This window comes from Coregonus lavaretus (genome assembly GCF_964263955.1).
Source record: "Coregonus lavaretus genome assembly, contig: HAP1_SCAFFOLD_3879, whole genome shotgun sequence".
NCBI lineage: Eukaryota > Metazoa > Chordata > Actinopteri > Salmoniformes > Salmonidae > Coregonus > Coregonus lavaretus.
The window spans coordinates 1-57,006 of NW_028161936.1; the positions used below are offsets into that span (position 1 = coordinate 1).

Consider the following 57,006-nt stretch of genomic DNA (forward strand, 5'->3'; position numbering starts at 1 on the left):
TGTAATAATAAAACAAACTACTGCTGCAGTACTGTAATAATAAAACAAACTACTGCTGCAGTACTGTAATAATAAAACAAACTACTGCTGCAGTACTGTAATAATAAAACAAACTACTGCTGCAGTACTGTAATAATAAAACAAACTACTGCTGCAGTACTGTAATAATAAAACAAACTACTGCTGCAGTACTGTAATAATAAAACAAACTACTGCTGCAGTACTGTAATAATAAAACAAACTACTGCTGCAGTACTGTAATAATAAAACAAACTACTGCTGCAGTACTGTAATAATAAAACAAACTACTGCTGCAGTACTGTAATAATAAAACAAACTACTGCTGCAGTACTGTAATAATAAAACAAACTACTGCTGCAGTACTGTAATAATAAAACAAACTACTGCTGCAGTACTGTAATAATAAAACAAACTACTGCTGCAGTACTGTAATAATAAAACAAACTACTGCTGCAGTACTGTAATAATAAAACAAACTACTGCTGCAGTACTGTAATAATAAAACAAACTACTGCTGCAGTACTGTAATAATAAAACAAACTACTGCTGCAGTACTGTAATAATAAAACAAACTACTGCTGCAGTACTGTAATAATAAAACAAACTACTGCTGCAGTACTGTAATAATAAAACAAACTACTGCTGCAGTACTGTAATAATAAAACAAACTACTGCTGCAGTACTGTAATAATAAAACAAACTACTGCTGCAGTACTGTAATAATAAAACAAACTACTGCTGCAGTACTGTAATAATAAAACAAACTACTGCTGCAGTACTGTAATAATAAAACAAACTACTGCTGCAGTACTGTAATAATAAAACAAACTACTGCTGCAGTACTGTAATAATAAAACAAACTACTGCTGCAGTACTGTAATAATAAAACAAACTACTGCTGCAGTACTGTAATAATAAAACAAACTACTGCTGCAGTACTGTAATAATAAAACAAACTACTGCTGCAGTACTGTAATAATAAAACAAACTACTGCTGCAGTACTGTAATAATAAAACAAACTACTGCTGCAGTACTGTAATAATAAAACAAACTACTGCTGCAGTACTGTAATAATAAAACAAACTACTGCTGCAGTACTGTAATAATAAAACAAACTACTGCTGCAGTACTGTAATAATAAAACAAACTACTGCTGCAGTACTGTAATAATAAAACAAACTACTGCTGCAGTACTGTAATAATAAAACAAACTACTGCTGCAGTACTGTAATAATAAAACAAACTACTGCTGCAGTACTGTAATAATAAAACTAACTACTGCTGCAGTACTGTAATAATAAAACAAACTACTGCTGCAGTACTGTAATAATAAAACAAACTACTGCTGCAGTACTGTAATAATAAAACAAACTACTGCTGCAGTACTGTAATAATAAAACAAACTACTGCTGCAGTACTGTAATAATAAAACAAACTACTGCTGCAGTACTGTAATAATAAAACAAACTACTGCTGCAGTACTGTAATAATAAAACAAACTACTGCTGCAGTACTGTAATAATAAAACAAACTACTGCTGCAGTACTGTAATAATAAAACAAACTACTGCTGCAGTACTGTAATAATAAAACAAACTACTGCTGCAGTACTGTAATAATAAAACAAACTACTGCTGCAGTACTGTAATAATAAAACAAACTACTGCTGCAGTACTGTAATAATAAAACAAACTACTGCTGCAGTACTGTAATAATAAACAAACTACTGCTGCAGTACTGTAATAATAAAACAAACTACTGCTGCAGTACTGTAATAATAAAACAAACTACTGCTGCAGTACTGTAATAATAAAACAAACTACTGCTGCAGTACTGTAATAATAAAACAAACTACTGCTGCAGTACTGTAATAATAAAACAAACTACTGCTGCTGTACTGTAATAATAAAACTAACTACTGCTGCTGTACTGTATTCTGACATTGCTCGTCCTAATATGTATTTGTGGTCCTCTGTAGCTCAGCTGGTAGAGCACGGCGCTTGTAACGCCAAGGTAGTGGGTTCGATCCCCGGGACCACCCATACACAAAAAAAATGTATGCACGCACGACTGTAAGTCGCTTTGGATAAAAGCGTCTGCTAAATGGCATATTATTATTATTATTTATTATTATTTATATATTTATTAATTCCATTATTTTACTTTTAGATGTGTGTGTATTGTGTGTATTGTTGTGAATTGTTAGATACTACTGCACTGTTGGAGCTAGGAACACAAGCATTTCGCTACACCCGCAATAACATCTGCTACAAATGTGTTTGTGACCAATACAATTTGATTTTATTTTATTTGAAGACTAAAACATGTAATACTAACACTTTGCGATTATTTTTTTTAATGAAAAGCGTGTTACAAATGAAATGTATTTATGATGATGCTGATTATTACTACTACTATCCTGTTCCAAACACATCAGATGTATAGTTAATACCATACTGTAACACCAGCCAGGACACAACTAACTAATGATTTACTGCTTTAAATATTGGGTCAGTGTTTTTGACCACTGGTTTAACCAAACAACCCTTTGGGTGTGTATGTAAGATAACCTAACCAAACAACCCTTTGGGTGTGTATGTAGATAACCGGTCCCACCCAGAGGTCATCAGGGGTTTACCTCTTAAAAACTCAAGGCTCCTAAATGGACGTCATCACCTTGAGTCCAACAGTCATTTTGACCATGTCTTTTTTCCTCATGGCTTTACTAGGACCTGTCTGTGTCCTTGTGTTTTCTCACAACACCAGAACCATGTAACCTGGGTTCCAGATCTGTTTGTGCCATCATTCCGTAACCATGTAACCTGGGTTCCAGATCTGTTTGTGCCATCATTCCGTAACCATGTAACCTGGGTTCCAGATCTGTTTGTGCCATCATTCCGTAACCATGTAACCTGGGTTCCAGATCTGTTTGTGCCATCATTCCGTAACCATGTAACCTGGGTTCCAGATCTGTTTGTGCCATCATTCCGTTCTTCCAAACATGACAAGGAGTTGGAATGATCGCACAAACAGATCTGGGACCAGGCTAAGAAGCATGTGGTTATTTAAACAGATCTAGGACCAGGCTAAGAAGCATGTGGTTATTTCAACAGATCTGGGACCAGGCTAAGAAGCATGTGGTTATTTCAACAGATCTGGGACCAGGCTAAAAAGATTGTGGTTATTTCAACAGATCTGGAACCAGGCTAAAAAGATTGTGGTTATTTCCTGATAATGCATCTGATGCTGTGCATTAATTATTCTGGAAAGGTTACCCTCCGGGTGGACAACATCAGCACGGTGTGGACTGGCAATTAAGAACAGCCTTTTACCCAGCCTCACCAAATCACCTGTCGGCATAAGACTCATGTCTCTCCATATCTCCCTAGCCAAGATGTGCCCAAGCAACCACCAAGGTTTGGACGGAGCGGGTTCTTGAGCTGCAGTATTCTGATGACTGTGCTCTTGTGGCCCACACTCCAGAAGACCTTCAGTCCGTCCTTGTAGCGGCTGTGAGGGTCTATAGCAGGATGGAACTGTCTATCAACACCACCAAGACAGAGGTGGTCTGCCAATGGAGATCCAGCCCTCCACCCACCATGCCTGTCTTCACCATTGAACACAAATCACTGGCAACAGTCCCGTCCTTCAAACACCTGGGCAGCATCCTCTCGGCGGACTGCAGCATCGACCTCGAAATTCAAAATAGGATCAAGCAAGCATCAGCTTCCTTTGGGAAACTCAGACGCATGGTCTTCCAAAACAGGGATCTCCACCTCCACACCAAAGTCTCCGTCTATCAAGCCGTCTGCATTACCACACGTCTTTACAGCTGTTCTATCAAGCCGTCTGCATCACCACACGTCTTTACAGCTGTTCTATCAAGCCGTCTGCATCACCACACGTCTTTACAGCTGTGAAGCCTGGGTCACTTAGTCACCACAAGAAGCAGCCATGCCTGCCCCTGTCAACACAGACTGAGACATACCACCATGCTGCCCCCTCCAACACAGACTGAGACATACCACCATGCTGCCCCCACCAACACAGACTGGGACATACCACCATGCTGCCCCCACCAACACAGACTGGGACATACCACCATGCTGCCCCCACCAACACAGACTGAGACATACCACCATGCTGCCCCCACCAACACAGACTGGGACATACCACCATGCTGCCCCCACCAACACAGACTGGGACATACAACCATGCTTGTCATTTATCGCCCTCAAGGTTCCCTTGGAGAGTTCATCAATGAGCTTGATGCCTTGATAAGTTCCTTTCCTGAGGATGGCTCACCCCTCACAGTTCTGGGTGACTTTAACCTCCCTACGTCTACCTTTGACTCATTTTTCTCTGCCTCCTTCTTTCCACTCCTCTCCTCTTTTGACCTCACCCTCTCACCGTCCCCCCCTACTCACAAGGCAGGCAATACGCTTGACCTCATCTTTACTAGATACTGTTCTTCTACTAATCTCACTGCAACTCCCCTCCATGTCTCCGACCACTACTTTGTATCCTTTTCTCTCTCGCTCTCCTCCAACACTACTCACTCTGCCCCTACTCAGATGGTAATGCGCCGTCGCAACCTTCGCTCTCTCTCTCCCGCTACTCTCTCCTCTTCCATCCTATCATCTCTTCCCTCTGCTCAATCCTTCTCCCTCCAATCTCCTGATTCTGCCTCCTCAACCCTCCTCTCCTCCCTTTCTGCATCCTTTGACTCTCTATGTCCCCTATCCTCCCGGCCGGCTCAGTCCTCCCCTCCTGCTCCGTGGCTTGACGATTCATTGCGAGCTCACAGAACAGGGCTCCGGGCAGCCGAGCGGAAATGGAGGAAAACTAGACTCCCTGCGGACCTGGCTTCTTTTCACTCCCTCCTCTCTACATTTTCTTCATCTGTTTCTGCTGCTAAGGCCACTTTCTACCACTCTAAATTCCAAGCATCTGCCTCTAACCCTAGGAAGCTCTTTGCCACCTTCTCCTCCCTGCTGAATCCTCCTCCCCCTCCCCCTCCCCCCTCCTCCCTCTCTGTGGATGACTTCGTCAACCATTTTGAAAAGAAGATTGACGACATCCGATCCTCATTTGTTAAGTCAAATGACACTGCTGGTCCTACTCACACTACCCTACCCTATGCTTTGACTTATTTCTCCCCTCTCTCTCCAGATGAAATCTTGCGACTTGTGATGGCCGGCCGCCCAACAACCTGCCCGCTTGACCCCATCCCCTCCTCTTTCTCCAGACCATCTCCGGTGACCTTCTCCCCTACCTCACCTCGCTCATCAACTCATCCTTGACCGCTATCTATGTCCCTTCCGTCTTCAAGAGAGCGAGAGTTGCACCCCTTCTCAAAAAACCTACACTCGATCCCTCCGATGTCAACAACTACAGACCAGTATCCCTTCTTTCTTTTCTCTCCAAAACTCTTGAGCGTGCCGTCTTTAGCCAACTCTCTTGCTATCTCTCTCAGAATGACCTACTTGATCCAAACCAGTCAGGTTTCAAGACTGGTCATTCAACTGAGACTGCTCTTCTCTGTGTCACGGAGGCTCTCCGCACTGCTAAAGCTAACTCTCTCTCCTCTGCTCTTGTCCTTCTAGACCTGTCTGCTGCCTTTGATACTGTGAACCATCAGATCCTCCTCTCCACCCTCTCCGAGCTGGGCATCTCCGGCGCGGCTCACTCCTGGATTGCGTCCTACCTGACCGGTCGCTCCTACCAAGTGGCGTGGCGAGAAGCTGTCTCCGCACCACGTGCTCTCACCACTGGTGTCCCCCAGGGCTCAGTTCTAGTCCCTCTCCTATTCTCGCTATACACCAAGTCACTTGGCTCTGTCACATCCTCACATGGCCTCTCCTATCATTGCTACGCAGACGACACACAAGAAAACCAGACGGCACAATTTTTGTTTTGTTTTTAAATTTAAGGATATCCAGGGGCACACTCCAACACTTAAATGAAGCATTTGTGTTTAGTGAGTCCGCCAGATCAGAGACAGTAGGGATGACCAGGGATGTTCTCTTAATTAGTGGGTGAATTTGACAATTTTCCTTTCCTGCTAAGCATTTAAAATGTTACTTTTGGGTGTCAGGGAAAATGTAGGAGCAAAAAGTACATACTTTTCTTTAGTAGTGAAGTAAAATAAAAAGTAGTCAAAAATATAAATAGTTAAGTACAGTTACCCCCAAAAACGACTTAAGTACTTTAAAGTAATTTTACTGAAGTACTTTACACCACTGCTCTGAGTACACATACGCCAGTGATGTAGGAGCAGGTCCTATAATCCTACAGCAGGACGACAACAATGTCCAGTGGGGTTCTTTCCGGAAAGAAACTGGCCTCCTATCAGAAACACTGCAGGGCTAAATCATATTTAACAATCTACATTTAATAAACCTGACTATCTGATTCCATTTAATATTATAGTGAAACCAAGTGCAATTAAGACGGACTAAAATCAAGAAATGGTCATGAGGAACAAATATCAAAGTAAGTATTATTTTAATAACTTTGTAAAATGAATTAAATCAGACCATAGTAAAACTGTGTTTACCTGAGTCATGTCCTCTGATATCTCCACTGAGGGGATCTCTCTGCCGTGCAGGCCAGTGGTAGTGTCTTCACTAGAGTGTCCCACTGAGGGGATCTCTCTGCCGTGCAGGCCAGTGGTAGTGTGTTCCCTAGAGTGTCCCACTGAGGGGATCTCTCTGCCGTGCAGGCCAGTGGTAGTGTGTTCCCTAGAGTGTCCCACTGAGGGGATCTCTCTGCCGTGCAGGCCAGTGGTAGTGTGTTCCCTAGAGTGTCCCACTGAGGGGATCTCTCTGCCGTGCAGGCCAGTGGTAGTGTGTTCCCTAGAGTGTCCCGGCTGGTCCTGCAGCTCCAGGTCCCCTGTCCCTGACCCCACTATAGCAGAAGCAGCTCTCTGTGCCTGGCTCTCCTCTGGTAGGTCCTCCTCCTCATAACAACTAGCACTGGGTCCACTACACACTGACTCCTGGGACGTCCAGTCAGCCTGGTCGACCGGAGCACTCAGTCTGTTTAGAACAGCGTCATTCACAGCACTCCCAGCAGTTCCAGCCGTGTTAACAGTGTGAGAGATAGCACCTCCTCCATGCCTTCTGTCTCCAACAGTCTTACTGGTGGGTGTGTTGGGGCTGCTGTAGGTCTGGTAGTCCTGCTGAGCCAGGGAGGAGGTGGGGGTGATGTCTGGGACAGAGGAACTCATCCTGTGGTTTAAGACATGTTCTGGACACACCTCAGTCTTACTGGCGCTCTTCCTGCCCCGCCGGAGGCTAGAGAGGAGGGGCCGGGCGCGCTGCCGCAGGTGGGACAACACACCTGACTTCTTAGAAGGGGAGTCCATGGTGATGAGCAGGAAGAGGAGGAAGAGGAGGACGAGGAGGAGAGGGTGTAGATGGTGCTCTGAGGTCTATCTAGGGTTGAACATCCATCACTGAAAGCTGTGAAATAGAGAGACAGAAAGACGGAATTAGAGAGAAACCAAACTGTGAACTGTATGTCAGTCATCATTACCACAATCACATTTTCACTGGTTAGTAGCTAACTAAGAAAACTATCTACCGACTAAGGCTGAGGAGCATAGAAGCACTGGATGATTAGATTAAAATACATCAAGGTAATGTTTTCCAATAGATCTAGTTCCATGACTGCATTCACCATCAGATGAGGGTGTTCAGCAGACTAAACCTAACAGATTGTACTGGCTGTCTTCCTGTGACATCACAGCAGTCTGGCCCCTGGATATTCTTCCTTCCTTTCACATGTAAACTATATGTGTGTAATCATCCCATTACTGACAGCAGTCCCACTAGTTCCCTATTATAGTAGTCAAACTACAAAGACACAAGGACAACAGCTGAATCAGTTGATAAGAGCTCAACTCAGTATGCTGCTAACCTCTACCTCTAGTCTGATATCACTGCTGTATGCTGATAACCTCTACCTCTAGTCTGATACCACTGCTAACCTCTACCTCTAGTCTGATATATCACTGCTAAGCTCTGCCTCTAGTCTGATATCACTGCTAAGCTCTGCCTCTAGTCTGATATCACTGCTGTATGCTGATAACCTCTACCTCTAGTCTGATATCAATGCTGTATGCTGCTAACCTCTACCTCTAGTCTGATATCACTGCTGTATGCTGCTAACCTCTACCTCTAGTCTGATATCACTGCTGTATGCTGCTAACCTCTACCTCTAGTCTGATATCACTGCTAACCTCTACCTCTAGTCTGATATCACTGCTGTATGATGCTAACCTCTACCTCTAGTCTGATATCACTGCTGTATGCTGATAACCTCTACCTCTAGTCTGATATCACTGCTGTATGATGCTAACCTCTACCTCTAGTCTGATATCACTGCTGTATGATGCTAACCTCTACCTCTAGTCTGATATCACTGCTGTATGCTGATAACCTCTACCTCTAGTCTGATATCACTGCTGTATGATGCTAACCTCTACCTCTAGTCTGATATCACTGCTGTATGATGCTAACCTCTACCTCTAGTCTGATATCACTGCTGTATGCTGATAACCTCTACCTCTAGTCTGATATCACTGCTGTATGATGCTAACCTCTACCTCTAGTCTGATATCACTGCTGTATGCTGATAACCTCTACCTCTAGTCTGATATCACTGCTGTATGATGCTAACCTCTACCTCTAGTCTGATATCACTGCTGTATGATGCTAACCTCTACCTCTAGTCTGATATCACTGCTAACCTCTACCTCTAGTCTGATATCACTGCTGTATGATGCTAACCTCTACCTCTAGTCTGATATCACTGCTGTATGCTGATAACCTCTACCTCTAGTCTGATATCACTGCTGTATGATGCTAACCTCTACCTCTAGACTGATATCACTGCTGTATGCTGATAGCCTCTACCTCTAGTCTGATATCACTGCTAACCTCTACCTCTAGTCTGATATATCACTGCTGTATGCTGCTAACCTCTACCTCTAGTCTGATATCACTGCTAACCTCTACCTCTAGTCTGATATCACTGCTGTATGCTGCTAACCTCTACCTCTAGTCTGATATCACTGCTGTATGCTGATAACCTCTACCTCTAGTCTGATACCACTGCTAACCTCTACCTCTAGTCTGATATCACTGCTGTATGATACTAACCTCTACCTCTAGTCTGATATCACTGCTGTATGCTGATAACCTCTACCTCTAGAATGATATCACTGCTGTATGCGGCTAACCTCTACCTCTAGTATGATATCACTGCTGTATGATGCTAACCTCTACCTCTAGTCTGATATCACTGCTAACCCCTGCCTCTAGTCTGATATCACTGCTGTATGCTGATAACCTCTACCTCTAGTCTGATATCACTGCTGTATGCGGCTAACCTCTACCTCTAGTCTGATATCACTGCTGTATGATGCTAACCTCTACCTCTAGTCTGATATCACTGCTAACCCCTGCCTCTAGTCTGATATCACTGCTGTATGCTGATAACCTCTACCTCTACTCTGATATCACTGCTGTATGATGCTAACCTCTACCTCTAGTCTGATATCACTGCTAACCCCTGCCTCTAGTCTGATATCACTGCTGTATGCTGATAACCTCTACCTCTAGTCTGATATCACTGCTGTATGCTGATAACCTCTACCTCTAGTCTGATATCACTGCTAACCTCTGCCTCTAGTCTGATATCACTGCTAACCTCTGCCTCTAGTCTGATATCACTGCTGTCTGATGCTAACCTCTACCTCTAGTCTGATATCACTGCTGCATGCTGCTAACGTCTACCTCTAGTTTGATATCACTGCTGTATGCTGATAACCTCTGCCTCTAGTCTGATATCACTGCTGTATGCTGATAACCTCTACCTCTAGTCTGATATCACTGCTGTATGATGCTAACCTCTGCCTCTAGTTTGATATCACTGCTGTATGCTGCTAGCCTCTACCTCTAGTCTGATATCACTGCTGTATGCTGCTAACCTCTACCTCTAGTCTGATATCACTGCTGTATGCTGATAACCTCTGCCTCTAGTCTGATATCACTGCTGTATGCTGATAACCTCTACCTCTAGTCTGATATCACTGCTGTATGCTGCTAACGTCTACCTCTAGTTTGATATCACTGCTGTATGCTGCTAGCCTCTACCTCTAGTCTGATATCACTGCTGTATGCTGCTAACCTCTACCTCTAGTCTGATATCACTGCTAACCTCTAACTCTAGTCTGATATCACTGCTAACCTCTGCCTCTAGTCTGATATCACTGCTAATCTCTGCCTCTAGTCTGATATCACTGCTGTATGCTGCTAACCTCTACCTCTAGTCTGATATCACTGCTGTATGCTGCTAACCTCTACCTCTAGTCTGATATCACTGCTGTATGCTGCTAACCTCTACCTCTAGTCTGATATCACTGCTAACCTCTGCCTCTAGTCTGATATCACTGCTAACCTGTGCCTCTAGTCTGATATCACTGCTGTATGATACTAACCTCTACCTCTAGTCTGATATCACTGCTGTATGCTGATAACCTCTACCTCTAGTCTGATACCACTGCTAACCTCTGCCTCTAGTCTGATATCACTGCTGTATGCTGCTAACCTCTACCTCTAGTCTGATATCACTGCTGTATGCTGATAACCTCTGCCTCTAGTCTGATATCACTGCTGTATGCTGATAACCTCTACCTCTAGTCTGATATCACTGCTGTATGATGCTAACCTCTGCCTCTAGTTTGATATCACTGCTGTATGCTGCTAGCCTCTACCTCTAGTCTGATATCACTGCTGTATGCTGCTAACCTCTACCTCTAGTCTGATATCACTGCTGTATGCTGATAACCTCTGCCTCTAGTCTGATATCACTGCTGTATGCTGATAACCTCTACCTCTAGTCTGATATCACTGCTGTATGCTGCCAACGTCTACCTCTAGTTTGATATCACTGCTGTATGCTGCTAGCCTCTACCTCTAGTCTGATATCACTGCTGTATGCTGCTAACCTCTACCTCTAGTCTGATATCACTGCTAACCTCTAACTCTAGTCTGATATCACTGCTAACCTCTGCCTCTAGTCTGATATCACTGCTAATCTCTGCCTCTAGTCTGATATCACTGCTGTATGCTGCTAACCTCTACCTCTAGTCTGATATCACTGCTGTATGCTGCTAACCTCTACCTCTAGTCTGATATCACTGCTGTATGCTGATAACCTCTACCTCTAGTCTGATACCACTGCTAACCTCTGCCTCTAGTCTGATATCACTGCTGTATGCTGCTAACCTCTACCTCTAGTCTGATATCACTGCTGTATGCTGCTATCGTCTACCTCTAGTCTGATACCACTGCTAACCTCTGCCTCTAGTCTGATATCACTGCTGTATGCTGATAACGTCTACCTCTGGTCTGATATCACTGCTGTATGCTGCTAACCTCTACCTCTAGTCTGATATCACTGCTAACCTCTGCCTCTAGTCTGATATCACTGCTAACCTCTACCTCTAGTCTGATATCACTGCTGTATGCTGCTAACGTCTACCTCAAGTCTGATATCGCTGCTGTATGCTGATAACGTCTAACTCTGGTCTGATATCACTGCTGTATGCTGCTAACCTCTACCTCTAGTCTGATATCACTGCTAACCTCTGCCTCTAGTCTGATATCACTGCTAACCTGTGCCTCTAGTCTGATATCACTGCTGTATGATGCTAACCTCTACCTCTAGTCTGATATCACTGCTGTATGCTGATAACCTCTACCTCTAGTCTGATATCACTGCTGTATGCTGATAACCTCTACCTCTAGTCTGATACCACTGGTAACCTCTGCCTCTAGTCTGATATCACTGCTGTATGCTGCTAACCTCTACCTCTAGTCTGATATCACTGCTGTATGCTGATAACGTCTGCCTCTAGTCTGATATCACTGCTGTATGCTGATAACCTCTACCTCTAGTCTGATATCACTGCTGTATGATGCTAACCTCTGCCTCTAGTCTGATATCACTGCTGTATGCTGATAACGTCTACCTCTGGTCTGATATCACTGCTGTATGCTGCTAACGTCTACCTCAAGTCTGATATCGCTGCTGTATGCTGATAACGTCTAACTCTGGTCTGATATCACTGCTGTATGCTGCTAACCTCTACCTCTAGTCTGATATCACTGCTAACCTCTGCCTCTAGTCTGATATCACTGCTAACCTGTGCCTCTAGTCTGATATCACTGCTGTATGATGCTAACCTCTAGTCTGATATCACTGCTGTATGCTGATAACCTCTACCTCTAGTCTGATATCACTGCTGTATGCTGATAACCTCTACCTCTAGTCTGATACCACTGCTAACCTCTGCCTCTAGTCTGATATCACTGCTGTATGCTGCTAACCTCTACCTCTAGTCTGATATCACTGCTGTATGCTGCTAACGTCTACCTCTAGTCTGATACCACTGCTAACATCTGCCTCTAGTCTGATATCACTGCTGTATGCTGCTAACCTCTACCTCTAGTCTGATATCACTGCTGTATGCTGCTAACGTCTACCTCTAGTCTGATACCACTGCTAACCTCTACCTCTGGTCTGATATCACTGCTGTATGCTGCTAACCTCTACCTCTAGTCTGATATCACTGCTAACCTCTGCCTCTAGTCTGATATCACTGCTAACCTGTGCCTCTAGTCTGATATCACTGCTGTATGATGCTAACCTCTACCTCTAGTCTGATATCACTGCTGTATGCTGATAACCTCTACCTCTAGTCTGATATCACTGCTAACCTCTACCTCTAGTCTGATATCACTGCTGTATGATGCTAACCTCTACCTCTAGTCTGATATCACTGCTGTATGATGCTAACCTCTACCTCTAGTCTGATATCACTGCTGTATGCTGATAACCTCTACCTCTAGTCTGATATCACTACTAACCTCAACCTCTAGTTTGATATCACTGCTGTATGCTGATAACCTCTACCTCTAGTCTGATATCACTGCTAACCTCTACCTCTAGTCTGATATAACTGCTGTATGCGGCTAACCTCTACCTCTAGTCTGATATCACTGCTAACCTCTGCCTCTAGTCTGATATCACTGCTGTCTGATGCTAACCTCTACCTCTAGTCTGATATCACTGCTGTATGCTGCTAACGTCTACCTCTAGTCTGATACCACTGCTAACCTCTGCCTCTAGTCTGATATCACTGCTGTATGCTGCTAACCTCTACCTCTAGTCTGATATCACTGCTGTATGCTGATAACGTCTACCTCTGGTCTGATATCACTGCTAACCTCTGCCTCTAGTCTGATATCACTGCTAACCTCTGCCTCTAGTCTGATATCACTGCTGTATGATGCTAACCTCTACCTCTAGTCTGATATCACTGCTAACCTCTACCTCTAGTCTGATATCACTGCTAACCTCTACCTCTAGTCTGATATCACTGCTGTATGATGCTAACCTCTACCTCTAGTCTGATATCACTGCTGTATGCTGATAACCTCTACCTCTAGTCTGATATCACTGCTGTATGATGCTAACCTCTACCTCTAGTCTGATATCACTGCTGTATGATGCTAACCTCTACCTCTAGTCTGATATCACTGCTGTATGATGCTAACCTCTACCTCTAGTCTGATATCACTGCTGTATGCTGATAACCTCTACCTCTAGTCTGATATCACTGCTGTATACTGCTGACCTCTACCTCTAGTCTGATATCACTGCTGTATACTGCTGACCTCTACCTCTAGTCTGATATCACTGCTAAAGTCTACCTCTAGTCTGATATCACTGCTGTATGCTGCTAACCTCTACCTCTAGTCTGATATCACTGCTAACCTCTACCTCTAGTCTGATATCACTTTTGTATGCTGCTAACGTCTACCTCTAGTCTGATATCACTGCTGTATGCTGCTAGCCTCTACCTCTAGTCTGATATCACTACTGTATGCTGCTAACCTCTACCTCTAGTCTGATATCACTGCTAACCTCTGCCTCTAGTCTGATATCACTGCTGTATGCTGCTAACCTCTAGTCTGATATCACTGCTAACCTCTACCTCTAGTCTGATATCACTGCTGTATGCTGTTTACCTCTACCTCTAGTCTGATATCACTGCTGTATGCTGCTAACCTCTACCTCTAGTCTGATATCACTGCTGTATGCTGCTAACCTCTACGTCTAGTCTGATATCACTGCTGTATGCTGATAACTACTACCTCTAGTCTGATATTGATGTATATTCTTTAATAAATTAGAAGATAGAACTGGGTTAATCACGAACATTGTGTTAGAATTGTTTGTTACTGGGCTAGGAATTTTATTGGGGCATTTCACTGTGTGTGTGGGGGAGTAAAGGAAAACTGCCCTAGGGTCAAAGTGCTTGCTCTTACTTCAATCCATGGCTGCCTTTTGTCTCTCTCTTCAAACACAGTGAAGGGAGCGGCACTAGGGTTGAATAGAGTTTGGGCTAGACCTTTGTCTCTTGGGTATCTCCTTGATTGGTTACAGCTTGAGGGGGTGAGGTACAGGGGAGCGGGTGATTGGTTGGAGTAATAGTTCAGCCGTCCTCAGGGACAAAGGAAGTGGGCGGAGCAATAAAAGAGCGGGAAAACTGAAGAGGACTATATAAGATGGAGAAAGACCTTAAGAAGGTGTGCTCCTCTGCAGACGAGTATCGGCTTTGTTGGAAACTTTAATAAAGTCATTTCTTGGTGCAACAAAAACTCTGTAAGACCTTATTTGTAATAAAGTATGGTGGTTATTTTCCACAACAATATCACTGCTGTATGCTGATAACCTCTACCTCTAGTCTGATATCACTGCTGTATGCTGCTAACCTCTACCTCTAGTCTGATATCACTGCTAACCAGTGGCGGCTCCTGAAAAAATTCTCAGGGGGGGCAATTTTTCTGATGATTTAGGTGACCTACACACATTTAAAAAAAGATATGTCCAGCAACAACATGAAGACAGGGGCAGCATATAAGTCAATACCAGAAGCATTTATTGACTGATCTCAAAAGTGTTGGCTTACCAGGGTTGGTGGAGCCCTCAGTTTCATCTTTGCCTCGCAAAGCTAACTCAAACACTCCGCAAAACTTCACACACTGGATTAGCCGGCTGAGGATGTGGCGGTTCTTGCTAATGTCGTAGTAAATATATTTGTTATAGTGAATATGGAATATGATATGTTGAGTAAAATGTTGTGCTAAGATCTATTTAGGTCAGGAGCTGGTTATAAGTTCTGTTCCTATCCAATAACAATGGACAAAAGGGTCCTATCTTGTCAGCCTTGTCAGTTTCAGTTCTCCAGTAAACTTGTGATTATCAACACTAACCTCATCGTTGTGGCGGCGGACAGCTAGCCTGTATCCCTCATCCAGTTGAGTGGTTATGTTCACTCTCCCCAAAGCAGACAATCTCAAACAGCTATCCATGTGGGTCTTTGACAGCTCATGTTTCTTAATCTTTCCTGAAAGATGGTGCATGTCCGTTACACACCAGTCGCTGTCCAAGCGGTGCTGTCTGCCGTGCCGCCTTCAGGGTGAAAGAGTAAGCAGGGGGTAGCAGAAGACTGCATTAGCTACATCGCAGCCTGCTAGCCAGGTTTTTCGTTCGTACCAATTTTTGGAAAATCCTCGGGTGTAGGACTTCCCCCCTTTAGTAGAAACCTGTTGAATTATTAAATTTGGTCTGGGAGGTCGTAATTGTTTCGTTGCCAATTTATCTTCATTTGTTCGCCGACAAAAAGGAACTTCTTTCAAAGACACAATCGAGTTGCACTGAAGCCTAGACATTTTGATAGTAGTAGTGAATTGATTGAGGCTGCTACCCGCTCTTTTCTTAGTTACGTTCATGGTTATGTTACGTATGACGAAAGCGCGTAAGTGCAAGCCCTCAGAAACCCATATAGATTGTATTGAAAGCTCTGATATTTGAAAAAAATTGATTTTACATGGGAGTCTATGACAGACTTCTGGGCGATTTTCAACCTGACTGAAATCGCCCCAAAAGGGGGGGGGGGCCATTTGAAGCACGACTTTAGCCTGATTGGACATTTAGTGGCACTGTGGCAGATCAGACGTCTAGATTACAACACTGATAACTACTGTTGCCGTGATATAATTGATTAGAAAAAAAATCCCTTCCTTTTCCCGTTTGGCAGTGCGTCGCCCATATCGCCCTATTGAACACACCGCCCCTGCTGCTAACCTCTGCCTCTAGTCTGATATCACTGCTAACCTCTACCTCTAGTCTGATATCACTGCTGTATGCTGATAACCTCTACCTCTAGTCTGATATCACTGCTGTATGATGCTAGCCTCTACCTCTAGTCTGATATCACTGCTAACCTCTACCTCTAGTCTGATATCACTGCTAACCTCTGCCTCTAGTCTGATATCACTGCTGTATGCTGATAACCTCTAGTCTGATATCACTGCTGTATGCTGCTAACCTCTAGTCTGATATCACTGCTGTATGCTGCTAACCTCTACCTCTAGTCTGATATCACTGCTAACCTCTAGTCTGATATCACTGCTGTATGCTGCTAACCTCTACCTCTAGTCTGATATCACTGCTGTATGCTGCTAACCTCTAGTCTGATATCACTGCTGTATGCTGCTAACCTCTAGTCTGATATCACTGCTGTATGCTGCTAACCTCTACCTCTAGTCTGATATCACTGCTGTATGCTGATAACGTCTACCTCTAGTCTGATATCACTGCTAACCTCTACCTCTAGTCTGATATCACTGCTGTATGCTGCTAACCTCTACCTCTAGTCTGATATCACTGCTGTATGCTGCTAACCTCTACCTCTAGTCTGATATCACTGCTGTATGCTGATAACGTCTACCTCTAGTCTGATATCACTGCTGTATGCTGCTAACCTCTACCTCTAGTCTGATATCACTGCTAACGTCTACCTCTAGTCTGATATCACTGCTGTATGATGCTAACCTCTACCTGTAGTCTGATATCACTGCTGTATGCTGATAACCTCTACCTCTAGTCTGATATCACTGCTGTATGCTGATAACCTCTACCTCTAGTCTGATATCACTGCTGTATGCTGCTAACCTCTACCTCTAGTCTGATATCACTGCTAACCTCTACCTCTAGTCTGATATCACTGCTAACCTCTACCTCTAGTCTGATATCACTGCTAACCTCTACCTCTAGTCTGATATCACTGCTGTATGCTGCTAACCTCTACCTCTAGTCTGATATCACTGCTGTATGCTGCTAACCTCTAGTCTGATATCACTGCTGTATGCTGCTAACCTCTAGTCTGATATCACTGCTGTATGCTGCTAACCTCTACCTCTAGTCTGATATCACTGCTAACCTCTAGTCTGATATCACTGCTGTATGCTGATAACCTCTACCTCTAGTCTGATATCACTGCTGTATGCTGCTAACGTCTACCTCTAGTCTGATATCACTGCTGTATGCTGATAACCTCTACCTCTAGTCTGAAATCACTACTGTATGCTGCTAACCTCTACCTCTAGTCTGATATCACTGCTGTATGCTGATAACGTCTACCTCTAGTCTGATATCACTGCTGTATGCTGTTAACGTCTACCTCTAGTCTGATATCACTGCTAACCTCTACCTCTAGTCTGATATCACTGCTGTATGCTGCTAACCTCTACCTCTAGTCTGATATCACTGCTGTATGCTGCTAACCTCTACCTCTAGTCTGATATCACTGCTGTATGCTGATAACGTCTACCTCTAGTCTGATATCACTGCTGTATGCTGCTAACCTCTACCTCTAGTCTGATATCACTGCTAACGTCTACCTCTAGTCTGATATCACTGCTGTATGATGCTAACCTCTACCTGTAGTCTGATATCACTGCTGTATGCTGATAACCTCTACCTCTAGTCTGATATCACTGCTGTATGCTGATAACCTCTACCTCTAGTCTGATATCACTGCTGTATGCTGCTAACCTCTACCTCTAGTCTGATATCACTGCTAACCTCTACCTCTAGTCTGATATCACTGCTAACCTCTACCTCTAGTCTGATATCACTGCTAACCTCTACCTCTAGTCTGATATCACTGCTGTATGCTGCTAACCTCTACCTCTAGTCTGATATCACTGCTGTATGCTGCTAACCTCTACCTCTAGTCTGATATCACTGCTAACGTCTACCTCTAGTCTGATATCACTGCTGTATGATGCTAACCTCTACCTGTAGTCTGATATCACTGCTGTATGCTGATAACCTCTACCTCTAGTCTGATATCACTGCTGTATGCTGATAACCTCTACCTCTAGTCTGATATCACTGATGTATGCTGCTAACCTCTACCTCTAGTCTGATATCACTGCTGTATGCTGCTAACCTCTACCTCTTGTCTGATATCACTGCTAACCTCTACCTCTAGTCTGATATCACTGTATAGATACAGACCAAACTACAACTGGTTTAATGAAGTACAGATACAGACCAAACTACAACTGGTTTAATGAAGTATAGATACAGACCAAACTACAACTGGTTTAATGAAGTATAGATACAGACCAAACTACAACTGGTTTAATGAAGTATAGATACAGACCAAACTACAACTGGTTTAATGAAGTATAGATACAGACCAAACTACAACTGGTTTAATGAAGTATAGATACAGACCAAACTACAACTGGTTTAATGAAGTATAGATACAGACCAAACTACAACTGGTTTAATGAAGTATAGATACAGACCAAACTACAACTGGTTTAATGAAGTATAGATACAGACCAAACTACAACTGGTTTAATGAAGTATAGATACAGACCAAACAGACCAAACAGACCAAACAGACCACACTACAACAGGAGGAGGAACGCTGAAACCCTAAAGCAATAATCCCCTGATGTGGTGAGTTGCCAGGTTACAGAGAGGGTATAGGCTATGGTCATAACCACAGATAAGTGCATTCTCACTAAACCATTAACCTACAGTTCCCCCTTTTACCCTCAGAACAGCCTCAACCTACAGTTCCCCCTTTTACCCTCAGAACAGCCTCAACCTACAGTTCCCCCTTTTACCCTCAGAACAGCCTCAACCTACAGTTCCCCCTTTTACCCTCAGAACAGCCTCAACCTACAGTTCCCCCTTTTACCCTCAGAACAGCCTCAACCTACAGTTCCCCCTTTTACCCTCAGAACAGCCTCAACCTACAGTTCCCCCTTTTACCCTCAGAACAGCCTCAACCTACAGTTCCCCCTTTTACCCTCAGAACAGCCTCAACCTACAGTTCCCCCTTTTACCCTCAGAACAGCCTCAACCTACAGTTCCCCCTTTTACCCTCAGAACAGCCTCAACCTACAGTTCCCCCTTTTACCCTCAGAACAGCCTCAACCTACAGTTCCCCCTTTTACCCTCAGAACAGCCTCAACCTACAGTTCCCCCTTTTACCCTCAGAACAGCCTCAACCTACAGTTCCCCCTTTTACCCTCAGAACAGCCTCAACCTACAGTTCCCCCTTTTACCCTCAGAACAGCCTCAACCTACAGTTCCCCCTTTTACCCTCAGAACAGCCTCAACCTACAGTTCCCCCTTTTACCCTCAGAACAGCCTCAACCTACAGTTCCCCCTTTTACCCTCAGAACAGCCTCAACCTACAGTTCCCCCTTTTACCCTCAGAACAGCCTCAACCTACAGTTCCCCCTTTTACCCTCAGAACAGCCTCAACCTACAGTTCCCCCTTTTACCCTCAGAACAGCCTCAACCTACAGTTCCCCCTTTTACCCTCAGAACAGCCTCAACCTACAGTTCCCCCTTTTACCCTCAGAACAGCCTCAACCTACAGTTCCCCCTTTTACCCTCAGAACAGCCTCAACCTACAGTTCCCCCTTTTACCCTCAGAACAGCCTCAACCTACAGTTCCCCCTTTTACCCTCAGAACAGCCTCAACCTACAGTTCCCCCTTTTACCCTCAGAACAGCCTCAACCTACAGTTCCCCCTTTTACCCTCAGAACAGCCTCAACCTACAGTTCCCCCTTTTACCCTCAGAACAGCCTCAACCTACAGTTCCCCCTTTTACCCTCAGAACAGCCTCAACCTACAGTTCCCCCTTTTACCCTCAGAACAGCCTCAACCTACAGTTCCCCCTTTTACCCTCAGAACAGCCTCAACCTACAGTTCCCCCTTTTACCCTCAGAACAGCCTCAACCTACAGTTCCCCCTTTTACCCTCAGAACAGCCTCAACCTACAGTTCCCCCTTTTACCCTCAGAACAGCCTCAACCTACAGTTCCCCCTTTTACCCTCAGAACAGCCTCAACCTACAGTTCCCCCTTTTACCCTCAGAACAGCCTCAATTCATCGGGTCATGGACTCTACAAGGCGTCGAAAGCGTTCCGCTGGGATGCTGGCCCATGTTAACTCCAATGCTTCCCACAGGGATGCTGGCCCATGTTGACTCCAATGCTTCCCACAGGGATGCTGGCCCATGTTGACTCCAATGCTTCCCACAGGGATGCTGGCCCATGTTGACTCCAATGCTTCCCACAGGGATGATGGCCCATGTTAACTCAAAATGCTTCCCACAATTGTGTCAAGTTGGCTGGATGCCCTTTGGGTGGTGTACAATTCTTGATACACACGGGAAACTGTTGAGCGTGAAAAACCCAGCAGCATTACAGTTCTTGACACACAAACCGGTGCACCTGGCACCTACTACCGTACCCTGTTCGAAAGGTACTTAAATATTTTGTCTTGCCCATTCACCCTCTGAATAGCACACACACACACAATCCATGTCTCAATTGTCTCAAGGTTAAAACATATTTATTTAACCTTAATTCATCAATCAAGTACAAGGGTGGAGTGAAAACCCACAGACACTCGGCCCTCCGTGGAATGAGTTTGACACGTGGTCTATGTCATGGAAAGAGGTGTTCCTAATGTTTGGTAAACTCAGTGTCTATATTCTTAATTTTAAAAACTAACTTCAAAACAGCTCTCAATTGTCTTGGGGTCAAAGTCATAGTTCATAAAAAGAATGTGTTATAAATGTGTTATGAATGTGTTAAAAAATGTGTTATGAACGTGTTAATAAATGTGTTAATAAAGGTGTTATGAATGTGTTAAAAAATGTGTTAATAAATGTGTTAAATGTGTTAATAAATGTGTTAAATGTGTTACAGATGTGTTAATAAATGAGTTGTGTTAATGCTTATTTATAAATGTGTTATGAACGTGTTATGAATGTGTTAAGATGTGGTATACATGTGTTAATACATGTGGTATGAATGTGTTAATACGTGGTATGAATGTGTTAATAAATGTGTTATAAATGTATTAATACATGTGTTATGAATGTGTTAAAAAATGTGTTATGAGTGTGTTAAAAAATGTGTTAATAAATGTGATATGAATGTGTTAAACGTGTTAAATGTTATGAATGTGTTAAATGTGTTATGAATGTGTTAATAAATGTGATATGAATGTGTTAAACGTGTTAAATGTTATGAATGTGTTAAATGTGTTATGAATGTGTTAATACATGTGCTATGAATGTGTTAACGTGTTTATACATGTGCTATATGTTGTGTTAATGTGTTATTAAATGTGATATGAATGTATAAACACTTGCAAATAAATGTGTTATAGATGTGTTAATACATGTGTTATGAATGTGTTAATGTGTTAATAAATCTGATATGAATGTATAAACACTTGCAAATAAATGTGTTATAGATGTGTTAATAAATGTGTTACGAATGTGTTAATAATTGTTACGAACGTGTTAATAAATGTGTTATGAATGCGTTAAGTGTTATGAATGTGTTAATGTGCTAATAAATGTGTTATGAATGTGTTAATAATTGTTACGAACGTGTTAATAAATGTGTTATGAATGTGTTAATGTGCTAATAAATCTGATATGAATGTGTTAATAAATGTGTTATGAATGTGTTAATAATTGTTACGAACGTGTTAATAAATGTGTTATGAATGCGTTAAGTGTTATGAATGTGTTAATGTGCTAATAAATCTGATATGAATGTGTTAAGATGTTGTGTTAAGTGTTAATAAATGTGTTGTGTTAATACATGTGTTATGAATGGCTTAATAAATGTGTTACGAATGTGTTAATATGTTATGAATGTCAGCCAGCAGCAACATTCATATGGAAATGTCCTGAGAATTAAACTGAATAGGTTTTATGTGATTGGCAGCAATCCCAGAGGAGATTATATGAATGTTGACATGCACGGACATGATGACATCTCAACACCAGACAGACTACAGCAGAACTAGATCCTTCCACAAAGAGTAGAGCTTCTATGGAACAGAGAAACAGTATCGGCAGACTGTTTCCAATCATCAGAAAACCTTCAGTTTTAACTCTTTTTGAATTCATCCAATTAGAAAACACTTAGCAGAGACTAGAACTTCCATCATAGAAACAATATAATGTTCTTAACTTTTCCTGTTATTTTTAACATAAAATAATGAGATTCATCATATTGGAAATGCTTAAATACAGTATGCATAAAGAACATATAAATACACAATCCATTCTCAAGTATTGAGTCCAAGAACATTTTAGTCTAGATCAAGTTTATGATAAGTCACTGGCTGAACTGAAGTGACACACCTCCTGTGTTTACATGGCTTGGCCTCCTGGCACCTTGGCTCCAACCCGGAGGAATCTGCTGTGTCCTTGTGGACTGTGGAACACCTAGTCTGAGTCCCACATGGCACCCTATTCCCTGTATAGTGCACTACTTTAGACCAGAGCCCATACAGCTCTATATAGGGAATAGGGTGCCATTTGGGAATCAGGCCTAGCCTGGATTAATGGTCTTCGTTCCATTTCACCAATTTTCCTCGCCTGGAATAGGTCCTGTGTAGCTCAGTTGGTAGAGCATGGTGCTTGCAACGCCAGGGTTGTGGGTTCGATTCCCACGGGGGCCCAGTATGGAAAAAAATGTATGCACTCACTAACTGTAAGTGGCTCTGGATAAGAGCGTCTGCTATAAATGACTAAAATGTAAAATGAATAAGGGTCTTGGTTCCATTTCACCAATATTCCTCTAGACTGTGGGAACACGGTGAATAATACAGCCCAGGAACCTTGCTGCTGTTGTTGGGTTGCATTCTGGTAGAACTCCTTTATGTGGAACCTCAACTACCTTTGACCCAGCCCAGAAGCTTCAGAAATATTTACCATGTATCAATATAGAAATGTCCAGCTCTTTGGGCCTTCCATTCAAATGGAACCATTGTTTCATGAACCGTGTCCGTCCAGCGGAATAATATTTGTTTATCAGAAGAGTTCAAGCGTGACAGAAGGGCAACTTAATGTGAAGTATTGCTCCTTTGTCTGGCCTGGTCCCAGACCTGTTTGTGTTATTACCAACTCCATTTCTCATTGTAAAGTCAAACATAACAATGTCATAAGGAGTGGCAAGAAAGCAGTAACAGACTGGCATCTAGGCTCCCTTTTAGAACAGAGGGACTGTTTCATAACTACCAATACGTAACATTTATATTAGCATCACAACAGTCCTGTGACAGGAAGACTTTTCCCAACGTTGCCTTGAACAGCAGCTTCCCTGGGATCATCTCAGAGCATTGTCACGTCATGTCTCTTCACCACACGATGGAGAAAAAAAGTCCTATTTTACAGCAGAATGAAATGAACAGTAAAATGACAGGTCTGCAGCCACACACAGCAGGCAGCAGGAACATAATCCACTGTAATCCCTGTAGAGTAGCGGGTCCAGGAAGAGAGCTGTACTGTAGTGTATTATAGAGAACAGCACCTGCCCACTGCACCCTGCTGCGGTTAGTCTCCAGAGAAAACAACCACTGGACATTAAGCCTCTTCCAGAGCCTCTGGGTTTATGATGCGTTCCAAATGGCACCCTAATCCCTACACTCTAGAACCTAAAAGGGTTATTCATCTGTCCCCATAGGAGAACCCTTTGAAGAACCCTTGTTGGTTCCAGGTAGAACCGTTTTGGGTTCCGTGTAGAACCCTTTCCACAAAGGGTTCTACCTGGAACCAAAAAGGGTTCTACCTGGAACCAAAAAGGGTTCTACCTGGAACCAAAAAGGGTTCTACCTGGAACCAAAAAGGGTTCTACCTGGAACCAAAAAGGGTTCTACCTGGAACCAAAAAGGGTTCTCCTAATAGGACAGATGAAGAACCCTTCTGGATCCCTTTTCTCTAAGAGTGTATATAGTGCTGGAATGGAGTCAATGGAATGGCTTCAAACACATGGAAACCATGGAAACCATGTGTTTGATATATTTGAAAGCATTCTACTGATTCCGCTCTAGCCATTACCACGAGCCCGTCCTTCCCAATCACATGTATTTCTAAAGGCCTTTTTACATCAGCAGATATCACAGTGCTAAACTGAAACCCAGGCTAAAACCCCAAACAGGTGCCACCGACCGCCTGTGATTTAGTGCACTATAAAGGGAGTAGGGTGCCATTTGGGACTCAGAGGTATATTCTGTATTTACCTCCAGCAGCCTCCAGCCTCCAGCCTCCAGCCTCCAGCTTCCAGCCTCCAGCCTCCAGCCTCCAGCCTCCAGCCTCCAGCACTCTGTCTCCTGACTCTGGTATCTCATTATGGGGTAGGGGTCAAATGTCCAGCCAGAAATCACACATATGATTGGCCTGATCATGAGACGATGCATGCTAGTGGATCATAATGACAGCAGGTCCAGATATACCTAATACTCTACTAGTGGATCATAATGACAGCAGGTCCAGACATACCTAATACTCTACTAGTGGATCATAATGACAGCAGGTCCAGACATACCTAATACTCTACTAGTGGATCATAATGACAGCAGGTCCAGACCTACCTAATACTCTACTAGTGGATCATAATGACAGCAGGTCCAGATATACCTAATACTCTACTAGTGGATCATAATGACAGCAGGTCCAGACATACCTAATACTCTACTAGTGGATCATAATGACAGCAGGTCCAGATATACCTAATACTCTACTAGTGGATCATAATGACAGCAGGTCCAGACATACCTAATACTCTACTAGTGGATCATAATGACAGCAGGTCCAGACCTACCTAATACTCTACTAGTGGATCATAATGACAGCAGGTCCAGATATACCTAATACTCTACTAGTGGATCATAATGACAGCAGGTCCAGATATACCTAATACTCTACTAGTGGATCATAATGACAGCAGGTCCAGACCTACCTAATACTCTACTAGTGGATCATAATGACAGCAGGTCCAGACATACCTAATACTCTACTAGTGGATCATAATGACAGCAGGTCCAGACATACCTAATACTCTACTAGTGGATCATAATGACAGCAGGTCCAGACATACCTAATACTCTACTAGTGGATCATAATGACAGCAGGTCCAGATATACCTAATACTCTACTAGTGGATCATAATGACAGCAGGTCCAGACATACCTAATACTCTACTAGTGGATCATAATGACAGCAGGTCCAGACATACCTAATACTCTACTAGTGGATCATAATGACAGCAGGTCCAGACATACCTAATACTCTACTAGTGGATCATAATGACAGCAGGTCCAGACATACCTAATACTCTACTAGTGGATCATAATGACAGCAGGTCCAGATATACCTAATACTCTACTAGTGGATCATAATGACAGCAGGTCCAGACATACCTAATACTCTACTAGTGGATCATAATGACAGCAGGTCCAGACATACCTAATACTCTACTAGTGGATCATAATGACAGCAGGTCCAGACATACCTAATACTCTGCTAGTGGATCATAATGACAGCAGGTCCAGACATACCTAATACTCTACTAGTGGATCATAATGACAGCAGGTCCAGATATACCTAATACTCTACTAGTGGATCATAATGACAGCAGGTCCAGACATACCTAATACTCTACTAGTGGATCATAATGACAGCAGGTCCAGATATACCTAATACTCTACTAGTGGATCATAATGACAGCAGGTCCAGACATACCTAATACTCTACTAGTGGATCATAATGACAGCAGGTCCAGACATACCTAATACTCTACTAGTGGATCATAATGACAGCAGGTCCAGATATACCTAATACTCTACTAGTGGATCATAATGACAGCAGGTCCAGACCTACCTAATACTCTACTAGTGGATCATAATGACAGCAGGTCCAGACATACCTAATACTCTACTAGTGGATCATAATGACAGCAGGTCCAGATATACCTAATACTCTACTAGTGGATCATAATGACAGCAGGTCCAGATATACCTAATACTCTACTAGTGGATCATAATGACAGCAGGTCCAGATATACCTAATACTCTACTAGTGGATCATAATGACAGCAGGTCCAGACATACCTAATACTCTACTAGTGGATCATAATGACAGCAGGTCCAGACATACCTAATACTCTACTAGTGGATCATAATGACAGCAGGTCCAGACATACCTAATACTCTACTAGTGGATCATAATGACAGCAGGTATTTTTTTTATCTTAATCTCGTATTTTCTTTATTGTCACTTCTGTTTGGAAGAAATCAGTGAACTGTTAATCCAGGATGCAGGGCGAGGGCTCCGTAGTCTGACCCAGATGAGGGGATTAGAGGAAGAGGAATAAAATGTTCACAGAAACATTTAATAAAAGAGTGTGATGGATGGAGGGGAGGATGACGTTCGGGAGAGAGAGAGAGGAGGAGAGGAGAGAGGAGGAGAGGAGAGAGGAGGAGAGGAGAGGAGAGAGAGAGAGGAGGAGAGGAGATGGGGAGAGGAGAGAGAGAGAGAGGAGGAGAGGAGAGAGGAGGAGAGGAGGGGAGGATGACGTTCGGGAGAGAGAGAGAGGAGGAGAGGAGAGGAGAGAGGAGGAGAGGAGAGAGGAGGAGAGGAGAGGAGGATGACGTTCGGGAGAGAGAGAGAGGAGGAGAGGAGAGGAGAGAGGAGGAGAGGAGAGAGGAGGAGAGGAGAGGAGGATGACGTTCGGGAGAGAGAGAGAGGAGGAGAGGAGAGGAGAGGAGGATGACGTTGGGGAGAGAGAGAGAGGAGGAGAGGAGAGGAGGATGACGTTGGGGAGAGAGAGAGAGGAGGAGAGGAGGATGACGTTCGGGAGAGAGAGAGAGGAGGAGAGGAGAGGAGGATGACGTTGGGGAGAGAGAGAGAGGAGGAGAGGAGAGGAGGATGACGTTCGAGAGAGAGAGAGAGGAGGAGAGGAGAGGAGGATGACGTTCGAGAGAGAGAGAGAGGAGGAGAGGAGAGGAGGATGACGTTCGGGAGAGAGAGAGAGGAGGAGAGGAGACGCGTTATGTAAATTGGGACTGACAGGAGGCTAGGGAAGGTGGGACTGACTGTGACCTCTATCCTGATCTGCATCCCAAATGGCACCCTATTCCCTATATAGCGCACTACTTCTGATCAGGGCTTATAGGGGTATGGTCAAAAGTAGTCACTGTACTGGGAATATGGTGTACTTTGGGACACCTGCCTGTTCTGCTGTCAGAGAACAGAGAAGTCAGTCAACTCTAGACTGGTAATAACAGCATCATAGCATTAAACATTTTACATTTAAGTCATTTAGCAGACGCAATTTGCAAATAAATTCATTAAAAATCCTACAATGTGATTTTCTGGATTTTTTTTTCTCAATTTGTCTGTCCTAGTTGACGTGTACCTATGATGAAAATTACAGGCCTCTCTCATCTTTTTAAGTGGGAGAACTTGCACAATTGGTGGCTGACTAAATACTTTTTTCCCCCACTGTATAGGGAATATAGCACCATTTGGGACGCATCCAGAGAGACAGAGCTAGCTACGCTAATCCTGGCAAACGGCTGCTCTATCATCCATCCATCCATCCATCCATCCATCCATCCATCCATCCATCCTTCCATCCATCCATCCATCCATCCATCCTTCCATCCATCCATCCATCCATCCATCCATCCATCCATCCATCCACCCATCCATCCATCCAGTAGAGGCAGGGTGGGACTACAGTCCAGTTGGCTCTGAGCATCTGTCCCATTATGAAGGCAGTGTGTTGTGGCCATGCTAGACCAAATGGCACCCGATTCACTATATAGTGAACTACGTTTGACCAGAGTAGTAGTAGTACACTACATTGGCAATAGGGTGCCATTTGGGACCCAGTCAGGGACAGGGAGCCCCATTAGCTAGCACACTAAGCAGATCATCCCACCACACAGGGAGGACAGGAGAGAACTGGACAAGGGTCAGAGTTCACACAGGGTCAGCACACCTTCTCTCTGGACCATACAGATAAATAAACAGATGAATGTTGTCCTGGTCGACCATGTTCACTGCCTCAAGCCACAGTCATACTGTAGGCTACAGATTAATCTACTGTGATTTCTCTAACTACATCATGCTTTAATGGGTTTCCTCGTGTGCGACTGTACTCTCTCCAAAAGGATTTAGCCAGTTTGATTTCACTACAAACAAGGGCTATGAAATAGGGTTCATTTGATGTCACAACACTGTCTAATGTTATTGTAGGCTACAATTGTAGGCACCCCTCCTCAAAAAACCTACACTCGATCCCTCCGATGTCAACAACTACAGACCAGTATCCCTTCTTTCTTTTCTCTCCAAAACTATTGAGTGTGCCGTCTCTAGCCAACTCTCCTGCTATCTCTCTCAGAATGACCTTCTTGATCCTAACCAGTCAGGTTTCAAGACTGGTCATTCAACTGAGACTGCTCTTCTCTGTGTCACGGAGGCTCTCCGCACTGCTAAAGCTAACTCTCTCTCCTCTGCTCTTATCCTTCTAGATCTGTCTGCTACCTTTGATACTGTGAACCATCAGATCCTCCTCTCCACCCTCTCCGAGTTGGGCATCTCCGGCGCGGCTCACTCTTGGATTGCGTCCTACCTGACAGGTTGCTCCTACCAGGTGGCGCGGCGAGAATCTGTCTCCGCACCACGTGCTCTCACCACTGGTGTCCCCCAGGGCTCAGTTCTAGGCCCTCTCCTATTCTCTCTATACACCAAGTCACTTGGCTCTATCATATCCTCACATGGCCTCTCCTATCATTGCTACGCAGACGACACACAACTAATCTTCTCCTTTCCCCCTTCTGATAACCAGGTGGCGAATCGCATCTCTGCATGTCTGGCAGACATATCAGTGTGGATGTCGGATCACCACCTCAAGCTAAAGCTCGCCAAGACGGAGCTGCTCTTCCTCCCGGGGAAGGACTGCCCGCTCCATGATCTCGCCATTACGGTTGACAACTCCATTGTGTCCTCCTCCCAGAGTGCAAAGAACCTTGGCGTGACCCTGGACAACACCCTGTCGTTCTCTGCTAACATCAAAGCGGTGACCCGATCCTGCAGGTTCATGCTCTACAACATTCGTAAAGTACGACCCTACCTTATACATAAAGTGGCACAGGTCCTAATCCAGGCACTTGTCATCTCCCGTCTGGATTACTGCAACTCGCTGTTGGCTGGGCTCCCTGCCTGTGCCATTAAACCCCTGCAACTTATCCAGAACGCTGCAGCCCGTCTGGTGTTCAACCTTCCCAAGTTCTCTCACGTCACCCCGCTCCTCCGCACACTGCACTGGCTTCCAGTTGAAGCTCGCATCTGCTACAAGACCATGGTGCTTGCCTACGGAGCTGTGAGGGGAACGGCACCTCCGTACCTTCAGGCTCTGATCAAATCAAATCAAATTTTATTGGTCACATGCGCCGAATACAACAGGTGCAGACATTACAGTGAAATGCTTACTTACAGCCCTTAACCAACAGTGCATTTATTTTAAACAAAAAAAGTAAGAATAAAACAACAACAAAAAAGTGTTGAGAAAAAAAGAGCAGAAGTAAAATAAAGTGACAGTAGGGAGGCTATATATACAGTAAAATAAAGTGACAGTAGGGAGGCTATATATACAGGGGGGTACCGTTGCATAGTCAATGTGCGGGGGCACCGGCTAGTTGAGGTAGTTGAGGTAATATGTACATGTGGGTAGAGTTAAAGTGACTATGCATAAATACTTAACAGAGTAGCAGCAGCGTAAAAAGGATGGGGTGGGGGGGCAGTGCAAATATTCCGGGTAGCCATGATTAGCTGTTCAGGAGTCTTATGGCTTGGGGGTAGAAGCTGTTGAGAAGTCTTTTGGACCTAGACTTGGCACTCCGGTACCGCTTGCCGTGCGGTAGCAGAGAGAACAGTCTATGACTAGGGTGGCTGGAGTCTTTGACAATTTTGAGGGCCTTCCTCTGACACCGCCTGGTATAGAGGTCCTGGATGGCAGGGAGCTTTGCCCCAGTGATGTACTGGGCCGTACGCACTACCCTCTGTAGTGCCTTGCGGTCAGAGGCCAAGCAGTTGCCATACCAGGCGGTGATGCAACCAGTCAGGATGCTCTCGATGGTGCAGCTGTAGAATTTTTTGAGGATCTGAGGACCCATGCCAAATCTTTTTAGTCTCCTGAGGGGGAATAGGCTTTGTCGTGCCCTCTTCACGACTGTCTTGGTGTGTTTGGACCATGATAGTTCGTTGGTGATGTGGACACCAAGGAACTTGAAGCTCTCAACCTGTTCCACTACAGCCCCGTCGATGAGAATGGGGGCGTGCTCAGTCCTCTTTTTTTTCCTGTAGTCCACAATCATCTCCTTTGTCTTGGTCACGTTGAGGGAGAGGTTGTTGTCCTGGCACCACACGGCCAGATCTCTGACCTCCTCCCTATAGGCTGTCTCATCGTTGTCGGTGATCAGGCCTACCACTGTTGTGTCGTCGGCAAACTTAATGATGGTGTTGGAGTCGTGCCTGGCCATGCAGTCATGGGTGAACAGAGAGTACAGGAGGGGACTGAGCACGCACCCCTGAGGGGCCCCCGTGTTGAGGATCAGTGTGGCAGATGTGTTGTTACCTACCCTTACCACCTGGGGGCGGCCCGTCAGGAAGTCCAGGATCCAGTTGCAGAGGGAGGTGTTTAGTCCCAGGATCCTTAGCTTAGTGATGAGCTTAGAGGGCACTATGGTGTTAGAGGGTCCCTACACCCAAACGAGGGCACTACGTTCATCCACCTCTGGCCTGCTGGCCCCCCTACCTCTACGAAAGCATAGTTCCCGCTCAGCCCAGTCAAAGCTATTCGCTGCTCTGGCACCCCAATGGTGGAACAAGCTCCCCCACGACGCCAGGACAGCGGAGTCACTCACCACCTTCCGGAGACACTTGAAACCCTACCTCTTTAAGGAATACCTGGAATAGTATAATAGTAATCCTTCTACTCCCCTTTTACTACCACTGTCTTTTGTCTAAACTAACACCTGACTTATTTCACTTGCTAGCACTGACTTGTTTAAAGAAATGTACTTATTGTGATCGAGATGTAGTTGTCCCTGATTGCACTGACTTTGCTCCTAAGTTGAATGCACCAATTTGTAAGTCGCTCTGGATAAGAGTGTCTGCTAAATGACTTAAATGTAAATGTAAATTGTAGGCTATGGCTAGATGAGATGTGCTACCAGTGCTGGTCAAAAACATAGTATAGAGTACAGACATTTGTAATGGGATGCCCTCGTCAATAACAATGAGTTATTTTGATGGGAAATGCCTGTATGAGGCCAACCCTAACCCTGTATGAGCCCAACCCTAACCCTGTATGAGCCCAACCCTAACCCTGTATGAGCCCAACCCTAACCCTGTATGAGCCCAACCCTAACCCTGCATGAGGCCAACCCTAACCCTGTATGAGCCCAACCCTAACCCTGTATGCCAACCCTAACCCTGTATGAGCCCAACCCTAACCCTGTATGAGCCCAACCCTAACCCTAACCCTGTATGAGCCCAACCCTAACCCTGTATGAGCCCAACCCTAACCCTGTATGAGCCCAACCCTAACCCTGCATGAGGCCAACCCTAACCCTGCATGAGCCCAACCCTAACCCTGCATGAGGCCAACCCTAACCCTAACCCTGTATGAGGCCAACCCTAACCCTGCATGAGCCCAACCCTAACCCTGTATGAGGCCAACCCTAACCCTGTATGAGCCCAACCCTAACCCTGTATGAGCCCAACCCTAACCCTGTATGAGGCCAACCCTAACCCTAACCCTGTATGAGGCCAACCCTAACCCTGTATGAGCCCAACCCTAACCCTGTATGAGGCCAACCCTAACCCTGTATGAGGCCAACCCTAACCCTGTATGAGCCCAACCCTAACCCTGTATGAGGCCAACCCTAACCCTAACCCTGTATGAGGCCAACCCTAACCCTGTATGAGGCCAACCCTAACCCTGTATGAGGCCAACCCTAACCCTGTATGAGGCCAACCCTAACCCTGTATGAGGCCAACCCTAACCCTGTATGAGCCCAACCCTAACCCTGTATGAGGCCAACCCTAACCCTGTATGAGGCCAACCCTAACCCTGTATGAGGCCAACCCTAACCCTGTATGAGGCCAACCCTAACCCTGTATGAGGCCAACCCTAACCCTGTATGAGGCCAACCCTAACCCTGTATGAGGCCAACCCTAACCCTGCATGAGCCCAACCCTAACCCTGTATGAGCCCAACCCTAACCCTGTATGAGGCCAACCCTAACCCTGTATGAGGCCAACCCTAACCCTGCATGAGCCCAACCCTAACCCTGTATGAGGCCAACCCTAACCCTGCATGAGGCCAACCCTAACCCTAACCCTGTATGAGCCCAACCCTAACCCTGCATGAGGCCAACCCTAACCCTAACCCTGTATGAGGCTAACCCTAACCCTGTATGAGGCCAACCCTAACCCTGTATGAGGCCAACCCTAACCCTGTATGAGCCCAACCCTAACCCTGTATGAGGCTAACCCTAACCCTGTATGAGCCCAACCCTAACCCTGTATGAGCCCAACCCTAACCCTGTATGAGGCCAACCCTAACCCTGTATGAGGCCAACCGTAACCCTGTATGAGGCCAACCCTAACCCTGTATGAGGCCAACCCTAACCCTGTATGAGGCCAACCCTAATCCTGTATGAGGCCAACCGTAACCCTGTATGAGCCCAACCCAAGCCTTGTATGAACAATACACAAACACTGTCCACTAGTATGCTATGTACAGCCAAAACAAACATGACAAGGTTAGGGTAAGCAATGTTGCCAATGTAAACCAAACAGAGCAAGCTAACACTTTCAACTGTTGGAGATGTATGTATCAACCACCACCATCAAAACTAGGACTGAGAAGTATGCATCAACCACAACAACTAGGACTGAGAAGTATGCATCAACCACAACTAGGACTGAGAAGTATACATCAACCACCACAACTAGGACTGAGAAGTATACATCAACCACCACAACTAGGACTGAGAAGTATACATCAACCACCACAACTAGGACTGAGAAGTATACATCAACCACCACAACTAGGACTGAGAAGTATACATCAACCACCACAACTAGGACTGAGAAGTATGCATCAACCACCACAACTAGGACTGAGAAGTATACATCAACCACAACAACTAGGACTGAGGAGTATGCATCAACCACCACAACTAGGACTGAGAAGTATACATCAACCACCACAACTAGGACTGAGAAGTATACATCAACCACCACAACTAGGACTGAGAAGTATACATCAACCACAACTAGGACTGAGAAGTATACATCAACCACCACAACTAGGACTGAGAAGTATGCATCAACCACAACAACTAGGACTGAGAAGTATACATCAACCACAACTAGGACTGAGAAGTATACATCAACCACCACAACTAGGACTGAGAAGTATGCATCAACCACAACAACTAGGACTGAGAAGTATGCATCAACCACCACAACTAGGACTGAGAAGTATGCATCAACCACCACAACTAGGACTGAGAAGTATGCATCAACCACCACAACTAGGACTGAGAAGTATGCATCAACCACCACAACTAGGACTGAGAAGTATACATCAACCACCACAACTAGGACTGAGAAGTATGCATCAACCACCACAACTAGGACTGAGAAGTATACATCAACCACCACAACTAGGACTGAGAAGTATACATCAACCACCACAACTAGGACTGAGAAGTATGCATCAACCACCACAACTAGGACTGAGAAGTATGCATCAACCACCACAACTAGGACTGAGAAGTATGCATCAACCACAACTAGGACTGAGAAGTATACATCAACCACCACAACTAGGACTGAGAAGTATGCATCAACCACCACAACTAGGACTGAGAAGTATGCATCAACCACAACAACTAGGACTGAGAAGTATACATCAACCACAACTAGGACTGAGAAGTATACATCAACCACAACAACTAGGACTGAGGAGTATGCATCAACCACCACAACTAGGACTGAGAAGTATACATCAACCACAACTAGGACTGAGAAGTATGCATCAACCACCACAACTAGGACTGAGAAGTATGCATCAACCAGCACAACTAGGACTGAGAAGTATACATCAACCACCACAACTAGGACTGAGAAGTATGCATCAACCACCACAACTAGGACTGAGAAGTATGCATCAACCACCACAACTAGGACTGAGAAGTATGCATCAACCACAACTAGGACTGAGAAGTATGCATCAACCACCACAACTAGGACTGAGAAGTATGCATCAACCACCACAACTAGGACTGAGAAGTATGCATCAACCACAACAACTAGGACTGAGAAGTATACATCAACCACAACTAGGACTGAGAAGTATACATCAACCACAACTAGGACTGAGAAGTATACATCAACCACCACAACTAGGACTGAGAAGTATGCATCAACCACAACAACTAGGACTGAGAAGTATACATCAACCACCACAACTAGGACTGAGAAGTATGCATCAACCACCACAACTAGGACTGAGAAGTATGCATCAACCACCACAACTAGGACTGAGAAGTATGCATCAACCAGCACAACTAGGACTGAGAAGTATACATCAACCACCACAACTAGGACTGAGAAGTATACATCAACCACAACTAGGACTGAGAAGTATACATCAACCACCACAACTAGGACTGAGAAGTATGCATCAACCACCACAATTAGGACTGAGAAGTATGCATCAACCAGCACAACTAGGACTGAGAAGTATGCATCAACCACAACAACTAGGACTGAGAAGTATACATCAACCACAACTAGGACTGAGAAGTATACATCAACCACCACAACTAGGACTGAGAAGTATGCATCAACCACCACAACTAGGACTGAGAAGTATGCATCAACCACAACAACTAGGACTGAGAAGTATGCATCAACCACAACAACTAGGACTGAGAAGTATGCATCAACCACAACAACTAGGACTGAGAAGTATACATCAACCACCACAACTAGGACTGAGAAATATACATCAACCAGCACAACTAGGACTGAGAAGTATGCATCAACCACCACAACTAGGACTGAGAAGTATGCATCAACCACCACAACTAGGACTGAGAAGTATGCATCAACCACAACAACTAGGACTGAGAAGTATGCATCAACCACCACAACTAGGACTGAGAAGTATACATCAACCACCACAACTAGGACTGAGAAGTATGCATCAACCACAACAACTAGGACTGAGAAGTATGCATCAACCACCACAACTAGGACTGAGAAGTATGCATCAACCACAACTAGGACTGAGGAGTATGCATCAACCAGCACAACTAGGACTGAGAAGTATACATCAACCACCACAACTAGGACTGAGAAGTATGCATCAACCACCACAACTAGGACTGAGAAGTATGCATCAACCACCACAACTAGGACTGAGAAGTATACATCAACCACAACAACTAGGACTGAGAAGTATGCATCAACCACAACAACTAGGACTGAGAAGTATGCATCAACCACCACAACTAGGACTGAGAAGTATACATCAACCACCACAACTAGGACTGAGAAGTATACATCAACCACAACTAGGACTGAGAAGTATGCATCAACCACCACAACTAGGACTGAGAAGTATACATCAACCACCACAACTAGGACTGAGAAGTATGCATCAACCACAACTAGGACTGAGAAGTATACATCAACCACAACAACTAGGACTGAGAAGTATACATCAACCACCACAACTAGGACTGAGAAGTATACATCAACCACCACAACTAGGACTGAGAAGTATGCATCAACCACCACAACTAGGACTGAGAAGTATGCATCAACCAGCACAACTAGGACTGAGAAGTATGCATCAACCACAACAACTAGGACTGAGAAGTATACATCAACCACAACTAGGACTGAGAAGTATACATCAACCACCACAACTAGGACTGAGAAGTATGCATCAACCACCACAACTAGGACTGAGAAGTATGCATCAACCACAACAACTAGGACTGAGAAGTATGCATCAACCACAACAACTAGGACTGAGAAGTATGCATCAACCACAACAACTAGGAGTGAGAAGTATACATCAACCAGCACAACTAGGACTGAGAAGTATGCATCAACCACCACAACTAGGACTGAGAAGTATGCATCAACCAGCACAACTAGGACTGAGAAGTATGCATCAACCACAACAACTAGGACTGAGAAGTATACATCAACCACAACTAGGACTGAGAAGTATACATCAACCACCACAACTAGGACTGAGAAGTATGCATCAACCACCACAACTAGGACTGAGAAGTATGCATCAACCACAACAACTAGGACTGAGAAGTATGCATCAACCACAACAACTAGGACTGAGAAGTATGCATCAACCACAACAACTAGGACTGAGAAGTATACATCAACCAGCACAACTAGGACTGAGAAGTATGCATCAACCACAACAACTAGGACTGAGAAGTATGCATCAACCACAACAACTAGGACTGAGAAGTATACATCAACCACCACAACTAGGACTGAGAAGTATGCATCAACCACCACAACTAGGACTGAGAAGTATACATCAACCACAACAACTAGGACTGAGGAGTATGCATCAACCACCACAACTAGGACTGAGAAGTATACATCAACCACCACAACTAGGACTGAGAAGTATACATCAACCACCACAACTAGGACTGAGAAGTATACATCAACCACAACTAGGACTGAGAAGTATACATCAACCACCACAACTAGGACTGAGAAGTATGCATCAACCACAACAACTAGGACTGAGAAGTATACATCAACCACAACTAGGACTGAGAAGTATACATCAACCACCACAACTAGGACTGAGAAGTATGCATCAACCACAACAACTAGGACTGAGAAGTATGCATCAACCACCACAACTAGGACTGAGAAGTATGCATCAACCACTACAACTAGGACTGAGAAGTATGCATCAACCACCACAACTAGGACTGAGAAGTATGCATCAACCACCACAACTAGGACTGAGAAGTATGCATCAACCACAACTAGGACTGAGAAGTATACATCAACCACCACAACTAGGACTGAGAAGTATGCATCAACCACCACAACTAGGACTGAGAAGTATGCATCAACCACAACAACTAGGACTGAGAAGTATACATCAACCACAACTAGGACTGAGAAGTATACATCAACCACAACTAGGACTGAGAAGTATACATCAACCACCACAACTAGGACTGAGAAGTATGCATCAACCACAACAACTAGGACTGAGAAGTATACATCAACCACCACAACTAGGACTGAGAAGTATGCATCAACCACCACAACTAGGACTGAGAAGTATGCATCAACCACCACAACTAGGACTGAGAAGTATGCATCAACCACAACAACTAGGACTGAGAAGTATACATCAACCACCACAACTAGGACTGAGAAGTATGCATCAACCACCACAACTAGGACTGAGAAGTATGCATCAACCACCACAACTAGGACTGAGAAGTATACATCAACCACCACAACTAGGACTGAGAAGTATACATCAACCACCACAACTAGGACTGAGAAGTATGCATCAACCACCACAACTAGGACTGAGAAGTATACATCAACCACCACAACTAGGACTGAGAAGTATGCATCAACCACCACAACTAGGACTGAGAAGTATGCATCAACCACCACAACTAGGACTGAGAAGTATGCATCAACCACAACTAGGACTGAGAAGTATACATCAACCACCACAACTAGGACTGAGAAGTATGCATCAACCACCACAACTAGGACTGAGAAGTATGCATCAACCACAACAACTAGGACTGAGAAGTATACATCAACCACAACTAGGACTGAGAAGTATACATCAACCACAACAACTAGGACTGAGGAGTATGCATCAACCACCACAACTAGGACTGAGAAGTATACATCAACCACAACTAGGACTGAGAAGTATGCATCAACCACCACAACTAGGACTGAGAAGTATGCATCAACCAGCACAACTAGGACTGAGAAGTATACATCAACCACCACAACTAGGACTGAGAAGTATGCATCAACCACCACAACTAGGACTGAGAAGTATGCATCAACCACCACAACTAGGACTGAGAAGTATGCATCAACCACAACTAGGACTGAGAAGTATGCATCAACCACCACAACTAGGACTGAGAAGTATGCATCAACCACCACAACTAGGACTGAGAAGTATGCATCAACCACAACAACTAGGACTGAGAAGTATACATCAACCACAACTAGGACTGAGAAGTATACATCAACCACAACTAGGACTGAGAAGTATACATCAACCACCACAACTAGGACTGAGAAGTATGCATCAACCACAACAACTAGGACTGAGAAGTATACATCAACCACCACAACTAGGACTGAGAAGTATGCATCAACCACCACAACTAGGACTGAGAAGTATGCATCAACCACCACAACTAGGACTGAGAAGTATGCATCAACCAGCACAACTAGGACTGAGAAGTATACATCAACCACCACAACTAGGACTGAGAAGTATACATCAACCACAACTAGGACTGAGAAGTATACATCAACCACCACAACTAGGACTGAGAAGTATGCATCAACCACCACAATTAGGACTGAGAAGTATGCATCAACCAGCACAACTAGGACTGAGAAGTATGCATCAACCACAACAACTAGGACTGAGAAGTATACATCAACCACAACTAGGACTGAGAAGTATACATCAACCACCACAACTAGGACTGAGAAGTATGCATCAACCACCACAACTAGGACTGAGAAGTATGCATCAACCACAACAACTAGGACTGAGAAGTATGCATCAACCACAACAACTAGGACTGAGAAGTATGCATCAACCACAACAACTAGGACTGAGAAGTATACATCAACCACCACAACTAGGACTGAGAAATATACATCAACCAGCACAACTAGGACTGAGAAGTATGCATCAACCACCACAACTAGGACTGAGAAGTATGCATCAACCACCACAACTAGGACTGAGAAGTATGCATCAACCACAACAACTAGGACTGAGAAGTATGCATCAACCACCACAACTAGGACTGAGAAGTATACATCAACCACCACAACTAGGACTGAGAAGTATGCATCAACCACAACAACTAGGACTGAGAAGTATGCATCAACCACCACAACTAGGACTGAGAAGTATGCATCAACCACAACTAGGACTGAGGAGTATGCATCAACCAGCACAACTAGGACTGAGAAGTATACATCAACCACCACAACTAGGACTGAGAAGTATGCATCAACCACCACAACTAGGACTGAGAAGTATGCATCAACCACCACAACTAGGACTGAGAAGTATACATCAACCACAACAACTAGGACTGAGAAGTATGCATCAACCACAACAACTAGGACTGAGAAGTATGCATCAACCACCACAACTAGGACTGAGAAGTATACATCAACCACCACAACTAGGACTGAGAAGTATACATCAACCACAACTAGGACTGAGAAGTATGCATCAACCACCACAACTAGGACTGAGAAGTATACATCAACCACCACAACTAGGACTGAGAAGTATGCATCAACCACAACTAGGACTGAGAAGTATACATCAACCACAACAACTAGGACTGAGAAGTATACATCAACCACCACAACTAGGACTGAGAAGTATACATCAACCACCACAACTAGGACTGAGAAGTATGCATCAACCACCACAACTAGGACTGAGAAGTATGCATCAACCAGCACAACTAGGACTGAGAAGTATGCATCAACCACAACAACTAGGACTGAGAAGTATACATCAACCACAACTAGGACTGAGAAGTATACATCAACCACCACAACTAGGACTGAGAAGTATGCATCAACCACCACAACTAGGACTGAGAAGTATGCATCAACCACAACAACTAGGACTGAGAAGTATGCATCAACCACAACAACTAGGACTGAGAAGTATGCATCAACCACAACAACTAGGAGTGAGAAGTATACATCAACCAGCACAACTAGGACTGAGAAGTATGCATCAACCACCACAACTAGGACTGAGAAGTATGCATCAACCAGCACAACTAGGACTGAGAAGTATGCATCAACCACAACAACTAGGACTGAGAAGTATACATCAACCACAACTAGGACTGAGAAGTATACATCAACCACCACAACTAGGACTGAGAAGTATGCATCAACCACCACAACTAGGACTGAGAAGTATGCATCAACCACAACAACTAGGACTGAGAAGTATGCATCAACCACAACAACTAGGACTGAGAAGTATGCATCAACCACAACAACTAGGACTGAGAAGTATACATCAACCAGCACAACTAGGACTGAGAAGTATGCATCAACCACAACAACTAGGACTGAGAAGTATGCATCAACCACAACAACTAGGACTGAGAAATATACATCAACCAGCACAACTAGGACTGAGAAGTATGCATCAACCACAACAACTAGGACTGAGAAGTATGCATCAACCACAACAACTAGGACTGAGAAGTATGCATCAACCACCACAACTAGGACTGAGAAGTATACATCAACCACTACAACTAGGACTGAGAAGTATGCATCAACCACAACAACTAGGACTGAGGAGTATGCATCAACCACCACAACTAGGACTGAGAAGTTTGCATCAACCACAACAACTAGGACTGAGGAGTATGCATCAACCACCACAACTAGGACTGAGAAGTATGCATCAACCACAACAACTAGGACTGAGAAGTATACATCAACCACCACAACTAGGACTGAGAAGTATACATCAACCACCACAACTAGGACTGAGAAGTATACATCAACCACCACAACTAGGACTGAGAAGTATACATCAACCACAACTAGGACTGAGAAGTATGCATCAACCACCACAACTAGGACTGAGAAGTATACATCAACCACCACAACTAGGACTGAGAAGTATGCATCAACCACAACTAGGACTGAGAAGTATACATCAACCACAACAACTAGGACTGAGAAGTATACATCAACCACAACAACTAGGACTGAGAAGTATGCATCAACCACAACAACTAGGACTGAGAAGTATACATCAACCAGCACAACTAGGACTGAGAAGTATGCATCAACCACAACAACTAGGACTGAGAAGTATGCATCAACCACAACAACTAGGACTGAGAAATATACATCAACCAGCACAACTAGGACTGAGAAGTATGCATCAACCACAACAACTAGGACTGAGAAGTATGCATCAACCACAACAACTAGGACTGAGAAGTATGCATCAACCACAACAACTAGGACTGAGAAGTATGCATCAACCACAACAACTAGGACTGAGAAGTATACATCAACCACCACAACTAGGACTGAGAAGTATGCATCAACCACAACAACTAGGACTGAGAAGTATGCATCAACCACAACAACTAGGACTGAGAAGTATACATCAACCACCACAACTAGGACTGAGAAGTATGCATCAACCACCACAACTAGGACTGAGAAGTATGCATCAACCACTACAACTAGGACTGAGAAGTATGCATCAACCACCACAACTAGGACTGAGAAGTATGCATCAACCACCACAACTAGGACTGAGAAGTATGCATCAACCACAACAACTAGGACTGAGAAGTATGCATCAACCACCACAACTAGGACTGAGAAGTATGCATCAACCACCACAACTAGGACTGAGGAGTATGCATCAACCAGCACAACTAGGACTGAGAAGTATGCATCAACCACCACAACATTACTACAGCATTAGATGGTAATAACACTGAATGTGACTAACATTACTACAACATTAGATGGTAATAACACTGAATGTGACTAACATTACTACAGCATTAGATGGTAATAAGCACTTTGAACTGCATTATAATTTTTTTTAAACAAAAATAAGTGCTTTATAAATAAAGTTTGATTGATTGAATGAATAAGGTGTTAACTTAGGAATGTTGGACTAGATGTTAGATATGCTGAAGCCTGTTCAGTTGAGTTGGCGCTACTGATGTTGAGCAACAGTCCAAACCAAACATGTCCTGTCAGAGGGAGGGTATGAGCCATTTCCTGATCAATGTGTGTGTTCCTGTTCAGTGTGTGGACAGAGCTAGCTGCTGCCTGGTGCTTCTTAGTACTTAGGAAACAGGACAGAGAGCATCATGGGAATGTTAGCAGATAACTTTCATCTCATATATGGCACCTTTCTGTCATCATGTCGTCCTAATAGAACATCCTCAGACTTAATCATATTGTAAAAAATAATTGACTAAATGATTTTTACAACAGATTGGTATCATAGGAGATTAAAGTGTGTTTGATTGGTCCTTCATTACGTGTTGATTGCTTAACATTTACAGTGTTTTAAAGCGCTTTCCATAACATCAGGGGAACGTTACCTGTTACCTATAAAAAACAACACAATACAGTATATGATTTTATGACAGATACCAGGTGCCATATGAGATTTTACATGACATGATTTTATGGCAGGTGCCATATAATATAAGTGTGCTTGTTTGGCTGTTGAAGTCCCGTGTAGCTCAGTTGGTAGAGCATGGCGCTTGCAACGCCAGGGTTGTGGGTTCGATTCCCACGGGGGGCCAGTATGAAAAAGTATGAAAATCTATGCACTCACTAACTGTAATGTAAAATGTTGAAGCATTTTCCTTTCAACCCATATGCTTACACTCTGTCTATACAACCACGCCTGGCTTTTGTCATGATGCACTTTAAGGATAATTGATAAACCTGTTTTAGGGAGGATACCTGTTTTGAAATCTTCACATTCACATTCCTAAATTCCGAACAAAATTCCTCCCGCATTGAAATGAAATATCGGCTACTTACAGGCCACATGGTATACAAGCACAGTAGATCTGACAACTTCTACAGCACATTGTATTAGTCGAGAACGTCACCCAGTTCACACCTGTACCGTACAGACAGCCGGAGGGCAACTGCAGACAGGTAACTTTACAATCATAAGCGACCTGCAAAAGAAGATAACATCTAAGAATCTACCTTTTCTCCGATGCTGAAAACTTTCCCAAACGTCTCTGTCCCATGCACGGCAGGGTTGCGGGATACGCTTATTGAAGCGAGAAACAAGACACATCTGCAATCTCCTTCGGCGTAGCTGTACTTGTGAACGAACGACGGGACTTCCTCGTCGAATACGGGAGCGCGCTATGGGAAGGAGCGCGCGGTGAATTAAAGGGCGGTGGCGGTGGCTGACGGGTCAATGTTTGGCCGACGTTTAATATGGAAAGCCATAGTTTAAAACAGGGGTGTATTCACTAGGAATCTTCTTTTTCGCCTGCTACGTAACCAGGAACCAAACAGAAGCAAACGGGGTGGGACCTACCTGAATCTGTCCAATAGAAACTCTAGTTTTCGTTGCGAAACGTTTTGCAACTGTTTGCAATGGTGTGCACTAGATCTCGTGGCTTGTATTCATGAATGCCAAGGGAAGCCCCCCAAAATGTACCAAGAAAATAAGAAAAATAAACTATAAAATAATGTTTATTTCTTCTCTATGTGTTTCATAATTTTCCTTAAATTCGCAAGAGGATTAATGTATCTCACCAGAGAAAGCATCAGAGCGAGCGAAACAGCGCCCCTCTGTCTCTGTATGTGTAGGCCATCTATCTGATGCTGTCTGGTCAAAAATAGTATGACACTGTTGCTGCCCGTAGCATTGAATGCAAGGGAAGCCAGCGATCATTTGGCCTCCCTTGATTAAAAAAAAGTATACAGTGCCTTAGGAAAGTATTCAGACCCCTTGACTTTTTCCACATTTTGTTAGGTTACAGCCTTATTCTAAAATTGATTAAATTGTTTTCTCTATGAGTAGGGTGAGTCAACATGTTTTCTACTTGCACGCACGCACACACACACACACACACACACACACACACACACACACACACACACACACACACAGAGAGAAATCAGAACCATGGACAGCCACAGCATATTTAGCTTACGTTGATTGGACTAAATCGTTTTTGGTATTTTTTAGTTGTCACTGTATAAGACTAAGCAGAGGTGACTTGATGATGTTGAAATGTTGAAGTTGAAATGGTGCTGGAATAGTGGAGGCAGCTCCTGTTTTCTTTGCGACTTGCAGTAACTCTCCGTGGTTCTAAATCAATAGTTGTTTAGATGTCAGAAAATGTCTGAAACATTAACTTGCTTGACCATGCTGTAGGTAATTCAGAGCCCCACCTGTTTTGAGCTGCACCTGTTCAGCAAAAATATAAATAAATCAAATCAAATCAAATCAAATTTTATTGGTCACATGCGCCGAATACAACAGGTGCAGACATTACAGTGAAATGCTTACTTACAGCCCTATATATACTGTATATATAGTTTATTTATTTTAATTTTTTGTTGTTACCTGTTCTGCATGTTATTTTAGCATTAATTCGTGTCACATATCAGTTTGCAAACAATGTAAAAAAATATATATATTGAGTTAGTAAAAGTGCAGTAACTGCAGTCGACTGTGGTAGTACTCCTGAGTGGCGCAGTGGTCTGTCGCCGCCGGCCGCGACCGGGAGACCCATGGGGCGGCGCACAATTGGCCCAGCGTCATCCAGGGTAGGGGAGGGAATGGCCGGCAGGGATGTATCTCAGTTGATAGAGCATGGCGTTTGCAACGCCAGGGTTGTGGGTTCGATTCCCACGGGGGGCCAGTATAAAAAAAATATGTATTCACTAACTGTAAATCGCTCTGGATAAGAGCGTCTGCTAAATGACGTAAATGTAAATGTATTTTGGATGCAGTAGTTGCAGAATAGCTGCAGTGTTCCTCACATGGTCTCTCCTATCATTGCTACGCAGACGACACACAACTAATCTTCTCCTTTCCCCCTTCTGATAACCAGGTGGTGAATCGCATCTCTGCATGTCTGGCAGACATATCAGTGTGGATGACGGATCACCACTTCAAGCTGAACCTCGGCAAGACAGAGCTGCTCTTCCTCCCGGGGAAGGACTGCCCATTCCATGACCTCGCCATCACGGTTGACAACTCCGTTGTGTCCTCCTCCCAGAGTGCAAAGAGCCTTGGCGTGACCCTGGACAACACCTTGTCGTTCTCCGCTAACATCAAGGCGGTGACCCGATCCTGTAGGTTCGTGCTCTACAACATTCGGAGAGTACGACCCTGCCATACACAGGAAGCGGCACAGGTCCTAATCCAGGCACTTGTCATCTCCCGTCTGGATTACGGCAACTCGCTGTTGGCTGGGCTCCCTGCCTGTGCCATTAAACCCCTACAACTCATCCAGAATGCCGCAGCCCGTCTGGTGTTCAACCTTCCCAAGTTCTCTCACGTCACCCCGCTCCTCCGCACACTCCACTGGCTTCCAGTTGAAACTCGCATCTGCTACAAGACCATGGTGCTTGCCTACGGAGCTGTGAGGGGAACGGCTCCTCCGTACCTTCAGGCTCTGATCAGTCCCTACACCCAAACGAGGGCATTGCGTTCATCCACCTCTGTCCTGCTGGCCCCCCTACCTCTGCGGAAGCAGAGTTCCCGCTCAGCCCAGTCAAAGCTGTTCGCTGCTCTGGCACCCCAATGGTGGAACAAGCTCCCTCACGACGCCAGGACAGCGGAGTCACTCACCACCTTCCGGAGACACTTGAAACCCTACCTCTTTAAGGAATACCTGGGATAGGATAAAGTAATCATTTTACCCCCCCTTACCCCACCCCAAAGGAAAAAAAATATTATAAAGTGGTTGTCCCACTGGCTATCATAAGGTGAATGCACCAATTTGTAAGTCGCTCTGGATAAGAGCGTCTGCTAAATGATTCTCTGGATAAGAGCGTCTGCTAAATGATTCTCTGGATAAGAGCGTCTGCTAAATGACTCTCTGGATAAGAGCGTCTGCTAAATGATTCTCTGGATAAGAGCGTCTGCTAAATTACTCTCTGGATAAGAGCGTCTGCTAAATGACTCTCTGGATAAGAGCGTCTGCTAAATGACTCTCTGGATAAGAGCGTCTGCTAAATGACTCTCTGGATAAGAGCGTCTGCTAAATGACTCTCTGGATAAGAGCGTCTGCTAAATGATTCTCTGGATAAGAGCGTCTGCTAAATGATTCTCTGGATAAGAGCGTCTGCTAAATGACTCTCTGGATAAGAGCGTCTGCTAAATGACTCTCTGGATAAGAGCGTCTGCTAAATGATTCTCTGGATAAGAGCGTCTGCTAAATGACGAAAATGTAAATGTAAAATGTTGTACTGCACTCTAACTGCAGTTATACTGTATTGTGGACGCAGCATACTGCAGTTATACTGTATTGTGGACGCAGCATACTGCAGTTATACTGTATTGTGGACGCAGCATACTGCAGTTATACTGTATTGTGGACGCAGCATACTGCAGTTATACTGTATTGTGGACGCAGCATACTGCAGTTATACTGTATTGTGGACGCAGCATACTGCAGTTATACTGTATTGTGGACGCAGCATACTGCAGTTATACTGTATTGTGGACGCAGCATACTGCAGTTATACTGTATTGTGGACGCAGCATACTGCAGTTATACTGTATTGTGGACGCAGCATACTGCAGTTATACTGTATTGTGGACGCAGCATACTGCAGTTATACTGTATTGTGGACGCAGCATACTGCAGTTATACTGCACTCTGATTGCAGTCCTTTTCATATGGGCGGCCTGAGGACATATCAGATACTTTTTTTGCTAGGTTTTTTAACCTATTGATTTTAGTTGTAATGTTTGAGTCACTCAGATATCAAATGAACACACAGAAGACATGGCAACATGTAGAATGGCAGGAAATAAGCTTTAAACTTTCTAAATGTGATCTCCACCAACCAGAGGGCTGTGAACAGTTTGTCCTGAATAATAGACGTGGCAGGGCATAGCCTACTACAAAGCAGGATCAATTAGGTCACTTTGACATCCAGATATAACTGTTTTTATATACGTTTTTGAATTTTAAAACATATAATCTACAGTGAATCTACAAAGTATCTGATCCCCTGCTGATTTTGTACGTTTGCCCACTGACAAAGAAATGATCAGTCTATAATTTTAATGGTAGGTTTTATTTGAACAGTGAGAGACAGAATAACAACAACAAAATCCAGAAAAACGCATGTACATTTTTTAAATAAATTGATTTAAACACCCCAAGAACACCATCCCCACCGTCAAACATGGAGGTGGAAACATTATGCTTTGGGGGTGTTTTTCTGCTAAGGGGACAGGACAACTTCACCGCATCAAAGGGACGATGGACGGGGCCATGTACCGTCAAATCTTGGGTGAGAACCTCCTTCCCTCAGCCAGGGCATTGAAAATGGGTTGTGGATGGGTATTCCAGCATGACAATGACCCAAAACACACGGCCAAGACAACAAAGGAGTGGCTCAAGAAGAAGCACATTAAGGTCCTGGAGTGGCCTTAATCCCATAGAAAATCTGTGGAGGGAGCTGAAGGTTTGAGTTGCCAAACGTCAGCCTCAAAACCTTAATGCCTTGGAGAAGATAAGCAAAGAGGAGTGGGACAAAATCCCTCCTGAGATGTGTGCAAACCTGCTGGCCAACTACAAGAAACATCTGACCTCTGTGATTGCCACCAAGTACTAAGTCATGTTTTGCAGAGGGGTCAAATACTTATTTCCCTCATTAAAATGCAAATCAATGTATAACATTTTTGACATGTGTTTTTCTAGATTTTTTTGTTGTTATTCTGTCTCTCACTGTTCAAATAAACCTAACATTAAAATTATAGACTGATCATGTCTTTGTCAGTGGGCAAAAGTACAAAATCAGCAGGGGATCAAATACTTTTTTGCCTCACTGTAGCTGCAGTGAAGCCACTCAACATTTACATTAAATTCAGACATCTAGCAGACACACCCATCCACAGCCACCCACAGGAGCCACCAGGGCCAAGCGCCCCGTTCAAGTGCAGATCGACAGATCTCCCACCAAGTCACCAAGTCTAAGCTCCCAATCGCCAGGCCACCAACCCTCCAAGACCCCCGAAAGTCCCCCCCCCCCCCCCCCCAAGCCACCGTCCCGCTCCAACCCAGCCAAAACCACCACCCACCCAATGAAGAAATAACTGTTGATTTTCTGGTTCATGAAGAAAGCTAAACTTATATATGTTCTTGGTTGTTGACACAATTACACCATGCCCATTTCAAGGTTATCTTTCTAAAATAGTTATTTGGGCGAAATAGCTGGCTAACTCATTGATTCTGCTTTGTAGGAGCCTATATACAGTACCCCTCCGGACACCAGGGCCTTTATAACCCCTCCGGACTCAGGGGCCTTTATAACCCCTCCGGACTCCGGGGCCTTTATAACCCCTCCGGACTCCGGGGCCTTTATAACCCCTCCGGACTCCGGGGCCTTTATAACCCCTCCGGACTCCGGGGCCTTTATAACCCATCCGGACTCCGGGGCCTTTATAACCCCTCCGGACTCCGGGGCCTTTATAACCCCTCCGGACTCCGGGGCCTTTATAACCCCTCCGGACTCCGGGGCCTTTATAACCCCTCCGGACTCCGGGGCCTTTATAACCCCTCCGGACTCCGGGGCCTTTATAACCCCTCCGGACTCCGGGGCCTTTATAACCCCTCCGGACTCCGGGGCCTTTATAACCCCTCCGGACTCCGGGGCCTTTATAACCCCTCCGGACTCCGGGGCCTTTATAACCCCTCCGGACTCCGGGGCCTTTATAACCCCTCCGGACTCCAGGGCCTTTATAACCCCTCCGGACTCCAGGGCCTTTATAACCCCTCCGGACTCCAGGGCCTTTATAACCCCTCCGGACTCCAGGGCCTTTATAACCCCTCCGGACTCCAGGGCCTTTATAACCCCTCTGGACTCCAGGGCCTTTATAACCCCTCCGGACTCCAGGGCCTTTATAACCCCTAAACAAATACAGTACAAGCTTAGTAGCCTATAAAATCAATCAATCAATCAATTTTATTTTATATAGCCCTTCTTACATCAGCTAATATCTCGAAGTGCTGTACAGAAACCCAGCCTAAAACCCCAAACAGCTAGTAATGCAGGTGTAGAAGCACGGTGGCTAGGAAAAACTCCCTAGAAAGGCGAAAACCTAGGAAGAAACCTAGAGAGGAACCAGGCTATGAAGGGTGGCCAGTCCTCTTCTGGCTGTGCCGGGTGAAGATTATAACAGAACCATGCCAAGATGTTCAAAAATGTTCATAAGTGACAAGCATGGTCAAATAATAATCAGGAATAAATCTCAGTTGGCTTTTCATAGCCGATCATTAAGAGTTGAAAACAGCAGGTCTGGGACAGGTAGGGGTTCCATAACCGCAGGCAGAACAGTTGAAACTGGAATAGCAGCAAGGCCAGGCGGACTGGGGACAGCAAGGAGTCACCACGGCCGGTAGTCCCGACGTATGGTCCTAGGGCTCAGGTCTCTCAGTTGGCTTTTCATAGCCGATCATTAAGAGTTGAAAACAGCAGGTCTGGGACAGGTAGGGGTTTCGTAACCGCAGGCAGAACAGTTGAAACTGGAATAGCAGCAAGGCCAGGCGGACTGGGGACAGCAAGGTGTCATCATGCCCGGTAGTCCTGACGTATGGTCCTAGGGCTCAGGTTCTCAGAGAGAAAGAGAGAACGAGAGAATTAGAGAGAGCATACTTAAATTCACACAGGACACTGGATAAGACAGGAGAAGTACTCCAGGTATAACCAACTAACCCCAGCCCCCCGACACATAAACTACTGCAGCATAAATACTGGAGGCTGAGACAGGAGCGGTCCGGAGACACTGTGGCCCCATCCGAAGAAACCCCCGGACAGGGCCAAACAGGAAGGATATAACCCCACCCACTCTGCCAAAGCACAGCCCCCGCACCACTAGAGGGATATCCTCAACCACAAACTTACAATCCTGAGACAAGGCCGAGTATAGCCCACAGAGGTCTCCACCACAGCACAAACCAAGGGGGGGCGCCAACCCAGACAGGAAGATCACGTCAGTAACTCAACCCACTCAAGTGACGCACCCCTCCCAGGGACGGCATGAAAGAGCACCAGCAAGCCAGTGACTCAGCCCCTGCAACAGGGTTAGAGGCAGAGAACCCCAGTGGAGAGGGGAACCGGCCCGGCAGAGACAGCAAGGGCTGTTCGTTGCTCCAGAGCCTTTCCGTTCACCTTCACACTCCTGGGCCAGACTACACTCAATCATATGACCTACTGAAGAGATAAGTCTTCAGTAAAGACTTAAAGGTTGAGACCGAGTCTGCGTCTCTCACATGGGTAGGCAGACTGTTCCATAAAAATGGAGATCTATAGGAGAAAGCCCTGCCTCCCGCTGTTTGCTTAGAAATTCTAGGGACAATTAGGAGGCCTGCGTCTTGTGACCGTAGCGTACGTATTGGTATGTACGGCAGGACCAACTCGGAAAGATAGGTAGGAGCAAGCCCATGTAACGCTTTATAGGTTAACAGTAAAACCTTGAAATCAGCCCTTGCCTTAACAGGAAGCCAGTGTAGGGAAGCTAGCACTGGAGTAATATGATCAAATTTCTTGGTTCTAGTCAGGATTCTAGCAGCCGTATTTAGCACTAACTGAAGTTTATTTAGTGCTTTATCTGGGTAGCCGGAAAATAGAGCATTGCAGTAGTCTAACCTAGAAGTAACAAATGCATGGATTAATTTTTCTGCATCATTTTTGGACAGAAAATTTCTAATTTTTGCAATGTTACGTAGATGGAAAAAAGCTGTCCTTGAAACAGTCTTGATATGTTCGTCAAAAGAGAGATCAGGGTCAAGAGTAACGCCGAGGTGTCACGGACAGAAGAGGACCCAAGAGCGCAAGTTCAAATTCAGAGTTCTTTATTGAAGGTTTCAGGCGGGAAGAGGAGTGCCAGGGGTGTCAGGGGTTCCAGGGGTGCTACAGGGTCCTGTGGGTACCTGTGCTCCGGGGGTCACCAAATGTCCGGGGGTGTCCAGTCCAAGTGCTTAGTGTGTGTGTTCCCCAGTGATGGAGCGGCGTATCGGGCTGAGGGTGGTGAAGCGTCTGGGCACGCTCATCTGGTGGTCGGAGACCTGGGGGAACACACACACAACAGCAATATGAATGGCAGGCAGAAGTACAGATCAGGGCTGGGCAAATATCGTGGTGAGAGACAGAAGGCAGAATCGAGTTACCGGAGGGGCTGAAGATCGGAGAGTAGTCGAGGTCCAGAAGGCAGGTCGGGATAGACGGGGCAGTAGAACAAGGAGGCAGTCAAGAAAGGATCGGTATCACAAACAGGAGTCAGAGCGCAGACAGGCAGGTTACTGGTCCGGGTTTGAAGACGATCTGACAGGGCTTGGCTGAAAAACAGGGCTTGATATACTGGGAGAGGTTAGTGGGGAAATGCAGTTCAGCTGGCAGAGTAATTAGAACAGAGTGAGGCAAGGTGAGGATGGTGAGTGGGAAATGCAGTGCAGCTGGCCAGGTAACAAGAGCAGAGCAGGGCGGAGCCAGGTGGAGCTCGTTAGGCAGAGTAGGGAGAGAGTGAGCAGAGTGGCAGAGAATTGAATGCAATTAATGTTGCTACCAGGGAGAGAGAGTGCTCATGACAGGACCCCCCCTCCAAGGGACGGCCCCAGAAGTCCCAAGAACAACATCATGCCGGGAGGGTGGAGGGGAGCAGGCGGCGGGTCAGAACTCCTCCGAGCGGTCCGAGTGAATCTCCTCATCCTCAGAAGGAGCTGGAGGGTCACGGTCGGGAGACAGGACAGGCACTGAGACAGGAGCAGGGTCAGGCACAGGACAGGAAGCAGGGCGGGCAGGACGGCTAGGAACCCCTCTTGGACGGCCCCTACGGATTGCAGGCTGATCAGGATGTAGTCGGTGGAAGTCAGTGATAAGGGTCCGGTCCACTATCCTCCTGGCCGGGATCCAGGTCCTCTCCTCTGGACCATATCCCTCCCAGTCAACGAGGTACTGGAGACCCCTACCCCTTCGCCTAGAGCGGAGCAGCCGCCGGACGGTGAAGACAGGACCGCCATCTACGAGGCGCGGAGGAGGTGGCGCCGGAGCTGCAGGGACCAGGGGACTTTCATGGACCGGCTTGACCTTGGAGACGTGGAAGGTGGGGTGGACCCGCATGGAAGCGGGCAACTGAAGTCGGACCGCCGTTGGACTGATGACTTTCTGCACAAGAAAAGGACCAATGAAGCGAGGGGCCAGCTTTCGTGATTCAACCCGCAGCGGCAGATCCCGGGCAGACAGCCAGACCTTCTGACCAACCCGGTAAGTAGGTGCTGGGGTCCTCCGTCGGTTGGCACCGACGGCGTAGCTGGTTCCAGACTTCAGGAGCACAGTGCGAGCCTGGGCCCAAGTGCGGCGGCAGCGGCGGGCATACGCAAGAGCAGACGGACAGGTGGCATCCGCCTCCTGGCTGGCAAACAGTGGAGGTTGATACCCGTAGACACACTGAAAGGGGGAGAGCCCGGTGGAGGAACTGGTGAGTGAATTATGGGCATATTCCACCCAGAGCAGGTGTTGAGCCCAGGCCCGGGGATTTTGGGAAGCCACACACCTCAGTGCCTTCTCCAGCTCCTGGTTCATGCGTTCAGTCTGGCCGTTTGACTGCGGGTGGAATCCAGACGATAGGCTGGCGGTGGCCCCAAGGAGATGACAGAACTCCTTCCAAAAGGTTGCTGAGAATTGCGGGCCCCGGTCTGACACTATATCCTGGGGTAGGCCATGGATACGAAACACATGTTCCAGGACCACCTGGGAGGTCTCTTTAGCAGAGGGTAGTTTGGGAAGGGGCACGAAGTGGGTCATCTTACTAAAGCGGTCAACAATGGTAAGGATGACTGTGTGTCCGTCAGAGGGCGGAAGGCCCGTAACAAAGTCCAGTGAAACGTGGGACCAGGGCCTCTTGGGTATGAGTAGGGGTTGCAGCAACCCAGCAGGAGGCTGGTTGGGGGTCTTGTTTCGGTTACAAGTGGGACAAGCTCGGATGAATTCTCGGACATCCCGTCTCATCCGCCGCCACCAGAACCGCTGGCGGACCAGATGAAGGGTGCGAGTGATGCCGGGATGACAGGCCAGACGGGATTCGTGCCCCCACTGAATCACAGGTGACCTGAGATTTGCTGGAACAAACAGACGGTTGGGGGCGCTGGTGCTTGGACCTGGCTGTTCCCGAAGAGCCTCCATGACCTGCTTCTCGATCTCCCAGGTGAGGGCCGCTACGACCAAGTGGCTGGGAAGAATGGGGGCTGTCATGGCGGTGGTCTCGTCCTTCTGAAACATCCGGGAAAGAGCATCAGGTTTGATGTTGCGAGATCCCGGGCGGTAGGAGAGCGTGAAATTGAAGCGCGTAAAGAACAGAGACCACCGCTGTTGACGGGAGTTCAGCCTCCTGGCTGTTTGGATATACTCCAGGTTCTTGTGGTCTGTCCACACTACGAATGGTTCCTTTGACCCCTCTAACCAGTGCCGCCATTCTTCAAGGGCGAGCTTGACAGCCAACAGCTCGCGGTTCCCAATGTCGTAGTTGCATTCGGCAGGGGTTAGCCGACGGGAGTAGAAGGCACAGGGGTGCATCTTGCCATCCTCAGCTGCTCTTTGAGAAAGCACTGCACCCACTCCCACGTCCGAAGCATCTACCTCCACCACAAACTGCCTTGCTGCATCTGGCATCTGGAGGATGGGAGCAGAAGTGAAACATGTCTTGAGGATATTGAAGGCCTTATCAGCAGCTGATGTCCATTGGTACGGTTGTTTAGTGCTGGTTAGCGCCGTGAGGGGTGCAGCCACTGTGCTATAGTTTCTGATGAATCTCCTATAAAAGTTGGCAAAGCCCAGGAACTGTTGCAACTTTTTCCGAGACTCAGGAACTGGCCAGGAAGTGACAGCCGACACCTTCGTGAGATCCATCTGAATGCTGCCCTCGGTCACCACATACCCCAGGAATGAAACGGTTTTGGCATGGAACTCGCACTTCTCTGCCTTCACGAAAAGAGAGTTCTCCAGCAGGCGGCGCAGGACCAACTGGACGTGGTGCGTGTGTTCTGACAGAGTCTTTGAGAATATTAAAATATCGTCAAGGTACACAAATACGAACGTATTTAGCATGTCCCTGAGGATATCATTCACTAGGGCTTGAAAAACTGCTGGGGCATTGGTGAGGCCGAAGGGCATGACGAGATATTCATAGTGGCCGGTTGGTGTGTTGAACGCTGTCTTCCATTCGTCTCCCTCCCTCATCCGCACCAGATGGTAGGCATTGCGAAGGTCCAGCTTTGTGAATACAGTGGCTCCCTGCAGCAGTTCGAAGGCAGACGAAAGTAAGGGCAGTGGGTAGCGATTCTTAACCGTGATGTCGTTCAGACCCCGGTAATCTATGCATGGACGAAGAGAACCGTCCTTCTTGCCGACAAAGAAGAATCCCGCTCCTGCGGGGGAAGATGACGGTCTAATTATCCCGGCGGCAAGAGAGTCATTAATGTAGTCCTCCATGGCCTTTCTTTCCGGGGCTGACAGTGAATACAGACGACCCTTGGGAGGTGCTGTGCCAGGCAGGAGATCAATCGCGCAGTCATAGGGTCTGTGTGGGGGTAGAGATGTCGCCTTGGATTTGTTGAACACCTCTTTCAGGCTGTGGTAACAGGCCGGAACATTGGATATGTCGGGGGTAGCGCTAGATCTTTCCCGGTGAACGGGCAGGGTGGCCCCCCTTAAACAGGTCTGGTGACAACTCCTTCCCCACTCACGGACTGTTCCTGTCTCCCAGTCGATGTGGGGGTTGTGCTGACGGAGCCACGGGTATCCAAGAATGAGTGGTTGGCCAGGTGAGTGTAGGAGGTGAAACTGGATGGACTCCTGGTGGTTTCCTGACAGCAGGATTGTCACAGGGGCGGAGATATGAGTGACAGTGCCAAGATGATGCCCATCCAGGGCTCGTGCAGGAATGGGTTGTGTCAGTTGATGATGGTTCACGCCCAGTTGCTGTGCAAGCTCAGGGTCCATGATGTTTGCTTCGGCTCCGGAATCCACAAGGGCGGCCAATGTATGAGTCTTGTCAGAAAGCTGAAGGCGGAGATGAAGCAGGGTCTTTCGGATGGAGGGAGACTGAAGGCTTGTTGAGCTCACCCGGATCTCCCCTACACCTGGTGAGCTGCGGCTTTTGCCGGACAAGTGGCGACACGGTGATTTTCGCCACCACAGTAGAGGCAAAGGTTGGAGCTTAGACGGCGCCGACGCTCCTCGGGAGTCAGAGAGGCACGGCCAATCTCCATGGGCTCAGGCTGATTGAGTTGGCTATGGGACTTGACAGGCAGGGGCTGGACAGAAGCGGTATCGACCCGAGTGCGGATGGCAGGTTGACTGAGACGGCCCTTCTCCCTCCTCCGGGTCTGTATACGGCGGTCAATGCGGACGGCAAGGTCAATGGCGGCATCAAGCGTTGAGGGCGGGTCATGGGAAACAAGCTCGTCTTTGATATAGTCCGCCAGGCTATGGAGGAAGGCTTGCACCAGTGCCTCTGGGTTAAACGAGCTTTGACTGGCCAGGGTACGAAAGTCAATGGAGAAGTCTGCCACTGTCCGATTGCCCTGACGGATGGTGAGCAGAGCTTGTGACGCTTCGGCTGTTGGCGAGCCTAGGTCAAAGACCTTTAACATCTCCTCCTCAAAGGCACTGAAGGAGGCACAGGCTGGGGTTTGCCGGTCGAATTCCGCCGTTCCCCACAACCGAGCTCGACCGGTGAGATGTGTGATGACATACCCCACCTTGGCTCCCTCTGTTGAGAAAGTCCTGGGCTGTAGTGCAAACTGGATTCGGCAGCTGCTCAAGAATGGTCTTACTTGCTTCTGGTTGCCATCAAAACGTTCCGGGTTCCCAATCTTTGGTTCAGGAGCGTGGGGATCTGGTGGCAGCACTGCCGGGCCTGCAGCATTGGGACCTCCAGCGGAGGGATGAAGGAGTGTCGGTGGTACAGGAACAGAAGGACCAGGGGGGGGTGCAGGTGGAGTAGCCGGGTTTGAGAGTAGTTGCAGGGCTTGGGCTAGCTGTTGTTGCTGCAGTTGGAACTGTTGTTGCTGCTGGTTGAATAGCTGGAGAAGGGAAGCGATGTCGCCAGCCATCCGATTTATGTCTCCCTCAGAGCGTTCCAGTCGCTGTAGGGCAGTCATCTCTGGCTCTTCTTCCATCGTGGTCAGGGAGTGCGCTGGGTCCATGATGGTCAGATCGTTCTGTCACGGACAGAAGAGGACCCAAGAGCGCAAGTTCAAATTCAGAGTTCTTTATTGAAGGTTTCAGGCGGGAAGAGGAGTGCCAGGGGTGTCAGGGGTTCCAGGGGTGCTACAGGGTCCTGTGGGTACCTGTGCTCCGGGGGTCACCAAATGTCCGGGGGTGTCCAGTCCAAGTGCTTAGTGTGTGTGTTCCCCAGTGATGGAGCGGCGTATCGGGCTGAGGGTGGTGAAGCGTCTGGGCACGCTCATCTGGTGGTCGGAGACCTGGGGGAACACACACACAACAGCAATATGAATGGCAGGCAGAAGTACAGATCAGGGCTGGGCAAATATCGTGGTGAGAGACAGAAGGCAGAATCG

At 45.8% G+C, this 57,006-nt stretch overlaps 1 protein-coding gene across 1 annotated transcript; it reads right to left on the reverse strand.

Annotated features, from left to right (window-relative positions):
* Positions 1-6,580: 6,580 nt before the first annotated feature.
* LOC311119824 (uncharacterized protein) lies at positions 6,581-43,559 on the reverse strand (the record flags this gene model as incomplete). Its single annotated transcript, XM_084194483.1, has 2 exons — positions 43,430-43,559; positions 6,581-7,487 (listed from the first exon to the last, which is right to left on the reverse strand). A coding segment is annotated over exon 2 (810 nt), but the record flags the coding sequence as incomplete, so codon positions are not given.
* Between the last annotated feature and the right edge of the window lie 13,447 nt (positions 43,560-57,006).